General features: G+C 35.8%; 8 protein-coding genes and 1 non-coding gene across 13 annotated transcripts; 6 read left to right on the top strand and 3 right to left on the bottom strand.

Moving 5' to 3' along the window:
* Nucleotides 1–18964: 18964 nt before the first annotated feature.
* Nucleotides 18965–21248, top strand: LOC113775126 (thioredoxin-like 3-1, chloroplastic). The gene is made up of 5 exons (XM_027319875.1): nucleotides 18965–19344; nucleotides 19449–19523; nucleotides 20548–20614; nucleotides 20721–20738; nucleotides 20860–21248. Exons 1-5 carry the CDS (start codon nucleotides 19046–19048, stop codon nucleotides 20956–20958), a joined length of 558 nt encoding a protein of 185 aa, XP_027175676.1. The 5' UTR covers nucleotides 18965–19045; the 3' UTR covers nucleotides 20959–21248.
* Nucleotides 21249–21442: 194 nt separating this feature from the next.
* On the top strand, nucleotides 21443–21524 carry TRNAS-GCU. The gene has a single exon. It is a non-coding gene; the product is annotated as a tRNA-Ser (tRNA).
* A 432-nt stretch (nucleotides 21525–21956) lies between these two features.
* On the bottom strand, nucleotides 21957–25211 carry LOC113774757 (activator of 90 kDa heat shock protein ATPase homolog). The gene is made up of 3 exons (XM_027319373.1): nucleotides 24163–25211; nucleotides 23309–23388; nucleotides 21957–22300 (listed from the first exon to the last, which is right to left on the bottom strand). Exons 1-3 carry the CDS (start codon nucleotides 25045–25047, stop codon nucleotides 22207–22209), a joined length of 1059 nt encoding a protein of 352 aa, XP_027175174.1. The 5' UTR covers nucleotides 25048–25211; the 3' UTR covers nucleotides 21957–22206.
* An 868-nt stretch (nucleotides 25212–26079) lies between these two features.
* Nucleotides 26080–29937, top strand: LOC113774825 (DNA-3-methyladenine glycosylase). The gene is made up of 6 exons (XM_027319457.1): nucleotides 26080–26605; nucleotides 26689–26760; nucleotides 28137–28260; nucleotides 28798–28868; nucleotides 29319–29376; nucleotides 29529–29937. The coding sequence occupies exons 1-6, from the start codon at nucleotides 26180–26182 to the stop codon at nucleotides 29690–29692; spliced, it is 915 nt and encodes a 304-aa protein (XP_027175258.1). The 5' UTR covers nucleotides 26080–26179; the 3' UTR covers nucleotides 29693–29937.
* A 303-nt stretch (nucleotides 29938–30240) lies between these two features.
* LOC113773681 (ubiquitin fusion degradation protein 1 homolog) lies at nucleotides 30241–31311 on the top strand. Its single transcript, XM_027318305.1, has one exon. It carries the CDS (start codon nucleotides 30241–30243, stop codon nucleotides 31309–31311), a length of 1071 nt encoding a protein of 356 aa, XP_027174106.1.
* Nucleotides 31312–32332: 1021 nt separating this feature from the next.
* LOC113774823 (gamma-tubulin complex component 3) lies at nucleotides 32333–36696 on the bottom strand. Of its 4 annotated transcripts, none has more exons than XM_027319454.1 (4): nucleotides 34111–36696; nucleotides 33556–34012; nucleotides 33394–33456; nucleotides 32333–32349 (listed from the first exon to the last, which is right to left on the bottom strand). In XM_027319454.1, exons 1-2 carry the CDS (start codon nucleotides 36627–36629, stop codon nucleotides 33700–33702), a joined length of 2832 nt encoding a protein of 943 aa, XP_027175255.1. In that variant the 5' UTR covers nucleotides 36630–36696; the 3' UTR covers nucleotides 32333–32349; nucleotides 33394–33456; nucleotides 33556–33699. The 4 variants fall into 4 exon arrangements, with proteins under 4 accessions (XP_027175255.1, XP_027175257.1, XP_027175256.1 ...); XM_027319456.1 differs by lacking the exon at nucleotides 32333–32349 and adding an exon at nucleotides 32359–32406; XM_027319455.1 differs by lacking the exon at nucleotides 32333–32349 and adding an exon at nucleotides 32366–32440.
* A 10909-nt stretch (nucleotides 36697–47605) lies between these two features.
* Nucleotides 47606–52586, top strand: LOC113775312 (E3 ubiquitin-protein ligase SINAT2-like). Of its 2 annotated transcripts, none has more exons than XM_027320134.1 (4): nucleotides 47606–47708; nucleotides 49282–49508; nucleotides 50729–51115; nucleotides 51938–52586. In XM_027320134.1, exons 2-4 carry the CDS (start codon nucleotides 49293–49295, stop codon nucleotides 52256–52258), a joined length of 924 nt encoding a protein of 307 aa, XP_027175935.1. In that variant the 5' UTR covers nucleotides 47606–47708; nucleotides 49282–49292; the 3' UTR covers nucleotides 52259–52586. The 2 variants fall into 2 exon arrangements, with proteins under 2 accessions (XP_027175935.1, XP_027175934.1); XM_027320133.1 differs by lacking the exon at nucleotides 47606–47708 and adding an exon at nucleotides 47743–47901.
* A 5203-nt stretch (nucleotides 52587–57789) lies between these two features.
* Nucleotides 57790–60597, top strand: LOC113775920 (probable protein kinase At2g41970). Its single transcript, XM_027320973.1, has 7 exons — nucleotides 57790–57918; nucleotides 58563–58816; nucleotides 58909–59035; nucleotides 59110–59383; nucleotides 59768–59900; nucleotides 59993–60079; nucleotides 60182–60597. Exons 1-7 carry the CDS (start codon nucleotides 57810–57812, stop codon nucleotides 60305–60307), a joined length of 1110 nt encoding a protein of 369 aa, XP_027176774.1. The 5' UTR covers nucleotides 57790–57809; the 3' UTR covers nucleotides 60308–60597.
* Nucleotides 60598–61234: 637 nt separating this feature from the next.
* Nucleotides 61235–66180, bottom strand: LOC113775419 (ubiquinone biosynthesis protein COQ4 homolog, mitochondrial). Its single transcript, XM_027320287.1, has 2 exons — nucleotides 65676–66180; nucleotides 61235–62248 (listed from the first exon to the last, which is right to left on the bottom strand). Exon 2 carries the CDS (start codon nucleotides 62176–62178, stop codon nucleotides 61489–61491), a length of 690 nt encoding a protein of 229 aa, XP_027176088.1. The 5' UTR covers nucleotides 62179–62248; nucleotides 65676–66180; the 3' UTR covers nucleotides 61235–61488.
* Between the last annotated feature and the right edge of the window lie 4217 nt (nucleotides 66181–70397).

Consider the following 70397-nt stretch of genomic DNA (forward strand, 5'->3'; position numbering starts at 1 on the left):
AAGAGTTCTCTCGGATAAAGAAAGGAACAAGAAATTGTGTGATTGAAGCCGTTAAAGCTAGAGCATGAAATGCAGCTTGTGAATTCAATGACTAAGCATCCGCCTTCCATCTTTGTCAGTCTGTTTTTAGTTTCATTTACGTTGACAAATATATGATAACACTATGAAGAAGACTGTTTATCAAGTAAAGATGCTAAAAAAATATATATACTTTTATTTGATGAGATCTACACTAATAACAGAAAATATCGAATATGTTACAGCACAGATAAAATGAATCTCAAAATATATTAAATGTGTAACGTACTACTGTTTAAAAGCCAGTTTTCTTCTTAAAATCATTCATAATATCCAAATCCAAATCCATCTACGTGGTGATGCAATCAGAATACACATTCACATGCAAGAGGTGACAAGAGATCGCGTGACATCCAAGAATGTTTTTGTTGGACTCACTAGAGGCATTCATTTTTCTGTTTCAAAATTTTCAAGAAATATTAGCACCGACAGTCCATTTAATGGCCCCTTCTTTCTTTTTTATCGATTTTTAAAAGCCAAATTACTAATCCGCTGCACTACTCCCTCCTGTCTGCTCAAGAAAAACTATCCGATATGCATTCAAGAAATAGGCAAAATTATGAGTTTCTTCACTTTTTTAGAAATATTTTGTAACCAACTGCAAGATTGTGATCAGCAAGAAATATCCCAAATAATTAACCTCATGGGCCACGATAAATCTAAAGGATTCACTTTGTAGGTTAGATTGCCAAATTTTGCATATGAGGGATACAGTTGATTCACACATCTTTTCTTTTTTCTTTTTTTTTTTCTTTTTGAATTTTGAAAATTCTTGTAAGAACATAAAATTTGTCATAAGCTAGCAAGATTAGATCAGGAAATGAAGTTCGCCATAAGCTAGCAAAGTTTGCCATCAAGCTAGTTATCAATGATATAAAGTGGGAGTCTTGTTTCCTCAATGAATTTGCATAGAAGGATTTTATTTTTAGGGCAGTTGTCCTTTTTTATAATTGAAACTTGACTATCAAGTGTTGTGTAATTAACATTTTGCCATTTGATCGAAAAATAAAAAGTAACCTTTGGATTCTGTAAGGGCCAGATATACTTGTAATTCTATGGTACATGAGCTGCAAATTTGGACTCCGCGGGAAAAGTTGCTTCCTCTTGAAAAAACTGTGCAGTATATCTTCGTCAAACTGTAAAAATGGTGGTGTAAATTCCACAACATTCAGGAATGACTGTGCAACTAATTCTTTAAACACTCTAAACATTATGTGATGGTTTAAATTTCAAATTCGTGCCCAAAAAAATCCATTCTAAGTAGGATGGTCCATACCTACAGAGATGTTTCTATCAATTGCAATTATTTGATGGATCTGTAACAATTTAATATATTCTGGAACTCTATAACGGATACATTTTTTTCCTCACACAAAATTTCTTTATTTTTTTTTTATCAGCATATATGGTTATTTGATAAGGACAGGAAGCTAATTAAGTTCATGTCTAACATCAAGATTAAGCTATTTTTTGTATTTTTATCAAACAGCCATCCGTGTAATAAGACGAAACAATAATAGTTTGTAGATTCATAGGCAGAGTTGTTAGCCGTGTGTTTGTGTCCCGTTTCTCTCTGTTGAATGCTATCCTTTATTATTAGCGATGTATTCCTTGACTACACAGCTGAGTTAGACTGAAAATTGAAATATGTAAACTCGATCATGTGCTTCAAGCGCTCTATTTGATAATTTAATCCAACACTTAAATTTAATGAATTCAGATTTTAGCATGTTCAATGCATCTGATAATTAGAAATAGAATGTCTGAATTAATTAATTAAGTGACACGAAATTTTGTGGACAAAATTTGCTCCAAAAAATAAATGCCACACTATTTACTAATCACTTATTGTGATATACATACAAATATATAATATTTAGTACTTAATCATTTATTAATTTAATAAATTTAGACGTCAGATCTCAAATTTCAAGTTTATTAAACACATAGTTTTAGGTCAATTGAACCAATTTTCCCTTAGCACTCAATTTTTTTCAAGTCCATCAACATTTGTTAGTTTTCACCAAACTAATAGATTATATCAACCTTTGACGTTATATTATTTGTCAATTATTATTTAGCCCACATGGAGATTAGTATAATTACACAAAAAGAAAAAAAAAAAGCAAGTACTCATTGGTGGCCCGTTTAATTCCACTCGAGTTATTGGAAGAGTAATGAGATGATGAGAGAATGGTAGATTCGGCTTTTCTTGGGTGTTGCGGTGCAGTTGAAAGATGCCCTTCGGTTTTTATATTGTACTCACAGAGTCGGACGGCGTTAAGTTGCTCTGTTTTACATGTGAACCTACTCACTCAAGTGACAAGTCTCAGCCTGTCTACCTATTTCATCCGCTAGGATGGTCAACTTCAGGGTGGACCACTACTACAACGGTATTTCATGTAGGAAAATGGCCAATTTCATGTTTAAACTTATTCACTAGTGTTGATTTAGTCAATAACCTTTATTTCTAATCAATTTGATATGTGAACTTATTTTGCGATTCTAATTAAGAACTTTTGTGATGGCACTACCATCTAGAACTGATCTGACTCATTATTGACCAAGTAAATAGGAGTATTTTTAGAATGTCACTCACGAGACTGTAATAAATCAAATAAATTGTGTAAAAGTTATAAAATTAAAATTTTAAAAAAAGTTTTATCTGGTAATTTTTTACACGATTTACTTGATTTATTATAACCCCGTTAGTGATGCTACCAAAATACCTTTATTTAGTTGGCCAATTAGTTGCTAAATCGATTTTAGATAGTGATACCTTCATGGAGATCCTTAATTGGAATCACAAAAGAAGTGTGCGTATTAAATTGACTATAAATAAAAATTAGAGACTAAATCAGTACTAGTAAAAAAATTTAGATACAAAATTGGCCATTTTTGCTTTCATCTGCAATTACACTTTCTGTAAACAGTAGAAACTATGGTTTGTGATAGTTGAAGTTGTGTGCAACCGTGATAAAAGTACTCGAACGCTAGACCACAGGGAAACTCGAAGTACTTTTCAATATCAAATGGACAGATTCGACAGAAATGCTTTTCCGATTATGGGAGGAAAAGTATAATGGGAAAAGCATACTTCAGTCTAAAGATTAACGGTCATGACGTTTATTTGATGTTTGGACAACAATCGCATTCCAATCATTCAATTCATATTTCTAGGTAATTTGATTTAGCTTGACAATTTTACTAACGGTTCTTAATAATTACTTTGTTTAGTAGAATACAATCTACCCATGTGAAAGGAAAAATGTTATTTACACCCATTTTTTGTTAATTGCAATCCTATTATATATTATGTTATATAGTCTAATAAATGAAAATCATATGATAAAAATGATAGTGAAAATGTGACTGACAATAATATTTTGTTGCAGTTGCTTTTGAAATACTTTTCGGATTTAACTTCACTTTTCCAAAATACTTGCGATTGAAGTCCATCCTATAAGATAAAAACTATAATTTAAATTTGACTAATTTTGTTTATACACTGTCAGTGTGTATTTTTTTTATATTAGCAGATTTAGATCATGCTATATAACATTAATTTAAATTCAAAATTCAAATTATGTACATGTGACATATATTCGTAGTTATTAGTGCAAAACAATTATTATACTATGTCAGTGCATAAAAAGTTAATCATTTAAATTTTAGTATATATATAGAGAGTTAAATATTAGTACTCAAAAACAAAAGTATTAGATAGTGAGTAATTAAATAGTGCTCCGCTAATAGCATAACGCTCAAGTGGGGAGTCCGTTACTCAGATCATTCCGCGTGGACCCATTGACTCCTCCATTGGGCAAAATTTTCACAAACCGCACAACTTGATACATTTGTTTATATCCGTACATTAAATTCGCTGATTTTCGTACGTACTTGGATTGTAGCGTCAACAGCACTGGCGATTTCGCCGTCAACCTAATTTTCATTTTCTTTTTTCTTTAGTCTAATCTAAATTCTAAAGTCGTATAATACGGACTCCAAGAGTCAGAGAATCAAACATGTTTAGGTTTAATTAGTCCAAGTCTCTTGTTGAGTTTCAAGTCAAAACTACTAGTCTACCACTACTACGTTACACCGACGACGTGCTGCACTATATTAATACTATATATATATATATATATACACGAGAAATTCTATATTGAGTGATATAAGATTTAAGTAATAAAAAATAAATTAAAAATGATTCATCTTATTAATTTTAAAAATTTTTATATCTGTTTTTATTGCTTAAAAATATTATAATTTTTAATTACTTTTTTTATAGGTGGACTCATTAATATACTTGTCACGGTGTTTGCTATTCCACTAATTTAAATTTGATACTTCTAGGCACAAATAATTGTTGTAATTTCGAAACAACATTGAATTTTCATTGATGATCTATCTGTATGTGCAAAAGTAACAATAATAATAATATTACCATGTAACATGGGCACAATTTTCTAGTGTATAAATATGGAAGAATGTTTCAGCACTTTGTCTTCTTTCTTCCAGATATACCATTTATTTCGTTTCAGTATTTTCTTGGGAAGGGGAAATAACTAATGTGGTTCATGCAAGTAGGTAGACGGCTCTTTTGTGATACATTTCTGGCCAGCTGGCTGCATTATTTTTTGTTTTTGGGTGGATAAAAGCTGGCTTATTAAATGAACCACTTGAATTCGATTTCGCTATTTCATACTCGCTCCGTTCCATTGAAAGTATTATATTTTTTATTTTAAAAATAATTATTCCCTCCGTTTCATTTTGATAGTTCTGTTTTTTTTTCACACAGTTTAATAAAAAATAGTTAAGTTTGTTGGAACAATCAATTTAAGTAGATATTTTTCTAAAATACCTTCACATTAATTAGAGTACAACTTTATGGAAACTTGAATTGATGGTAAAAAAAGAATCAACTCTCATTAAATGGGTTAGGTTTATAGTAACAACAACTTACATTGAATAAGGGTATTTTAGGAAAATTAAAATACAACTACATTCTTCAATTGGAGAGTGAACTACAATTTGGGACAGACGAAAAAGAAAAACAGGACTATCAAAATAGGACGGAGGGAGTATCATGCTAAAAAAGTCAAAACATCTTTTAATCTCTCTTTTTAATATAGTAATTCTTTTTAATTATATGCATATTACCATTTAAATTTAAATTTTAAATTTGTGGAAGTAAAATTAAAAAGAGAAGCACAAACATGATAATCAAATTTCTATTCTTAAAAAGTTGAATGCCCCAAATATAATTAAATAAATGGAACGAACGAGTAGCTGACTGAATAAATTTTTTCCCCTATAGTTCCTTCCAAATTAGTAAAGTATTACCACCCCAAAAACGTTCTGGGGACGAAGTATTATCAACCCCAAAGTTTTCTTATAGTTCAATCTTCCATGTTTTCAGGGTTGAAGTTATGCAGTTGAAGAAATTCGGAAGCACAAATCCGGGTTTTTAGTGGACATTCTGATTAACAAGAAATGTTAGGGACATTTTTTTTTAAAAATTTTTGGTAGGAAAAGAAAGGGACAAAAAATATATATATATACACTATTGGAGTTGTCGGTCTTCTCTCAAAACAGTAATATATCTGTTGGAGTTGTTGTTTCTAGCAATCTAACTGGATAAGTTTCCTCATCCTGGAGTCTTGTCCTGATAATTAATTGATAAGCCAGAGCTTGGAATTATAGCTTTGAGGTGACAATTAACCAACTAATCAAGCCGGGGCTCAGAAGGACGATTGAGTAACAAAAGAAATTTTTTGTTTTGTTAAATATATGAGGATAAAGTTTATATACACTCATTGCCTATACACAATTATTGTCTGTACACAGACGGGATTAAATGTATGATAATTAATTATAATTTGAAATTGAATGTTATGTTTTGTATACGTAACATGTATCCAACTCCGCTTCTGTATACACAATCAATGGATACAAAATATACCCGATATATAATACTAGGCCCGTTTCTTAATCGGGAATTAAACAACTAATGATTGTAATTTTGAACTTAGTGAAAAGAAAAGGGAAAAAAAAGAAACTAATTGAGTTAGAAGAATAAATTTATCCTATAAAGGCAACAAATATCGACTAGTGAAGAATATATACAAGATTCTTTTTTTTTTCCTTCTAGTTTTCAAAGGTGAAGTCCCTTGAGTTAGTGTTTGTTGCTGATTTTGAACTAATCCAACAATTGAGAAGCAGACCAATGCTACTGTTGACAACATATAAGTCTTTTACAATAATTGCGCAAACCACAGCATAAATAGCCAAATCAAATCAAGGGACGTTGATTTGATTATTTGGTTGTACCAAACAAAAGAAAAAATAATTAAATTAGTTGAGTATTTATGATTGATGAGATGGCGATACCATAACTTAAGAATTATGTCCTCCCAATAAATCTCCACCACTTTTTTTTGGTTGTATTATCGCGAAGAAATATCTGAAATGTTGGCATAACATTCAAATCAAACCGAAAATTGCATTTTCATAAACTCAACATCTTCTTAAAAGAAACCCCACATCGTTGAAACGGGAAGAAGGAGCTGCATGAAAAAGAAAGAAAAAAGAGGAGGGTCCGAATTCATTAAAGTCTTCTTCACCTTGAATTTGCCAACCACTTTGTTCCATTCCACCGACTGTATGATACTTGCTCCAGTTGAAACTCAATCCCCCTAAGTTTTGGCTCAGCAAAAAGACAATGGAATATGGTTGAATATCGTCAATTTCACACTCATTTTGCTCTGTCACGCATTTCTTGGCAGCAATACGTGTCTCCTAATGCATCAAACCTTCATTCTATTCTAATAGTCGGCAGAATCAGCCATGTGAGCTTCTGTGCACCTTCCATTCATTAGTACTTTTTTGTTTTTTTTTTCAAACTTGGTACTTTCAGGTACTAGTACTGCAAAGATTACAAAATACTTATAAAAGATCTCCAGAAGAAACTGCCAATATGGAAAACAGCAAGAGGGTAAATCCCATAATGAGCTTACCAATTCCTTCTTTCTTCTGAAGTAGAATCAGCATGGCAGATCATGCCATATTGCTTTGCACGTAATCACTGTATAGGCTCTGCATATGAAGCATTTGACGGTTGAAGCTTTTGATGGTAATTAATTGGTCCAAATTTAGTTACTATATTCTTGCTTTGTAGTTGTTGTGGTTCATTTATTTACTCAGTTCACCCGAAGTTTGTGGATTCTTTAGTTGACTCGTGAGTAGCCATGAGCAGTAGATTTTGGCGTTTGATTGGGACAGTTATTCTTGATGCAGCTAGTTGGCAAGATCGTTTACTCTTGACAATTAAATGGATGGCCATTCCAGGGTGTGTAAGAAATCAAGAAAATTGTTGCGCAGAATCCATGCGTCGTTGTTCTCTGTTGATTTTTTGGAGAAAAGGAAGATAATCTTTGAGAAAGGCCTGCCCATAAAGTATCATCCAGTCCACTTTATTGAGCCTCAATCATTTTTTCATAATTTCAGCTGTTTTACTATGGCTCAGTTCAAAATTGGTAGCAATCAGGCTTATTTTCAACCAAACAAAAACTAAAGGGTGATTGTATATAGCTTATGCTAAATATTACTCTTTGTTTTCTTCCCCTTTTTGTTTTTGGGTTAGAGTAGGAGTGCTACCGGATCAAGCCGCTCTTGTCCAACACCCAGTAAATATTCAGTCAAAATAAGTTTGACTTTGAGCTCCGTCAAATTAAGCTGAGTTTGAACTCGAGTTCGAGTTCAATTTACTCGTGTCGAGTTTCAAGTTGAGTTCGAACTCCTTTATATGCTGCTATTCGAGTGCTTGAGGAGCCTAATCGAGTAGTTCTATTATTTATATAATATATTTATTTAAATTATGAAATAATCGTTATGGGTCTATATTCTACCAAAGTTCGAGTTTTTATTCAAATACTTGACCTCGATAAGGCTCAAGTTTTATTGAGTTGAGTTCGAGTTAATATATTATCCCTACGAGAGAAGTTAAGCTACAAGTTCTCTTGATCAATTAAGTCGAGTTTGAGTTCAAGTTCAAATTTGAGTAGCCTGATCGAATTCGAGCTCAAACACAGCGCTATTCAAACTTGACTTGATTCGACTCGCCAACCCACCTAAGTTGCAGCGTTATTCGCCAATGATACATAAATATAATGTCCAATTTTTTTTTTCACTATTTGGTAAATTTTAATTTCACGGCACCGACTCTAGTTACATGAGTCAAGATATGGTTTTCGAATCAGACAGATTTTTTACAGGGTAATTTACAAATTAATCATCATTAAAATTTTTACACCAGTAGTAGTAGGATTCGAATACACGGATCCGTCCAAACATGTGTTGGCGGATACATCATGGCTTACGAATGTACATAAACACTAATATGTGAAGCTCGTCTGGGGAAGATAGTCTTGCACGATTGAGTCATGAAAGGCAGGGCACACAAGAATAAATGATAAAGATGAAGGATAATGGTGGAAAGCATGAATATATATATTCGGTGGAGAAAGCTGCAGTGCAAGAGTAGCTTCAAGTGGTCATTCATTTCCATATCTGCATTGTATAATTGTGGCTCATGAATATGAAGACCCTTCTGGTCTAAGCAGCCTCCGAATTCCGTCACTACTCATTGCCCATTATCTCCTCCTCTTTTTTTTTTTTGGGTCTCTAAGAAAAACTCAAAAAAGAATTCCATTCAATACAAGACTTCCATGTGCTAGGAAGTGCAAGAAATGGATTTTAAAATGACCCATTTATCTCCAACAAATTAACCACTGCTTGTGTTATTATTATTGAATTAGAAGTGGTGTAATTGTGAAACAGTTTTTTTATTTTTTATTTTTTACCCATGATCCCTTTTCTGCTTTCCTACAATTTTTTCATGGAAATGATTTGTTGTTCGAATCGATATATGTAAAGCTGGAAATGAGAAAACCTCCAACTCCTTGAGATGAAAACTCCAAAAGGCAAGTTAGAAGACACGTTACATGATTTGTGAGCTATTGCGTGTACTCAATAGGTTTTTGTTTATAGTAAACTGTTGGATTGTGGCTAGGTGTTCCTACCCTCAAATGTTTTATTCCAAAAGGAACAAAAAAAGACATATATGAAATCAATTGCTTAACCAACTCCATCTAAAGGAATTGACCACCACATTAATTGTAGGATGAGAGGTCAAGAGTTCAAACCTTATCTTCCATCAATGTGCTTCTATATGAGAATTGTTCTAAATCCATACGGGTGCATGGTGCACCCCGTTTGATCTGATAGTGGTTCAGTTCCCATTAAGTTCTTTCGACTCAATTGGGCCACCCCTAGAGTAGGCTCCTCCCCGTGGAAGCAGGTTAGATTAGGTTAGACGTGCCATTACGTAAAAAAAAAATAAAAATCAATTGCTTTCTTTTTTCTTTTTTTGATAGAAATGTCAAAATTACGTTACTTTCCATTAAATCCATCACTAGAAATGGCACAACAAAATCTGGAGTATCTTTTCTCCAATAGGTATGATAACAGATGAATTTTGCAGTCTTAACTGAAACACGAGCAACTTTACTGTGACTCCTACTAAAACCATGAAATGTTAAATGCCTCTAATACGATGCAATTAACATAGATGGATGGAGTGTATTGAGGCCCAATCCAGGAATCTAGCAGGCGGACGAGAAAAAGTTAAGCCTTTCCTGCATTGATTTTGCAGCTGTTTGCCCATTGAAAATGAGATCTCTGTAGTCTGATCGTCATCAAGCTGGGTAATAGAATAACCACATTCACTTTTGTGTTTTCCCCATGGACTTCCTAACATGGGATCCATAAAAATTACAGGCCCTTAAGGAGATGGGCTGCTGACGCTTTTGGAAAGCCCAATCAGGCAGCCCTCATACAGATCCTACGTCCAGCCACAAAGGTTTTGTAAGGATGGGATTAAGGCTTCTTGTTGCATGAGTAATTCACCATCCATCCACTAAATCATGAGTCATGACTACAAACTGAGACAAGCATTTGGAACTCACATTTGTTGAGCATGCAAAAAAAAAAGAAAGTCTGTGATAAACTTCCTTAACAATCCCACAGATAATAAATCCAAAGAGAACTATGAAAGAAAGTGCGAGAATATATATGCTGCTACTTTTCTACAAAGTAACGTGAGAAGTTTCAATTTTGTGATCACTAAAATGTTTCAATCGTTCAAAGACAGTAGTATATATACTACAAATATTTATGTACAGAAAACGCATTGAGACCTGATGAATAGTAAGTAGCAAAGCCTTTTTTCCTCCAATTTTTTTTTTCAACACAGGGAGTAATGTATCGCAATTTTGCTGGACTGCGCCTGTGCATCCTGCCCCAAGAATATACAAGTGGAAATGATAATTCCCTAAGGTAATTCCTCCAAGTTAATTCTCTCAATAATGATATTGTTCTTGAGAGCTTCGTCCATATCAAATACTATGCAGCAGGGACGTTACTGTAAGTGGAAAAGAAACACGCAAACGGCATTGTCTGTCCCATTGCCCCAAACCTAAATTGGTCGCCACTCACCACTGCAGCTACTGCCACAAGGACAGGGCCAGCCACCACTTGCCACTCGCACGCAAATGGAAGTTGATCTGCTCCCTCTGAACTTTTGCCTCCATATATCGTACGAACTGACTTTTCAAGAATGTTGTCTAGTACAATGTATATATATATATTTATGAGCTCTCAATCTGTCCTTCCTGCTCTCACACACAAATTGATATTCCTTCTACTGTTCTGTTAACATGAGATGGGCTCCTCCTTATCCACCACCGCCACCACCAGTTGTTCAATCTTCAACTTCAGTTCTCTGGCCCTTGAAGCCCCTGCCTCACACCATTAATCATCCATCACAACTTCCATCAACCAAATCTTCCGTTTCTTTTCCACAGGTTCAAGTTTCTTAGTTTCTTGTTTTCTTCATGCGCATCATGACTTCTTTCTTTTACAGGAAAACATATATATATATATATAGTACTTGCAACAATTTTTTAGTAATATTTTTACATACGAGCATTAGAAATTCAAAGGTTATCGTGTACAGCAATTTGTTATGATTCTGGTGTATCAACGCAGGCTGATGATGATGATGAACAGCAACTAATGGTGACTGGAAGCATTAAAGAAAATAAGGCCGCAGGGGTGAAGAACAGTGCGGTTGTTGGTGCTGAGCAGAGGTTGGGTGATTTAATTAGTACTTTTCCATTTCTATTCGTTCATCCCATTTTAATGCTACAGAGGTACTATCATAATCTGGCTGTAAAAGAGTAGGACAAAGCGCCTGTCTAATATCTTTGTTTTCCTTTTTCTTTCAATTTAAAGAAGAAAGGAATCCATTATTTTAACCTATTATTCTGTGTTACATGTTACAGGAGTTATTTGAATCGCAGTGGAGAAGCAAATAATGGCTCTCTCCCTTCCTGTTTTTCACGTCAACAAGGTATTCTCGTTCATTTTTTTTTTGTATCACCCACTACAAGTTGTTAGGACCTGCTATAAATTAGTACACCCTTTTCATGGATTTACGAAGAAAACTTACATTTTTCTTTTTCTTGGTGGTAACTAAAAGAGACCAAATAAAGGGACACATTGTTTTGCTTTTGAGAACAAAGAGCATTTTTACCTGCCACGGCACAGTCAAGCAAAATATGCATAGAAGGGCTAAAGTACATATCATTAAGCAGGAAAATGTGTCTTGGAATCAAACTGATGTTTTGCTGTGTTTTCTTGATATCCTGTATATGGTAATAATGTTTAGTTTGACGCATGCATGGGTTTTAATATATAGTTATGCTTGTGAAGATTAATATTGGTCTTGTGCCACTGTAATTTGTTAGTTAGTATAGGAGGGCACTGGCTTGAAGAAGACAAGATTTTCCCCTTGAAGAAGAGAAGAATTCTGGATATAATGGACTATGTGCCAAGCAGCAGCACTGGTACAGCTTTCCAAAGAGAACTGAAGAATGGTGGGAATACAAGAGCAAGCAGAAAACGCACAGAAAAGAAATGGGCTGACCATGTTACGGATTATGAACATGGTGATGATCTTGAATGGATTGGAGGGGCAAACGGAACCAGAATATTGGCAGCTGAGAACATGAAGAGCAGTAGTACAAGAGGCAGCAGCCAGAGGTGTCGGCGCGAAAACGGGCACGGATGGAGGTGTCCTCAGCCAAGTCTTGCCGGTTATTATGTGTGCGAGCATCACTGGGAATTAAACAAGAGTAGGGAAACCAAGAAGAAGAAGAAGAAGGAGAAGATTATTGCACGTAAATTTGCTGATCATCATGATCAGCCCACATCTGCAAACAAATTCACTGTGTTGTTTAGGGGTACAAGATCTTGTTCTTCAGATACTGAAGACTCTGACGATGATCATGTTCTCCCAAAGAAGAGGATTGGAGTTGTCAAGGATCGATCAATCAGTAGTTTGCTTATAAGTAGTTGATGCGTGATTCTATCATAATTTTGCACATGGATTAGTTATGCAATGCCTAGTTGTATTTTGACTAGCTATTAGCAGTTCGTGAGAAAAGTGAGTACGATGTTACAACAAGCAATTGTTATAAACTTCTAGAAATGAATTTGTTGACGACAAACTCCATGATATAAAACAAGTCTGTGAAAACTGCAGCAGCCCTTCCAGGCTTCAAGAATTGATTGCTACTCGATTAAACTCAACTTCGATAGCCATTATTCAAAAGGTACGTAAATTTTAGCACAGGAAAACAGAAAGTGGACCAATTTAACTCAATTCCTGTCAAGATTTTTTTTTTCCCCCAAAACTTGCCGCTCTGATCTATTTTCTTGAGCATTTTTTATTTTTGGCCAGACTAGACTAGCACTAGACTCCATATCTTTTAGTAAGACTATATACAACCATATTGTATACATGAGCTGTATCACAAAATTGATCATGTTCTCTGATGCAAGTCTGCAGTGCAAAAATACGCGAATCAGCAATATATGTGCAACGGATCACCCCACTGCAGCAACACTAGTAGGCCATAAACCATAACTGTTCTGACTCTTCAGGTTTAGAAACCAAAATCCACAAAAAGCCAAGAATCAGCTATCACCTGCATATATTGTATCTCCATCTCCTCTCTCTCCTGTTCACGTCCCTTCTCTCACATGAATATTCCTCCTGTTGATCTGTTTTCTTGCTTGCTTCATCATCATTTGCGTGCCCAGCCCACATCATTTCTTGACCTACCTACACAGCCATCACTCACCCCATTATATCTAGTATTTTAGACTCCAAGACCTGAATCCAAAACTATCCCACAACAAGAAATTCTTCCATTTCCTTCCTTGATAGAAAGAGAAGTGTTGAAATCTAAGAAAAACAAAAGAATGGCCTCTTCTCCTCCACCACCACCAGCAGATCTTCCAGCTTCAGCGTCAACTCTCCACCCACTACTACAACAAAGACTTGAATCGCCTCCTACCCATCACCCATCACTTCTTCTATCAACCGAATCTTCCATTTCTTCTCAACAGGTTTCTAGTTAATTGTACTTACTTGGTAGTAATTTTCTTTTACAAAAATTTCTAGATATCATCACTGGGTTCATTAATCTTTTATAATATTACTACCTAACAGAGAAAAATTATATCGGAACATGTGCATGATTATGTTGTTAATTACTATCAATTGAATCTAGCCCACCAAATATAACTAGTACTCTATTACTACACGCTTCAATGCTTTATAGTTCTACCAGAATTTTCTTTTGTTACACGATCAGATAAGTTGAACCCAGAGGAAAATTTTCCATTTTATTAAGAAATTATGTGCAAAAAAGGGAAAAATCCACACAAAAAAGATGGTTCTCCCTTCAGTCATTGTTGTGCCGTGATAGTGTAGTACTGTTTATTTGTACTGCAGGGTGGCGGTGCTGCAGTAGATAAGCATGCAGTAATGGAGCATATCAGACAGATTCCTTCTACTAAATGGAGGTAAATAGGAAAGCAATGGACTAGTGACATTTTTATTCTGCTGATAATGTAGTAGTTGATACTGGGTGCAATTACAGACTAGTGAAAGAAAAAAAGCAAAATGTGCCCACAGATTTCTCTTTTTTTGCATGTTTTTTTGTGTGAAATGTGCAGGAATTATTGCAACCCCCGATCAGCTGATAGCTATATTTGCCAAGAAGGTAAACAACCTTTCTTCTTTAGAGCAACAAAATGATTTAAGCTTTTATGCTTTAACAAAATGTTTGTAATTTGCCTGAAAAAATGTTTGCAATTTACTGTTTAAGAGGGGCTCAGAGAAGAAATATCTTTCTTATGAGTTAAGAACGTACTTTGATAAACATAGTTTTCATTTTTACATGGTGAGGCTATTGTGAGCACAGGATACCTAAAGGGCATGAAAAGATGCCTTAACCATATTGATGTCAATTGTCGTCTTCTAATACAGTATTGTGCATGCATAATCTTAATTAATGTTCTATTATGCATGCATGAGATTAATTTCATTGTTCTACGTGGGAAGTTTTTTTTTTTTTTTTATTATGTTTCATGTTGGAAGATTCTTGAGATAATAGTACTAGTACCTATTGTTGATTAATTGCATGTGTATAATGTATATGTAGGAGGACATTGGCTGGAAGAAGATAAAATTTTCCCTTTTAAGAAGAGGAGAATACTGCTGAACTTAGATAGTGCACCAAGCAGTACCTCTCCAACAGTATCGCAAGGAGGACTGAAGTATATTGAGAATGCAAGAACAGGCAGAAAACGCAGAGTTACGTCGAGGGCTGACCATGTTCTCTGTCAAGATAATGATCTAAAGGGGTCTCCTGAGATGATCAATTATCCAACTGCAGAGGATAAGGATATGGCAGGGGAGGACAGCATGATTAATAACATTACCAGCACGAGATGCACTCGCACAAATGGGCAAGGATGGAGGTGCAAACAGCCGAGTTTGGCTGGTAATGCCTTCTGTGATCATCACTGGACTTCAACCAGGAATGGTAGGAGAAAGGAGAGGAAGAAGAAAAAGGACAGTAATCCACGTAAATTAGCTTCATCAAAGGTTAAAGTTGTACCAATCAGCAGCCGTTCAGAACTGATGCAAAGAGAACACACCAGTGCTGGCAGTGCAAGCAAAACAGGAATATGCATAAGCAATGTTGGCCATGTTTTTAACGAGACTGATGATTTTGAAGTAGCTTCAGATGTGATGGACAGAATCCCAGCTGCAAAAGAGATCAAAATGGAAGAGAAAAACATGGATAATATTGCTACCACAAGATGCACTCCGACAGATGGAAAAAGACGGAGGTGTTCCCAGCCAAGTTTTGGAGGTTGTTCACTTTGTAAGCTTCACTTGACCACTAAGAGAAAGGTGAACAAGAAGAAGAACTGCGCAAACAAAAAATGGGGTGACCATGTTCTCGACGAAGATAATTTTGAAGGGCTTGCAGGAAAGATCAAAATGGAGGAGGAAACAATTGATAATAGTACAAACACAAGATGCGCCCGAGCAAGTGGAAAAGGATGGAGGTGTTCTCAGCGGAGGTTTGCTGGTTCTTCACTGTGCGAGCATCATTGGACTGATATGAGAAATAGGAGGAAGGGCAGCAAGAAGATGAATACTATTCCACGTAAAGCGGCAGGATCAGAGGATAAGATTACACTCAACAGCCCAACAAAACTGTCGCAGAGGAAGACCATGAACATTGGGAGTGCAAGAAGAAGCAGAAAATACTCAAACGAAGTAAGAGGTGACCATGTTCTGTGCAAAGATGATACCGATTCTGAAGGGATTGCAGATTTGATAATGAACAGTACTCCAGCTGCAAAAGAGATCAAGACGGAAGAAAAAACAATGGATGACATTACTAATCCAAGATGCAGTCGCTCAAATGGAAAGGGATGGAGGTGTTCTCAACCATGTTCTACTGGTTATCCTTTGTGCGAACATCATTGGGCTGCTATAAAGAATAGTAGAGGGAGAAAATGAATAAGAGTTTCACAGGTAAAGCAGCTGAGCCGGCATTCACAACAGAATTCACTGCCTTGGCTACGGGGGATATTAAAGATTGAGATGTGGTTCCCAAGAGGAGAATTGCAGCTTTTAAGGCTCGATCACTAAGCAGTTTGCTTCGTTGATGTTCTATTACAGTCCCTAACAAACATAAATGCCTCAAGTATAGATTAAGTCTTTGACAGTTACCGTTAGCTTAGAATTTACTGCCTTTTCTTTTTGTTTCCTTTTATCGAGGAAAAGGTTAATTTTGGATTCAGGGAGATATTATTTGAGTACAAAGATTTACCATCTGAAAACTGAAAACTGAGCAGCTGGCGTTTCTCTTGAAATTTCTATTTTCCTCAGGCGTTAGTATGACTTCAATTAGTTACTAGTGAAGTCATGGACAAAATCCCACTAATCTAACTAATTGAAGATTCTGCATAACCTTTTGCTTCCTTAGTCATTAAGAAAACCCACAAAGAAAACCCCCTCAAAATGGAGATACGTAGTCAAATACAATATATTCTTTCTGTTCCATTGAAAGTGTCATACTTTCTATTCTTGGATGTCTCAAAACATTTGTTATGTTGGAAGAGTCAAAACACTTTTTAGTTTCTTTTTTCAATATAACCCTTCTTTCTAATCAAATGCATGTTACCATTCAAATTCAAATTTAAATTTTGAATTTGTGGAGGTAAAATTGAAAAGAAAAAGTACAAATATCACAATCAAACCATTATTTTTAAAAAGTTGTATTCCCCAAATATGACTAAATAATTGGGACAGAGAGTAATTCCTATTAATGTATCAGAAACAAGAGGAGAAATAAACAGATCTCCTCAAATGTGTCAAAATAGAGAGAGAGAGAGGGGGGAATTTTGGAACTGGTCAACCCAAGGGTTGGTCTAAAATTGATTCCTAAAATTGAGAAGGTTCTAATCAAGCCAATATATATATATATATATATATATATAGGGAAAAGAGTCCCAATGGCCCTCCAACTCTTTCCCAGATAAAGTTTTAGCCCTCCAAAAATTAACGATAAAATTTTGACCCTCGATCTAATAAAATAGCATATTTGTGATCCTTCTATCAAATCCAGCAGTTAAAATTAACGGAAAGCATCATCTCGTGAGATGCGCGATCAAATATCAAGGGCATTATAGTCTCTTTTCCAAGAGTAAAAGCTCTCTTTCACCACTGATTTTCGCTCCAACAATTTCCACTCCTTTTCGCTCCAACATTTTCCCCTCAAGTTCCATCTGATCAAAATCAAATTCTCAGACGGCTGCCAAATCCTTAGTACTGAAGTGAAATCTCCCTGAACAAAATTATGCCGTGGAACCCAGAATACCAAAATCAATTATGTGTAGTGTTGAGCCTTTCTCAGCAGCATGCCAAATCGTCTTATTGGAGAAGAAATTAGAGATCTGAGTGGATTAAGACAGGTTGTGAGAAATAAAACCTGAGTGGATGGTTCACAAGCAGTGGTGGTCCACATGTTCCTTGCCACGGTCCGATCATGCTGTATCATAAGCCAGGACATGAATGGAGCATTCTGTTGTTCTTGTTGCCGCTCCTGCTGCTGAGGCTGAAATTGCTAATTCATAATGCCCACAACCCCATCACCACCATTTCCCAATTCGTGGACCTCCTCGTTTCCCTGCCAAACCCCACAACAACCGCCACCACTGGCATTAGGCGTACTAGGTCCCAATTCCTCGCCGCCGCCGCCGTCCGCCATATCCCTCTCTAGCAACCCCATCGACTGCTTCATAATCACCAACCTCATCTTCCCTTAGAGTGCTGACGGCCAGACCCAGGTTCACAAAGAAATCATCCCTGTGGTCATGCTGCTTATTATTGTGAGGAGAAGCAAGAGCAACGGCAGCAGTGGCAGTGGCACAGGTGGTGGGGTGGTGGAGGAGTAGGTGGGGGCGGAGGTGCTGTTGCTGCCTGGTGGGAACAGAAAGAGAGGAGGCCTGCCTAGGAGGCGGTGGGGGCAAACGCAGATGAGAAGGAGGAGGAGGAGGAGGAGGAGGAGGAGGAGGAGGAGGGGTGGAGTGATTTTTCTTGGATTGGATGATTGTCGGGAAGAGGTTGGGCAAGATATATGCCATCCCAGGAGTTCCCGAGTAAGTGGCAATTTGGCAGAATTTGTGTTCTTCTTCTATTCAGCAGAATTTGTGTTCTTCTTTAGAGACTATAATATCCTTGATATTTGGTCGCGCATCTCACGAGATGATGTTTCCTGTCAATTTTAACTGCTGGATTTGACAGAAGGGCCACAAATATGCTATTTTATTAGATCGAGGGCCAAACCTTTACCGTTAATTGTTGGAGGGCTAAAACTTTACCTGGAAAAGAGTTAGATGGCCATTGGGACTCTTTTCCCTATATATATATATATATATATAGTTCTAATCTCGTTGAATTCTATCTCTTGAATTTTAAATAAAAATTACGTAGTTGAATGAGCATTTACCATTAGGAGAACTCAGTAGCAGCAAAATGGGAAAAAAAATTATATAGTTAGAATGAAAATTTACCATTATATAGCAAATACCATATTTCTGATCTGATGGCTGTATTTGAAAATGCGAAGATGGGCTAGGCCTCCTAGGGGAACTCAATATTGCCTGGCTTTAATTATGAACTGGCCCTGGCCCATATCCCAATGGGGCCCCAAAAGCTAACCTCCAACTTTCCAACTTAGCTTTTGGATAATCTTTCTAATTTGTCCTACAAACAAACAAAAATCAAATAAAAAAGCAATAACCAAAATTCAATCATCACACAGACCCCCCAACAAAATTTTTTTTTTTCAAAGATATTTATCCCTTTTGGCCCTTTTTTTTCAAAAAAAAAAAGAAAAAAGATTGGCCTAAATATCTTATCTTCGTTTCTTGGTAACTTCATTCTTGAAGGAAGATAATATTGAAAGAGATGTCCATCTTTGCACCAAATTCACACATCTTATGCAGGGAAATCCATAATCCTCATCAGCAGCACTGGTGGGGTGGCGGAAGCTGCTTCGTTCTAGTAAAATCATATGGGTTCAGCTTTGATCAAAGAAAAGATGAGTGGAAGAAAGTAGCAAAGAGAGACTCCAGGGTTGGTGCTGGGTTTTTGCCAGACTTGTCAAGGCCTGCAGCTATGGAAATGCAACCCATTGAAGATTGTGATCAGTTGGACAAGATTCTTGATGAAGCTAAACAACTCTCACAACCCATCATCATCGATTGGTCATCCCTCTCATCTTTTCCTCTGTTTTTCATTTTTCATGTTGTTTGCGATTGTATAATACATGTTAGTTTTTTGACTGGTTTTTGTTTGTTAATGGTGATAGGATGGCTTCTTGGTGCCGGAAATGCATCTATTTGGAGCCAAAACTAGAGAAATTAGCTGCTGAATATGATACCAAGTAAGTTTTGCTCAATTACTTGTATTTACTGCATTTGATGTATGGATTCATGATATGGATTCATGATGATGCTCTACTTCCAATAGCCTTGCCAATCACCAACTTAGAATAGAACTTAAAATTTTCTAATGTGTTTCTTCTGGGCTAATTGTTGATATATTTTTCATGGATTTGCATGATAAGCACTATTAATTTTCATCTAAACCACACATGTCCATGTGACCAACACAGCAAGGAATATTGGACGCTGGAGTCCTAATGGGGCTCAGGCACACCTAAATTGTGATAATTAGCCAGCAAAAGATTCCAATTGTGATAACAATGAAGAAATTAAACAAAGATGATTGAGGGTTGAAGACACTACCCAAAAAAACTACTATGATGGATGTGGATTTGATGGAAGAATTTGAAAGAACAATATATAGGAAGGGTTTGAATCCCACAAGTGATGAAGATATCTAATTCTGATTTCTCAACTTTCTGGAAGAGAGATCCGAACTCCAGATTTCTCTGCCTTTTGTTGGAAAATCGGAATAAAATATCATAGTAGTTAGAATTCAGGCAAATAGCAGCCCTTTTATGCCTTAAGATATTTAATGACAATAACCTTCACAGTTTGCATAATTCTGTAGTACCAGAAATCTAATTCTAAAGTACTTGGTTATGTTTCTATGACCATTATTAGGCCTTACAGTTTTGTTAGTGGGTACAAATATTTTGAATTGGGAAATTTACAAAGTTAAACTTCCTCTGTAAAGCTCAAATTCTCACACAGTAATGTTTGAACAGAATGTACTTTTCGAGACCTGCGTTCAAGAACAAGAGTCTGTAGGCGTTGTAAATTGTACTTTCTAAAGCCACTTCTTATAGCTATAGAGGATCCATGGAGCTAAAAGCAGAGAATAGTTCAAGTAATCGTATGGATCAATGGACCTTTAGCAAATGTGAATTTATGAGTAGCTGGATCACATACTTAGAAGCCCTTTAAGATGGTTTCAAATCTGACGCTTACTTCTCATGACAGGCTTAGGTTCTTCTGTGTCGATGTGAACAAAGTGCCCCAGGCCTTAGTAAAGCACGGAAACATAACAGTATGTTGAATTAATCTGATCATTTTTATTCTTGCATTAATTTTGTGGTTTTCATTCATCTGTTTAATTTATTTACTGATGTTTCCTGTGATGTCTTTTGTCTCAGAAAATGCCAACGATACAGGTGAGCTCGGTAGCCGTGATTCTCTTCTAAGCATGAATTTCTTTCTAACCAGATTGACCAATAACCAAATTAAAAACTTGATGTGATTTCACTTGATTTTGTGTCTTGTGTTTTCCTGCAGCTATGGAAAGATGGTGAGATGAAAGCACAAGTGATCGGAGGACACAAAGCTTGGCTTGTTATTGAAGAAGTGAGACAAATGATCCAGAACTTTGTGTAGAATTTTAAGCATGAGAATACATGTAGTTTCAAGCTCAACGTAGGATGTAGATCGCTTCCCTCCCACTTCTTCATTTTGTCAACAGATTTATCTTCTATAAACTTAGTTATGGTAAATTGCAACACCCCACCTTATTCTGTGATGTACAGTAAAAGTGTCTTCTTCTAAAAACGCGACAGGGGGGAAGATACTGAAGAAGAATTTCCTGCTTGAATTTTTCTCTCTTATGTAAAATCCCCTATATCTTATACCTTTTTCTTTCGAATCAAGTTCTCTCAAAAACATGTAAATTGAATATGTATTCATTATTGTCAAATAAGACATAAATACAAGCAAGAAATCCTGGGTTTCAGGTAAGAAACAAGAATGAACTTGTTATAATGAATTGTCAATGAGACATAAACACAGGCAGGAAGTCTTGGGATTCATGTTGCCTCCTCTGGCTGTATTATAAGCTTTCATATCAAGCCCTCATAACAAAATCGTCGCTTTGGCCGAGTGGTTAAGGCGTGTGCCTGCTAAGTACATGGGGTTTCCCCGCGAGAGTTCGAATCTCTCAGGCGACGAAAAAATTTTCCTTTCCTACATAAACTCGGGTCATTCTTTATTTCGGGCCTAGCAAAGTCCATGGGCTTTAAACCAAGTTCAAGAATGTCCAGGTTCCACCTTTTTCTTGTACAGAAATTGAACCCTTTTGAAAGCCATTTCAATGATTAATTTCATTTTTTCAGAGCATCCAGTCCATCGCCTATTTTTATTTTACGCTTTTTTTTCCCTTAACCATTTGATTGTGTTGCCATCGGCTTTCCTTGTGCAGCCTCAAAGAGATAATTCAGTTTAGTACAACTTGCGATATCGAAAATACACTGTAGAAATAAACTTCAATTTGGCATGCGATGACCCGATTTTAAGTTCTATCTCAGATTCTCGGACACCCACCAAGAGCCAAAAGAGCAGAAGAAAGACATGACTAGCAATTTCGATGCTGCGCCAATAGAGAAGAGAGAACAAAGAACATTATATCCTTCATTCCAATCAAGACACAGTTCACAATTAGTTACTTGGCAGCACAGGCTATTGGGTCTGGCACAGCCAGAGGTCACCGTAAATATGATGGTAGCTGCACCCATAAAATTGGGTACATTTTTACCATAATAGTCATATTCAATCCATATCTCAGTCTAATGGAACCCAAAATGACAAAATTCTACGCTTGGCCGGATTCATTAACTAACTCCAAGAAGAAAATCATATTCCAAAACCAAAAACTGCTCGTATTTTGTGGAAAATAAGATCCCTCCATCCCCTCTCCGTATTCTCCACCACAGTTGCGTTTCCATATCTGCAGAATCAAGTAGCTTCAATTAGAGAGGGGGGGGGGGGGGAGTGTACAAAAAATAAAATTCAGTAACTGTTTATCTGCAGTTGATTATTTGCACACCACTTGAGATGGCTAAACTACAATCAGTTATTTAAAGCTTTGAGAAAACCTCAAAACATATGAACCCTTATTGTGATATTTGCAGTTCCCAGAATGAGAAAACCAAAAAAAATAACAGAAAGTTCTGAAATTAACTTTATAACATATTTAAACAGTTAAAAATTGTAGATTTCAAGAGCAGGGAATTAACCAAAGACATGGAAAAGTTCAACCAATCAAAACCTTGCCTAATCCTGCTATCTCCGCAACAAACAGAAATGAGTCCACTTGAAAACTAAAAGCAAGGAGTTTGAGCTAAGGGGTAGGTTGGGAAAAGATGACAAGGGCCTTGGTGCAGGTTGTGAGGACACAAGGCAAGGGACACCAGGATTTATGCTTGGTGCTGGTTGCTGAGCACGACCTATGACACAAACAAGTGGGAGGGAAAAGGAAAGGTGGTGCTGGTTTAAAGGAAGGCGATAAGGTGAGTTGTAGGTAGGCGATTTGGAGAAACAGCCAACAGGGAATGTTATGCATAAGAGGGCAAAATAGTCACAGCGGGCATAAGTGGCTTTACGGAAACTCTGGAGAGGAAATAAGGGGTTGGATGACATGAAGATGGGTAGGGGAGAGACAGGATTCAAGCCATTTTCCAGTGGGAGTGTTTCCTTCTGTACAATCAATTTTCAACTAATGTAGTTATTTCAGACGTGATTTCAACATGTGGACATCTTTTCTGGACAAGACAATGATCATGGCTTTCCAGACCTTAGGGTAAGCTTGGCCAAATTGTGGAGGCGCAAATTAGAATTTAACCTTGTTCTTGCCAAGTCTTTTTCTTTCTAGGGGGATGGGGTGGTGCAGTGAGGAAATATACAGCTAGCTGAAGGTAAGGCAATATATTCTAAAGCAGTTAGAGATGGCACCAACCTGTCTTCCTCTGGAACATCACTATGTATGAGCTTGACAATTGTAATCCCAGGTTCAGGCTCATCAAAGGTTAGTCGCACCTGCAGCATATATTATTTTTAGCAGAACGTTTATAATCCAAAGGGGAGAAAATTCCATAACACATGTAACTTGAATTTGCCAACAAAGTCAAACACTGCATGCTGCTCAGCAGTGATGATATCAAATTATCAATCAAACATGCAAAAAATGACAAATAATATAAGTTCTTCAAGCTGTTAATAAGAACATCAATGTACATCTCCGTGGTGCATTAATTCTTAGAAAGCAGGCAGCATGTACAACGTTTATAATCCAAAGGCAGGAAAAACTACCGTAACACAGAAGTTGTATTACAAAGCTCCAAAGCACACAATAAAAATCTAATAATTAGCTGAAATGCTGCTCAAGAAATCAATCAAAATACACGAGTGGACTGTAGCTAATAAATTTAACTAGCAGCAATCATTGCCGAGATTTAGTTTATCCACAGCAACAAGTAAACAAGCATATTAATCCTCTGCAGCAGTCGAACAAGCACCAATCACAATGCGACAGACATTAATGTTAACATACATGCGGTTGACTCCACCTGAAGCACATTTTCAGTATTAAATTCATTACCAACAACGGTAAATTTCCCTTGGTGGAGAACTACCAAACAAATTCTGCTTGAACAAATTCTTCCACTAACCAGTTCTAGCATGCTACTTGCTAAATGGAATAAAACAAAAGATTAATCGAAAATAAGCTGCACAAAAGCATCCATGTATACACAAAGAATATAAAACAAGAACAAATTAAATCATCATACTGAGAAAAGTTAAAATCTTTACCATTGAGTGAATGCCATCAGGCCAGCTACCGAACCGCCACTTCTGCACAATTAGCTTGCCCTCTTGTAACTCCACATTAGTCCCAGTCACCGACCCATTAAATATGCTAAACTCCCCATTCACCTCCTTACTAATCCTAGCATTACTCTGCGTAAAACCCTTCCACCTATTCTCATCCATCAATATCTCAAACAAATACCTCGCCCCACAACTAAACTTCTCTGTCATTGTAATCGTCTTAAACCCTTCTTTCTTCTTCTCCTTCTTCACCACCTCCATCTTCTCCACCACCGGAGCAGCAGCCGCCACTGCCTTCTCATCACCACTACCAGCAGAAGCAGTCTTCTTTGCCACTTTCTTCACCTCCAGCTCCTCTTTCGCGGGCCCACCATTCGCCATTGCACTGACGTAAGCCCTAACTTGCTCCAGCACAAACGGTTTCCCTTTAGCTAAGAAGGCCTCCTTTAATCTTTTGCAGATTGGCCCATCGTCCTTCACCGTAACTCTAAGCTCCGGATCTTCGTCGGCGTTCTCATCGGAAATATAAGGTATCTCTACGGTCCCCTCGGATTTAAGCACTGAATTACCATCGGAATCTTTGGCTTCACCTTCCCATGAAACTACGAGGCTCAATTCGTACCCAGGGATGATTTTCCCCTTACGGATATTGACGTAGGCTTCGCCGTCGAGTTTATCGACCTTGTTTATCTTAATGAAGAGATTGCCTTCGCCATTTAATAGGGATTGATCGGAGAGGGTTTTCTTGAAGAAATTGCGGGACCATTCAAGACAATCTGTCTCGGCCCAATGCCAATTGTGGACGTTAGTGCCGTCGGGGCGGTCTTCGACGATCCATCTCTTGTCTCCTTCGCCCATTCTCGCCATTGTTTCAGGTGGAAATTTAGGAGTTTATATTTTTCGTGTTCTTCGTTCTTCAGTGTTTCTGGTGCGTGTTTGTAGGTGAAAATCTGTGCAAAAGGGAGATTTAAAAAAAGAAGTGAGAGTCCGGAGGGTTCCGGAGGTGGAAGGAGCAAGAAGAAGGGTCTAGAATAGAAAAATGGAAACCCTAATTTGGGTTGCAAAAATTATTCAGAAATAGAAGGGTCTAGAAGAAATAGGCCACCGCGGTAACTTACACTACTTTTCACTCCTTTTCCCTTAATTTTTCCTTTATTTGAACTTTAGCCCAAACAAGTTTTCAATTTTGTTCCACAACTACCAAATGAATTACAAGAAGATAATAAATAAAAAAAATAGTTGAATTCAATTGGTAAATATAGTTTATTATAGAACTTCCATAGATAAAGATTAAATAAAATTTTAAACTCATTAAAAAAAATAATATCAAATTTAAGTAGATTACTATTCAGTTCAAGCAAAATGATCTGCACTCGATGAATTATAATAGTCTGAAAATAAGTTAATTTTGTTAGTCAATATTTATATTGATTTTACTTTACTAAATATAAGGTAGGATGAGAGTAGATGAATTTATCAAACAAACAAAAAGAAAATAAAGATTTTCAATTATAGTGTACAATTGATAATATGTGGACCAAAATTATTCGATTAAAAGATTATTCAAAGAAGGATTTAGAGTAATTATTATATTAGTATTTTCTGATATCATATATATGAAATAAAAAAGAATCAGAAAGATAAAAAAAAATTAAAAATATATTTGTGATCCAAGTAATTATTTTTGACAAATAGTAGCCATTCCATACATATACTCACTTGAGAAAAATCTATTGCTATTTGGAATAATTGCATTTGTAGTTAATGAGGTAGTATAAGAATAGTCAGATTTAAATTAAAAAACTGAAACAATAAAAGGTGCTGTTCTAAGTAAATCCTTTTGGAAGAACCCAAAAAAAAAAATTTTTTTATTGAACTCCAAGCAGCAGTCTGATTCCTTTCCTACTGCATTGACAGCAACCACATCAAGTCGTCAACAAACACCCGCCAAATTAGCCAAAACGCTGCAGGGTCAAACTATCAAAGTCCACTATTTTCTATGTTATTCTTGCAATCAAAAGTCTTCTCTCGTTGTCTGATACGTCCCACAAGTTCTCTCCAGTCCAAATTTCCATTTTCTTCATCGATCAATTCGATGAAGGATACTCTAATTCCCAAAAAACTCACTAAACCCATCAAGAAAAGCACCCAGAAAACCACCACCGCCACCAGTATCATAAAAAGAAAATTTAAGACGATAGCAAAAGTCAATCCCAGGGCTAACCCCAGTTCAACAATCCCAGAATCTGACTTTCGAGATGATGATGATGATAATGATTTAAATCCCAGTTCTTCGTTGTCTACATTCTTTGAGAAATGGCCAATCTTGTCCCCTGATTTCTACCAAATTGATGCCCTTGATCTTGCCCCACTTTTGCTTGGAAAGTACCTCAGAAGAGACGATGTTGTTCTTCAGATAACTGAGGTGAATTACTATATCTATTTTTGTATTCCTGCAATCTTAGAACGGGATGCCTTAACACTTTTTTTTTTGGACTTGATTTATAGGTGGAAGCTTATAGGCCAAATGATTCAGCTTGCCACGGTCGATTTGGCATGACAGCAAGAACAGCACCAGTTGTAAGTTTATTGTTATAGCCATTTAAGTGCTATCTGCTTTACCTGTTACTTGTGCAAATGAATGGAGCATGTTAATCGTGCCTGATTTTAGATAACTTTTATAGGATGAAACGACTATCTGCAGTCTTACTAATACATTTGGCCTTCGCTCCCCATCATTAAAATAAAGAATCTGTAATAATGAATCATTAACAGTCATAATTTTCTGCTTCTTTGATTGCTCCATGTGGTAATTGTAAAATGGTCTGTGTTTACTTATAGTACTACAGAAGCATAATTGGATAGCCGGTTATTTACTTTGTAAAATGACACGATAGTGAGCAGTTAGTTTTAGGCTGAACTAAGCTTGTTCCCTGAAAAAGCAGCCTTGAAGTAAAACTGAGATAACTAAGATGTAAGCAATTACATAAGAATGAACGATTTCCAACCCCTAATACAAGGTGGATGCAAAACTTTATACCACTGTACTTTCCAAATGCCTAGATTGTGATCAGTTGCAAATTACGAAAATATGTTAATTATGAGTACCATGTGACCGTTGCTTCATGTTTTCAGATGCTGAATCAGTTGGGGGAATAATGAACACAAAATTCCTGACCTAATATCATGTCATCATCTTTTCTTTTTGAGGTTTCAGATCTCATTCCTTATAAGGATTGTGCAATTACAATAATACCAGGAAGGGTATGTTTCCAACTGTCCATTTCCCCTTTAATGTAACTGCCTAAGGATTAAGCCATCCTTGCCTGCTAGTATCCTCTCGGCATTTAAGTGCAATGAAAGAGAACAAAAAAGATGGATGCATGTGGATGGAGGTCCAGAAGGGTGATAATCATAATTTATTAAGTAGACCTGCATACCAGAAGAGCAGAGCTTCTGATTTTGGACCATATAAAATGTCTTTGTGTGTAGGTGTTTGTGTTGGCTAAAGATTCAATTTCTGGTTCTTGGTTATCTTGTATTGTCTTAACAAATAATGCCATGACAAGGTAATAAGACTTGTTTTGTGTACTTAATAGTTTGCATTGGCTTGTGGATCAGATGCAATCATGAAAACTTATCCAATTTTAAGCTACTTTTGAGACTATAATTTTAAGTCTAGCAGATGTATTAGCAGTTTTCAGATGACCTATTCTTCCAATTAAATTAGGGACCTTGCAAGATAGGCCTTATTCTTTCTCAGTTCCTAGCCAACTTGATCTCTTTAACTTCAGAAATACAATAAATTGAAGATATTACTAGGGAAAATGCCTAACTCTAAGGTTTATTCCTTGTTCGTTTAGTGCTAACATATCCTGAAATATAAGATTGAATCCATTATCATATTTTACTGTGGCTTCTTTGCTGTAAATATCTTCTCTTTGTGGTTAATATAGTTTGGACCTGGTGGACATGCATATGTTTACCTTTGCTATGGTCTCCACACCATGCTCAATATTGTCGCGGACAGAGAAGGAGCAGGAGCAGCTGTGCTAATTCGTTCTTGTGCCCCAATCAGTGGTAATACCATTTTGGAATTCTGAAGTTGAATTGGCATTTTCTTTTGTCGATTCTTGCTATAGTTTCTTTGTTTTGTATTTTGCATTTAATTTATAATGGTAGTGTAGCAAGTTTTCTTGGAATACCATGTGACAGCTATAACCTCAAGCAGTCATTAGTAGAACATATTGGATTATGCTGAAGCAAAATGCCAACTCCAAGGCACTTCTGTTGCATTTGGATGAGATAAATGTGAAATAAATATTGAAAGCTCCAAATGTGAACTAGGCAGAAGACTTTTGATGAAGAATTCATTCAGATTTTGTCTTAGGGAAATGCTTTTTGGTAACCAAAAAAGTAGTGATTCACATGTTATCCAAATAACGTGGAGAAAAGAAATAAAAATTTTGATGTTTGCTGCTTTATCATGATACTAACGAGGAACTTTTCTGGTGAAAATTTATTGTCTACCACTTTTTTCCTGGATGAATATCCTTAACATCATAAAAGCTATCATGGCTGAGATCTTATGCCAAAATTCTTTTAATTATAACTCAGGGCTGAAAACCATTCAACAACGTCGAGGTATAGTCACTGAGAAGCCTGTTCTTCTTACAGGGCCAGGAAAGGTGATCTATAACTTCTTCTTCCTCCTCTTGTATGAACATTCTAGCATCTATCCTCTGCTTGGAACTTTTAACATTATTATTGTGCGGCAATATAGTTTAGCGACTTTTACTGGAAGAGGTGTGGATTAAACTACTATATTGTTCTACAAGTCTATTAGCAGAAAAATCTAGACTGAATTTTTTTATGTATCATTATTTAGTGCTAATCTAGAATTGAAAAACAAGATGTTTAAAGAATCCCCAAGGAAAAAAAAAACAACGGAAACGACAATCATATTGGGGTATTAAGCAACAGGACATTAAAAGAAATGTGTTGCAGCTGTTAGCTGTAGAAACATCTGAGGTTGCATTCAGCAAGCTGATTCTCATTAAGACAATATATGTCTTCCGCTAAACTATGCCAACTTCAACAACCTTATTCCGATTGACACTTCTCATTTGTTTCTCAAGGTTGGTCAAGCATTAGGAATTTCAACAGATTGGTCTAACCATTCCCTATATACTCCTGGTAAGCTTCCAAGTTTTCTTTCTTTCTTCCTATTTTTCATCACTGATAAAGCTCAAATCTGGTGAAACTTTTATGGGGAGTATTATACATTTATACTTCCTAGACTAGGATGTTCTTAAACAGATTCTAACATAGACTAGGATGTAACTCAGGTGGTTTAGAGCTCCTAGATGGACCACGGCCAGAGCATGTACTTGTTGGTCCAAGAGTTGGAATAGATTATGCTTTGCCAGAACATGTCAACGCATTGTGGAGGTTTGCAATTGCTGGTACCCCTTGGATAAGCGCTCCCAAAATCACGCTGAGACCTCGCTAGCTACTCCGGACGCCATCTGTGACACTGGTGGGTTAAAATCTCTGCTCAATACGGTGTTTTGAAGTCTCCTTTACGGAAAACTATTTCCAAATTCGGAAGGGAAAATCTTGAAAAACTATGATTAAACGATTAAAGGGTTTTTTTTTTTTTTTTTTGTTTAACGAGTATCTAAATTGCATGTAATTTACCATGAGACAGTATGCATTCACAAATGTGCTATATATTAGTCAAACCTTTCATAAAAAATGGGCAAAAATTTATAAAAATACAACTGTTCTGATGTTTGGACAAATTTAATATAACTAGTTGGGAGACTGGAGAATTTAGATGAATGAGCTAAGTTCCACCTATTTAAGATCAGAAAAAATCGTCAAACTAAAACCGAAGTGAAAAAGGAAACAAAGGATTCTAACAAAAGTTGGAAAAGGGACCTTATCAGTCGAGACGCACTGACATGTACAATTGCAAGTCTCCCTGACCCTGTAAAAGAGATTCGTTCAAGTCCAACAACCTCATTAATTCACTTCAGCTTTAATCTTCTATCTAACATGGAACCAGCCATGGAAGATTTTCAGGATCAAGATTATGAATACTTTGAACAATCTTATAATTGTTTTCCGGTTTCTCATATCAAGGATAGGGAATATCTCGAAGATGGAAACAGGATCGTAATGCCTCCCTCAGCACTTGAACGCTTAGTCTATATGGACAACATCGAATACCCCATGGTGTTTGAGATTAAAAAACCAACTACCACTGCTGCCGCCGCGGCCAGCACCAACACCACCACCAGGGGCGGGCGGGACGATAACGAGGGTGGCTCTCAACAAGTTTCTCATTGTGGGGTTCTGGAGTTCAGTGCGGATGAGGGTTTTGTTTACGTGCCAGAATGGATGATGAAATACTGGCAAATTCATCCGGGTTCAATCGTGGTGTTGAAGTATGTAACTCTTCCCAGAGGAAGTTTTATGAAGATTCAACCACATAGGATGAACTTTATCAAACTACCTGATCCTAAAGAAATCCTTGAAACAGCACTGAAAGATTTTGCATGTGTGACTGCTGGAGATACCATCATGATCACTCATCAGTATAACCGGTATTACATTGACATATTGGAAACAAACCCTTCGAATGCTATTTCGCTTTTTGAGACAGATTGTGAGGTTGATTTTGCACCTTCTTTAGACTACAAAGAGCCAGAAAAGCAACCTCCATCATCAGTTGTGCGTGCTGCCATGGACGCTGATCCCCGAAAGGTTCAAGAAAAACAAACATCAGCTCAAGATGATGATCAACAGCCTAAGTTCAAGCCGTTTGTGGGTGCTGCCAGAAGATTAGATGAGCAACCTGCAAGTATTGTGCCTCGTGCAGCTTCTTCTACTCCTCCCTCTTCCCAACTGCCAGTTAAAGAATCTAGCAATAGAATGGCATCTGAAGCACAACCCTTATCCAGAAAGCGTGCTGGAAAGCTAGTGTTTGGTCCTGAAGAAGTCGGTAATCAGCCAAGTAAATCAAGGAGGATCTCTGAAGAACTAGATAACAAAAAGAATGCAACTAGTGCTGAAGAAAATAAGTTCATACCATTCACAGGAAAGAAGTATACGTTGGGCGAGTAACAAACTCAATTCTGTGGGAGAGATCGCACGCTTGCTGCAAATTCTGCTTAGCCATGCGGGAAATCTGTTTCCTCAATGACTTGTAGATGCACAGGTATTATTTGTATATTTGCTTCCTTTGTTTTGATAGGAATTATACATGAATTTCGTAGAGATCAAGAAAACAAAGTATTTAAATTCTGTGCTTAAGAGTTTATGAAATTGTTGATAACTTGGTAACAAACTTTCACTAGTTTTTTGTCTAGTTCTTAACACAAGCCCTGCTTAAATTTTCTTTCCAATTGCTCATGTTTTGGTATAGACCTCTTTTTTTTTGGTATAACTGGAATTGCATCTGGTTTGTTTTCCATGCAGGCTTGAAGGGGCTGCGTGTTAAGCAGTAGCATTGGCAAAAAGTAAATCGAGTAGCAGAACAGTTGCTGATACAGAAGTCATTGGGCAGCCCTTTGATGGGGGATTAACTTGACGCCCTAGAACAACTCAAATTTCAATTTCAAACAACACAACAGATTTCCCCATAACAAGTTTGATACATTATCGAAAAGGAAGATTTAGTTCCTTGCTAATGCTTACCACTTGCGAGCACCAATTTAGACAATCTTTGACATGATTAAAATATTTCAACACAAATTAAGATATTCCGTAAGTAAATAATCCAGCACCTGAAACTAAAAGCTCACACACACACATAATTCATCCTCAACTGCAATTTCCTTTCTATGGAACTTCGATACATTGAATAGGCAATTGTTAGTTCCGTTGATATTCCATCAGAAGCTACTCTGAACCCAACGCTTTTTAATCTCATTCATCACTACAACATAACTAGAAAGCCCCTCATAAGGAACCATTAAACACTTCGATATTAACAAATTCCAAAAATCTAACAATGCAAAGTACAAATCCTAACATTTTGGAACTCCACAATGCTGCCGAGTCAGACAAAGGTATGTACAGACTTGCACGTTAAAAGGGTGCAAAACTCTGCTGTTCTCCATTAATCAGACTCAAACTCCCAAACAATACATGGAAAAAGAACTGTCAACAACAGCAATAAAAGAGGCTAAGATATGGTGCAACACACTGTTCCTAACCCTGACAACCAAAAAGAGAAATGATCTTCCAGAACCTTGAGATCAAAAAAGAAGAGAATTAGAATAAAAGGTTCAAAAACCTACATCCAACTGTAGCCACAAGCATTGATTTTTTTTGTCATATAATAATACATTAAGACATACACTGGCATATTATTCAGATTCACTCATTTATCAACCGATACATAAAAAGTAGCCAAAATTTGTCAAAAGCTTCAAACTGTCCGAAGGTAATACATATTTCAATGGACCAACCATAGGTGGTTGAAATCTGAGATGAACCCAACCAAACAAAAAAAAAAACACCAAAGCGATCTACATAGAAGATGTTTTAAATCTAAGGACGTCTAGAATGGGAGTATAGACCCATTAATTCTGATTCAGTTGAATGTCAGCTTGCAACAGGGGAATGTCAACTAGAAATAGGTAATAAAAGTAATAGAAGCAAAGGAAGAAAGACCAAGTTCTCACAAGTCACAACAAACCAATCTCCTCAATGCACAATATATCTATTTAGTTATGATGCACATTGCGTGCAAATTTGCATTAAAACAGCAAAAGAAATAAATGGTCCACTAATCAACATATAGCAGAATTCATTATAAAGCATGGTTTAGCATTCCCTATTGGAAAGCACAATCCATGCCGGGTACTTTATACAAGACAACAAGATTTTAAAGGGCCACAAGAAATTCTCTGTTGACAACATCAGAAAAAAACAAAGATATAATCAAATACAGTTCCACACACTGCTACCAATAAATTCATTAAGCGATACAGGAACCATTATATCACCAACAAGTCATGGAAACATGAAGGCAATAAACCTACCAGCGCCTTTACTAATTACCATACCAAACGAAAACTATGTTACAGAGACTTACAAGCTCAAAAATTGACCGTATGAAAAGAAGAAAAACTAAAATGAAACATAACAATCAAACGTGGAACACTATGTTCTACATTGGTGACAGTCAGAGCAGAATACCTTCAGCTCAAGTACAACAGCCAAGAGCAGCTACACACCTGCTCAAGAACTTAAGAATGCCTTCTGAAAGAAAGAAAACCACGAACAAGCAACAGAGTAAGCAAACGAGAAAGAGAGAGAGAGAGAGAGAGAGAGAGAGAAAGAGAGAGAGTAAACTATTACCTGAAAGCAAATAATTATGTACAGAATGTAGGGCCTGTTCTACAACAGCCAAGAGACTATCTACAAGCACACATGATGTGCAACTACTAAAGAAAGCATACATCTTACACACTTTAGAAAGTAAAATGTTGTTTAACAGGGGTGCTAAGGTAGTAGCTTTGCGCCAGTTTTGGACTGCAGATGACTATAAAATTCAGTGAAATCCAGTCGGAACATGAGGAACTTCAAGTCTATGTGTTGCTGCACCGGCAATTGAGAAATGAACCCGTCAAACACAGAGGTATATTCGTTTGCAATTGCATCTAAATCCTTCCCAATATTTCGAAGGAACTCTCCAGCACGCTGTGTTAGAGCCTTCCTGCCTTCACCAAGCCACAACCCAGGTTCAGATAATTTGTCATTTTTGTTGGCCCGAGATTTTGTTTTATCACGTGAAGACAGGGAAGTTTCTGTGCTTCTGAAAAATGTAACAAACATGTTAAATGAGCCAAAGAAAAAGAACCAATAATTTAACTTCAGAAAAATTCACTATAAATGGAAAGATAAGGACAGTACCTCGATTGCAACTCATGAATACCTTCATATAATCGATCTGCATGACTGCGGAACCGCAATATTAGATCAAACAAAACAAAAAGAGTTGTATTCAGAGTTTGTGACCTCTCTCCAAGGAGAGACTTCTCCACAATTGAACAAAGATACTTCTCATGTGCCAGAAGTAGATCATCAAGATCTTTCGCTATCTCCATCTCTTTCAAGAAATTGGACCATGAAATTTCCAAGACCTCAAACATGATGTAATATTGCAAATTTGCGACAAAATGATTCATCTCATCCCAAAGAACTTGGCATCTCCTTGATGTCAGAACCAACTGCAACTTAACAGCATTTGGGAGCTTATCAAGGAAACGAGAAGTAACACAGTTTGGTTTCATGGTTTTCCAAGCACCAATAAGAGCATGCTCTACTCTCCTCAGCTTCCATAAAAAGTTGAATATCCTCAGATATCTAGCCATAACGGATTCAGTAAAAACTGTATTTAGTGGAACTCCGGCATCATATTCCAGTGAAAATACATCCCAGCCTCTGTCCCCAGTGTTATGTGGCATCATCTTAACCCTCAACCTGTCCAGTACATCAGGATCATCATACTGTGCATTAGATGACCTGATTGCACTTTCCAGTAGTCCTGCAAGCTTGAATGAACTGATTGTATTAGCAGGTTCAGACAGTTCCGGACCGACAATATCCATAAGATACTGTACAAAATCACCCTGCCCAAGGAGCAAATAGCGTTTAATTGCGAGGCAATGTTCCTTGAATTTGTATCTATTGTACATAACATCCAACAAATGCTTATCAATCCTCTTGGCAGCTTCCGCAACTAGAGATTCAAGTGCATCAGTTTCACCATAACCAAGATTACCTCTCCCTGTGGTAGTCCCAGCAGCATTAGCAGCTTCTGCTGCTGCATCAGCCCAACCACGATCCTCACAACAAACTCTAAGGAAATTAATTGACTTCCCCGTCCTTAAAATCCGCTGAGCCAGAGAAGATGAAATAAAAGAAGGAAGCATTGCAGAATGCAGACTGTAACCTTCCCTCCAGAGCGACTCGGCTTTAACTGGTTGACTTAAAACAAAGAATTCAGCAAAAATATCTTCAAGCTCTCCTTCTAGAACCCAACTCCTAACCATTTCAAAAAGAGGGGAACACACCCGTCGGAGTAATCTTTTCATGAACTGTTTCACAAGTGGATCACCATGTTGGGCTTGCATGTGAATTGCCCCCGCCATAGCCCCACCTTTCAAAGTCTTACAACTATCAACCAAAACTGCCATTAATCTCATCTTTACCATTGGCTCAGCAAACCAAACTGACAATCTCCTTAATGAAAGATAATTCCCCGAAGTTGCACTCTCCGAAACCAGTGGAATCGGGTTCATTGCCTGACCTTCAAGAACTGCAAGCAACTTATAGTATTCTGACAGCTCATCCTGCAAGGCGGCACAAAATGCTTGCCCAACAGTCCCTACATCCTCAGCTGGAAACCTCTCCATACTTTCTGAAATATAACCCTTCACTTTCCTAAACAACCATCCAAGCTCACAAAGCTTCCGAACCATAACATGAATTGCTCTTGAGACCTTCACTAACTCGGGCAACATATAACCATCAGCTTTCTTATCAAACTTCACATAGTTCCCATCAATCCCTTGGCAAGCATACAACACATCCCTCACCAAGGCCTCCTCTGAAACCTCATTCTCTTCCCTTAACAATGCTGCAAACTCCTTATACGCCAAATGACGAATATTTTCCGGGTCCTTTGAAACCATTAAAACCCCTCCACTCCAACCCTTGCCCACATTCTCCCTACCCTTGAAACCCCTCGAACCCTCCCCTGAAACCCTCAATTTCTCAAAATTCTCATTGAAACCACTATCACCCCATTTCTTCTCCACCTTCCCAAAACTATTCAAACCCCTCAATTTTTTCAAATTATCACTAGAACCCCCCAAATTATGCGAAAAATGCTTGTCATCCAAATCACTCAAATTCTTGTAATGTTCATTAACAACAATAACTCTGTCGCTCAACTCACTATCAAACAATGCCGGCAATCCGCCGACCGAGGCGGGGTCGAAGAATCCATTAGAAACCCTAGAAATGGACTGATTTTTCAGCAATTTCCGATCATCAGAGATAGTTTTCAGCAAATAAAGCACACCCCATTTATTTTTCACGCTTCCGGGGCCCGTTTTGGATGAAAACTTGGAGTAAAGATCCGTAAAAGTAAGGGCTTCGGAGGATTTACCTTGGGTGGCGAGGCGGCGTTTAATGGACTCGGCCATTGCGGCATCGTCGGGGGCAATTGATGGGGTCATCCGACTCGAGAGAATGCGAAGGGCATACCGGAGAGCTTGCTGATATTGATGGGTAGTGGGGGAGGAGGAGGAGGAATTAGGGTTTGAGGAGGCGGACGGGGAGGGGATTGGGTGCTGGGAGGTGTAGAGTAAGCGGTGGACCAGTTCTTTGATTAGATCTAGGACCTTCTGATCGTCGTCTTCCATGGCTGAACAGACGAGAGCGGAGGGCAGTGAGAAGTGGAAGTGTGGAAGGGTTTGTGGGAATTTTGATTTTTGATTTAATATGATGGATGGCGGGGAAAGTTTTTGGTGCAAAGAAGTTTATAGTATAGGGGGCCATATTTTAACATTTTCAAAAAACCTCTTTTTATATCCCAATAAAACCTCTTTTGTGAATAAAATAGAAACCTTGTGAATAAACAATTAGTAGGACGATAAAACTTGTGAATAAACTAGTAGTAGGACGAAAAAAATAAAATGAATGAAGGATTTGCACTTTTGTAGACATTTGCTTTATTTTTGTGACCTTAATTTACTTCGATTCATATATCACAAATCATTTCTTGACCCTTAAAGATTTTTATATTTCTCATTTCCAAGTTATAGCATTATGACAACAAAGTACAGATATGCATTGGCTGCTTTTTTTGTCAAGTTTGTCTGCTATAAGTTTTTTAAAAACTTTAGTTACAGTAACCTTAAAAAAATTTTCAAAGTTTTTAAATTATAAAGTTCAAAATATTAAAAAAAAAACATACTTCAAAAATATTTTTAAAAATTTCTACAGTAAGTTACAGTAAAGTTTTAGACAAACACCCAAAAAACTCACCTTCCAAACGGGGCCATAGTTTGATTGATAAAACACTGAGTGTGTTTGGATTGTAAGTTATTTGCCCTGTAACTGTAATTAATAAATTGAGGACTCGAGTCATCGTAAAAAAAAGTTAAAACACTATGGAAAGTACCAAAACCTTTTGAAATTTCTAGAAACAAATTATAGTCATTTGATACCTCCAATAAATTAGATTGGCCTATTTGTTTTGACTAATATGTCTTGATTATGATTATTCTCATAATTACAATGAGTGATTAAGTAACCAAAATAAATAAAAAATCGTTTGGCTGACTCATTTGCAGATAAATTTTAGCTTTACAATATGAAAAATAATCAATAAAAATTGAGCCTCTTTTTCTACCAAATCCAGAAAATAACATGGGTCCATTTCTCGCTGACAAATATTCGGATTTTGAGTCTTCTCCCAATTCCAAAGGCGGATGATGACATTCCACGCCTTCAAGAGGAATACATCAAACCGTGAAGAAAACATTTTAACCTCATGACTCCACTTTAATCCTCTTTTTTTTGGGGGGGCCTCTAATCTTTCTTTGGACGCTTTCTTGTAAATTTATTGCTGGTTCATTATCATAAAATCATTTTGGAGGACAGTGCATTGCTTCATTTCAAGTTTATCAACTGGGTCAGAAATAGTTAGGTTGGACGGTAAAATAAGAAAAATTGGAAATTGGAAATTTTGAATTCAAAACCTTCTATTTATAAAATAAAAAAAAAAAAAAACTAGCCGAATTCTTTGAGCAATAGTAAGTAACTCCTAGTATTTTGCTTTTGTGCTTAAAAGGAGACGAACATTGATGATAATTTCAGCCCTATATCTATGAATAGGATAAAAGCCAATTTCAGCTAAGACTCGTGCTTGACCAAGCCAAGGTATTCAGGTTCAGTTGATATAGGCACGAGATTGAGAAAGATATAATGCGCCAATTAGTTTCATATGGGAACTATGGGGGAAAAAACAGAAGGGGAAAGAGTAACTTTTGCCGAAGCCAAGATTGTAAAGGGACTAGACGAATGAAGTATCAACCATCAAGTCCGTGGGATATTTTTTGTTTTCTCTCTTCTTTTCTTTCCGTTTCCTTTCTGTCTCAATCATCCTACCAGGCTACCACCTCCAAAGATGCAAGAACTTGATCTTGAGGTTCCAACTTGCTCCTCTTTTTCTTTTGAGTTGGGTCCAAACTTGAGAATCATCTGTTCTGGTTGCCAGAACAACAAATTATGAAAACCTCCTTTTTTTTCCCAATAAAAATTAGGAAAGTTGTATAGTCCAATTTCTATCCCTCAGCGATAATAGAGTGTTTTAAAATTTAAATGATTAAAGTCAATACAATTTAAAGCTTCAAAAACACTTGTTTCATTATTCAGTGATAATTTTAACTTGAAGATATGATATTCAAGAGGAATGATAAAAATCTCTACTAATAGAATCAAAAAAAATAAAATAATGAAAATTTTCTTCTTTCCTAGATACATTTTCTTTTGAATATCACCTTCAAATGTTTTTCTTTTAGACCGTCAACTACAGTCATACCCCTTTTGGTACCTAAAATAAATATATTTTTGTGAATTGTAAAATTGCAATTCACAAAACCATTTCTTTTGTTTTTGTGAGCTCAATCTACTTTTATCCATGTCACACAAAATTATTGTTTCAACCTTAAACATTTCTGTATTTCTAGTTTCAACAAAGTTACAACACTGTGAAAGTGCCAAAACTTTTTGAAATTTCCAAATTCATACTATATAGTTTCTTCTGTCTCGTCTTATTTGTCATCCAATTATTTTGGTGCCTGAAGGAGATGTGCCTATTTGTTTTTACTTATGCCCATGATTATTTTCATATTAAAATGATGAAATAATCACTTAAAAGATACGTAATTAACCTATTTTTGTGAAAAAAATTGTAAAAAAATAACAAAGGCAATTAACTGATTATAATATAAAGAAATAATAATAATGTTGGCCTTGGCGCAATCGTTTATAAATAAATTTTAGCGTATTGGGTCTCTTTTCCGGCCATACCATATCCAGAAAATGATGTGGGCCAATTTCTTATTTGTTTATAAACAAGTTTAACAAGTTTTACCGTATTGGCTAACAAATATTTGGGCTCTGAGCTAAAGCCCAACTTGCAGACCTTCACGCGTGAAAGGCGAATTATTTCAAATTTGTATTTCACTTTGTAATTTTTTGTGCAAGTGATTTCTTATTTAATAAGTCTTAGTAAGTTATAAATATGGCATTAGTTGAGAGACTTTCTTGAAAGAGTCCAAGAGACTCTAAAAGAGTCTATCAAGTATTATTATGGTGTGGTTTTGTTTCATGTTTGAGATTTCAATAATAACGTGAATTATTTATTTTCTTCTTTCTCACAAATGAGTGATCATTTTATCTCTTCAATTCTGTAATCTTGCATGCATTAATTATTATTAGAACCTAAATTTGAATTCTATATATTTTGTACAGGCTTAAGTTCTGATAAGTTCATTGTTTTCTCTGACTATCTTTGAGTATTGTATAGATTAGTGCTTGTTTTACGTAGGCAGGGATATACCGTCTTTGACTGTCATTAGTAAAAAGTTCTCTATCGTTCCCAAAAAAAAAAAACTCCTCCTATATTTGCTTTTGTGCTTGTAAAAGTAGGTTTGAGTTAAAGAAGACGATAAAAGAAACCAATTTCTGCTTGATCAAGCCCACACTTGCTAGCTTCAAATAGCCACGCCAAACTATATTGGTTCAGTTGACAACAACGAATCGCTTTCTTATCAGATCTTATTAACGTGAGAACTGCACTATTAAGTAGTTTTTAAAAACTCACATAAGAGACGTATGATTTCAAGAACGTTATCATACATCGTGTGGATGATGAGAGCCAAAATCACAAACTTTTAGTGACCAAAAAAATGAGTTAAAACTTAAATAGCCATGCGAATCTAACAGATGTGTTCCAATCAGTTTCACAAGGAAACTAGGGACCAAAAAGGCTGAAGCCTAGATTGCAAGAGACTACCCGACGGAGCTTCTTTAATTTTCTCATCGAGTATGCAAGGACCACAAGAAGTCCCAAGGCTGTGGGATTTTTGTTTTTTGTTTTCATTTTTTGTTTCTTTTTTGTCTCAACCATCCTATCACTTCCAAAGATGCAAGAAATTGATCTTGACATTCCAACGTACTCCTCTTTTTCTTTTGAATTTGGTCCATGGTTGAGAATCATCTCTTTTCGTTACCAGACTAACTAATTATCAAAAATCTTATCGGTATATTTGTTGTTGGAATGGCCAGATGTGTTCCAAAGTTGAAGTTTGGTGAGAGAATATATACAATTGCACATAAGGATTTATTAATAATAAAGATGCATCAAACAAACACTACAAAGAAGATAATGTAAAATACTAATCAAACACTAAGAAGAGAAGAGATAAAATTTACTCTAACACAACTTCATTAGCTAATGAAAAATATCTCCTTCTTTCTCTTTTTTCTTGATCAAGAGGAGGATTAGACGCCCATTACAAACTAACCACTCTGTTATAAGAAGCCCCCAATAAATTTGCTGCCAAGAACTCCTTCATAGTAGATGGTGGATCTAGAAGAAGTGCGAGACTAGCAATTTTAACCTAATCTTGACCAAGATACCTGCACAATTATTCCTCTCATGCAAAACATGATCTAGAGCACACTCCTCGTTACGACTTAGGTCCCATTTGAAATTACAGTGCGCTTACGTTTAAAGTATTTAGTAACTAATTTTCGTAACTTAAATTGCCCATCTTTTGATAACCTAAAACTATTTAGCACTTGTGTCAAAAGCGTTTTTTTACGAGTCACCGCAACCCCAAACGGAGCTATACAAGAGGTTTGAACGAAAATGACAATCGAATCAAAATGGGATTATGCTTCTCTTGTAAGGCTAAGCTAATGATTTACAAGAAGAGATGAGCCTGGCATGGTTGGAGAATATGCTCGAAGGAATCAGTAACGTTAGATGGTCCCATGAGAAAAAAAAATTCAATCAGTAAAGGACCGTCCAGATTCTGGACACTTCAAAAAGTAAAAAGAGGCCCGCTTTCCTACCATGATGCTGCCCGTCGCTTTATGTCGACTTCCTTATTAGGGTCTGATCAGCAAAACAGCGACAGAGACCATAAATTTCTTACCGGCTGTGGCTATTATCGTTAATGGTAAAAAGCATCCTAGTTTTTCTGATTTTGGAGCAGTAATATTTCAGCATTCACTTTATTCAAGATGAAGGATTTTTGGGGTTAAGCTGGTGGACAAAACGATAGCCAGAAAACATCAAAACAGTGAAGTCCTAAAGCTAGAAAGTTTTTTGGTATCCTTCCCTTTGTGTTGGAGACTAGAAAAAATTAAAATACCAATGTAGTTTGGGTCAGCTTATACTAGTATATTTTAAAAGGTTTATTAATAGCAACTCGGTAAATTTGTAGTTTTATGGTACTGGGGGAATTTTTTTTGGGGTTAAGAAACTAGTTAATGATGAATCTAGTAAGTTATTCCACCAGAAAAATTAAATAAAGGCAAAATGGTTTATTATTTGTGACCCTTAGATGATCTCTAGCGATGGTAGCATATGATTCAAGAATTAAAATCACTTAACTGAATATAAAACCAAAAAAAAAAAAGATCAAAACTGTAAAAGTAGCTCTAAAACATGGCGTTTTGAACATAGAAATTAATAAAGTAATGATGAAGGAAAAGAACCCCTACTATCTATTTTTTTGTCTCTCTCTCTCCCTCTTTTTTTTTTTTTTTTTTTATAATGAAGCTAATGAATAAATAACAGATACTACCTATTTATTGGCTTCAACAGTTTACTTTTGGTAAATTAAAATAAGTTTCTTTGAAAGTTTACCCTAGAGCATTGGGAATCCAAACCTGCTGTGCTTGTCTTAAATTATTTTTTTTTAAATTTGAAAATAATAAATTGTTCAATTGTTATAGTTCCTCTGACTTTCAACATTTTCGCAACTCAATAACGTCAGTATCTTTAGAAATATAGAAACTTTTGTTTCTTTCTTTTCTTTTCTTTCCGTAACAATAATCTTGACTCAACTATTAATGTGATTGCCCATTCTTACGTCATGTTTGAAGTACATGCTATATTCTAACTTTAAGCTAATGAAATTAAAATCAATCTTATATACTCTTGGATGGTCAATTCTAATCTAAATTTCTTTTTTTTTTTTTACATGTGATATACATCTAAAGTGCTAATATCTATGCACCAACATTATGTATCAGATTAATTAATTAATTAATTAATGCATGACATATTCCAACAATTTTATATTGATAAGGGGTAACTATTAAGCATGTCTTGCAGGTGGACACATAAAGGTCCCATGTGATTTAATTTAACATGCTAAGTGAACACGCACGCGCGTTAACATGTGAATTAGCAAATGAGATCTTTATACTCAACATGGAGATTTTATACTACTTATACACTAATTACTAAGCATGTCTACTAGGTCTTTGGGATCAACATATAATTCTCCGCCATATTAGGATGTCATGTGAATGATTTGATTTAGATGTTCCCAATGCAACGACGAATTGCTTGACGCCATAGGAATATTATATTGTACACGCCCCGTTTGGCGCTCGATTTCTGACCAGCGACAACCTACATGAGGGGAGGCGGCGCAGGAACGGTCAATAACAATCTCCGAACAGTGAAACATTTTTTAAACGTTTTATAATTTTATATAAATTTTTTATATATTTTTATAACAAGAATATAATATTTTGTTATTGTTCATAGGGTTTCATATGTAATAATTGTGTCTTTATTATTAAATTTTACAAGTAGTTCACTTATAATTATATCTTATTCAAAAAATATTACATCATTCAAAATGATTGTCATTGGTACCCTTAGTCTAGCCTACAAGAGAGGCTTCAATAAAAATTCCTTGAAGGATATCTGCATCAATAATATAATCATATGGGTAAAAAAACTACTATTTGTCTACATCTAAGAATGTTTAATTGTATTTTTTTCTCTTTACTTTAATCACTAACAAAATCATTAATTTTGTGTTAAACTGAGAAAGTCCGTTAAGTACGGCTAACTATACGTGTGCACTGTAGATAGAAAGTACTATTTGTTTTTATTGTGAAGTTTAAAACGATGAGAAATACTAAATTTCCACTCTTCTATTCTAAATTCACACCTCGTGCGGTTGTGTAAGTTTTAATAATATAACTAGTGCAAGTAAATAAATGTATTAAATAATCTGTAAATTTAGACTGGACAACTACAAATAGTCTCTCTCAAAACGTATAAGCCTACAAACGCATACTTTTTTCTCGGCAATAATTTCAAAGTGCTTCTATTTTCCATCCTTTGAACTCATTGGTGACATCCCTATCCTAATCAAATGTCGCAACGTGGTTTGATTAGCTTTTTCTACCTCTACCATCGAGCCATGCTGATTTAGTCAAGTACGGCTTTCTACTCTCGGAAAACATCGATAGGTTGGTCGGCTTGATCCACCGAGTTGGCAATCAAAGGCTCGTTAATAATAATAATGTCAGAGAATAACCTAGTCCTAGCCAGCATACTGTAACTAAGAACTCAACATCTGATGCTGTGTCGTAGTCCAGCAATGCACCCTTTTTGTCGGTGATTTAGAGCTTTACTCAGATTCATGATTTGCTGATTATTAACAAGGGATAATTTCAGGATCCTCCCTTGAGGATTCGACAATTTCGCCTAGTACTCTTAACATATTAATATTTTCTATGCAATTAAATAATCCGTGCCTAATCTTGTTCATATGATTAATGCATCACACAATTGGATATTTAATGGAAATGAAAATAAAATTCACTCGTGGAATGACCAATTATATCCTAAATACAATTTTAACATATTACAAATTAATTTTAGCTTTGCTTGTAGGATCTGGAGATGAATAGAAGAGGATGTAAGTTGATGGTTTAAAAAAAATAGGGCTGATTTTGGTACTCCAATATTTGAGGGATAAAATGTTATATTAATGTAGTTATTAAATTTTTTTGAGTTCAACAATGCTGATTTTTTAAAAAAAAAATTTGATTGAGATTTTGAAATTTAGGAACTGATAGTGATAGTGGTCATGGTGATAATGGTACTAATTTGAAATGTGGTAATATCAAAGGTTTAAAATAGCAGAACATAAGGGTTGAAAGTAGGTTTGAGATTTTGTGCGTGTTCCATATTTTTTAAATGATTTTATAAGAAGGTAAAACGAACTTCACAATTTCATGAGGGCATTTTGGGTTATTCATTCAAAATTTTGACAATTAAATAGGTGTTGTTACCAACACGAAAAATTTAGGAGAGGTATGTGTAATTTTTCAAACGTCAAAGAAATTACGCGAAATCATTAAAAACCCCAAGTAAGGTTTCTGAAATTATCCCTATTATCAATCCAAGTAATATAAATTTATTCTTTCTTTCTCTCTGTTTAGTAGTAGTAATACATTTTGCTGATTATTAACCTAAGCCAATATAGACTTTCGTTAGGATGTCAAACTGATCAATTTTCTTGTTCTTATATTGCTATAGTGGGGCTTAAACGGAGCTTATGTTCATTGTAGCCAACACTACTTTAAAAAATACTTCGAGATACACAATGGGTTGTTCTTACTTGATTTTTTGGACTTGTTTTTAATTTCTGATATTAGAAAATCTGTTATGTGATGTTTTCAATTGCTTTTCCTTTTAGCTTTAGCATTTTCAAACTTCAAAAAAAAAAAGAAGACCAAACTCGAACTTTAAATTACGTGCTTTTTGAATTCTAGTCTTTTCAAAAATCATATTGAGCTTTTTTTATGTAACATATTGAGTTGAGAACAAACCCAATAACTTTTGTCCTAACTATAATTAAAAAAAGAAAATGTAATGATGAATAACATCAATGAGAATTTTTAAAAAATGCCTAGATAAAGTGAACACATAAGTCAATCGTTCATTTAATTCTCACCAATTTCTTCTAACCCAAAAAAAAAAAAAAAAACAAGAAATTTTTTGACCATTTTATAATCAGTTTGGCACTCATTGAGAATGGTCATAGATATTATTTTTTTTCAAAATAGTGTAGTTAAATTAGAAAAGTGTCTAAATATTGGGCATTTAAATGTATTAACTAGACATATGTTAGAAAAATAAATAATTTTAGAAACCTCCCCTAAAATTTCTCCTAACATTACTTAACACCCTTGAAATTTTCAAAATCTCATATACCTCCCTTAAATTGATATTTTGTGTAACATTCTAATCCCTTTAGGCAAAAGCATCATTAAGCAATCCATATTATAAGAGAGAATATCTTTCTTCCACTACTATCCTTGTCCTATCTATAAAGCTTACATTAACAATAAAAAGCAAAACAAAGCTAAAAAGGAAAGATACAAATATTAAGGAGTATAAGCATAATAAATACCAAAGTTGTAACAACATGTTAGCTATTACCCTAGCATGGCAGATGCTGTTTTGACCCCAAAAATAAAAAAAAAACATGGGCAGGTTCTAGATTTTTTTTTCATGAGATCATTTTTAGATTAATCTTTTTATGATAAGAGTGTCTAGATACATCAACTATAATTCTTATAATATGAGAAGCGCCATCCTAGATTTAGATGATAGGATTTTTTCTGAGCAAAGAGAATTAGGTGTCAGATTTGAAAATCCAAAATCTGCTTAACCAATATTTTACTAGTTTTCTCATCTCCTAATCTAACAAAAATGGTTTTAATAAGCCCTTAATCACATTTTAATGCAAAAAAGTACTAGTTTTACTACTTAAGAAAATTCAACTAATGTCCAAATCTAAGGAGGAAAAGAAACACGGGTTTGTTTAGCATTCTTGAATCCGTCTTGTAAACAATTCTAGACTGTTGATTACTCACCAAAACTCCTCAAATTGTTAAACATTGTCTAAACTATGAAATAAAAGATTGATTAAATTCAACTCGACCGTTCTTTTGATAACCTACTACCACCAGATTATGAAAAAAATATGAACCAATGTGGAATGGCAATTTAATTAGTTGTTGACTAGATTTGTTGGTTAAAAAAAACTAAATCCTTTTAGTTAAGAAGTTATTAGGCTGGTAGGTGATATTACGACAAACTTTAAGAGAGGTTTTCGAAATTATTCCTTAGAAAAATCCCATTACAATACTACCAGATTTTAAAAATTAAACCCCCAAACCTAGACAAAGTAAAAAAAAAAAAAAAACCAACTTTTAATGTGAAAGTGAACACGCTTATTATCCTAATCTTGGACCAAAAAACATGTGGAATGACGTACTACTAGTAATAGCTTTCCCTGGAAAGTAAACGCCAAAGCGGTACACAAAACAAAGAAAGACTCCTCCAACAGCAATGCAGAGTTGCAGTGGCAATTGCTGCAACAGAACTGAGAACGAAGGATTCAAGGAAGATCCATCTGCGATATGACGCTGCAAATTTTTTGGACTTTCAACTTTTTAACTTTTAAACGTTGCGTGTGGGCAACGGCATTTCTGCCGCGTTTCCTATTTTAACTTAACCTTGTAACCCAAAAAAACAATTAGGGTTTCCAAAGTCTAAAACAAAAAATAAAAAAATGATTAATTTTGTATACACTAATTATGTACATATAATCTGTTTTAAATGAATAATAACTATACAAATTTGAATTCTAACATTTATACATCCAACAGTAATATGTGATATGTGTATATACTATGAGTATATATATTTTAAAAAAAATTAATATCCAAATTCTAAAATAAAAATAAAAAAATGATTAATTTTTTATACATTAATTGTGCATACACAATCAGTTTTGGACGAAATTTTGAATTGAATTCTAATATTTACACATCCAACGAAGAGTTTTACTCTAAAAACTCTCTGTTTGGATCCATCAGATTTCAAAAATTAGTTTTTTAAATACTATAACAATTTTTAAAAAGTATTCTAATTTTTTTTAATATTTAAAAAATATTCCAAAAATATATTCTAAAAACTCTATTACTCTTAAATATTCCAAAATATATTATAAAAATATCCCAAAATATACTCTAAAAACTTTGTTACAGTAAAATTTTTCAAAAACATCCCAAAAAATAGCTTATTCAAATGGAGCTATTAATACAAAATCTAATGATAATCAATTTTGAATTAATATCAATTATATAAAATTTGAATTGAATTCTAGTAATATTTATACATCCAACGGTGACATGACATATACAAATATTAATGTCAGTGTAATTTCTAACACAAAATCTTATGATAGGGAAAAAAAAAGAAAATGAAATAACCGAACGGGGAGATTGAGACAAAGGTCATTGCATGGTCCTTTGACTCATCTCTAATACAGACAAGCACCGAGAAACTTTCCTCCAGCTTTTTTTAATCAGCCCAGGTATGATTTATGGTCAAAACACATTTGTTTTCAGCTTTTAGTACTGCTACTCTAACAAGTCGTCTTCTTCTTCTTACTCTTGTTTTTTCGTTTTTTATTCTCGTTTCTTTTGTTTTCGATTTTGGAGAATCTATAACTATAAAGTTTCGATTTTTGTTGCTGGCGAAAAGAAATCGATTCCAATTTCGAGTAGGTATGTATAATCTCGTTGTGTGATTTTGCCTCAGTCTATTATTAGCTGTTTTATTCAGTCTTTTAAGTAAAAGTTTTCTTTTTTATCTTTTTTAATTTTTTCAAAATGTGGTGTAAATTTTCAATTTGGCATCTTCATTTCTGGGCTAGTTCTTCTTTTATGATTTGATGGCTTTTTTTTGGGGGATATGGGAAGCCACGCTTGTGAAAAAAATTCCCTTTTTTGAAAAAATTTAATCTTGTTCTTGGAAATATTGGAGGGATTAAATCCCTTTTTTAGCTTTTTATTTTCTGATGCCAGGAATGAGTTTTGATTAGTTCTGTGACTGAATAAACATGGAAGAGGTTTTTTTTTTCCTTATGAAATTCGAATCTTCGTAAACCAGTTATATGAGTGGAAACATGATAGGTTTTTTTTTTTTTTTTAATAAAACTCACCTTTTTATTCTGGGAAAATCTGCAGATATTTTCCCCCTCAAATTTATCCTGTTGTGCACCAAAAATTTTGGTTTTGAATGATATTACAAGATATTCAAAGTTCTTTTCTTTTTAATTGTTGGAAAGATGTTAATTTATCCATTTTGGTGAAATATTTTAAAATAGAGAATATTAGGTTGTAGGTGCAGGGAGTAGGCAAAGGTATCTCTTGTTGGTGAGCTATCACTTTGCCAGTAATAGAATGCTATTTTTTGGCGGATGATTTATGAATCTTTATCCGTTTAGTATTGAGAATTGTTGACATGCCATTCTTCTTTTCTAATTATAAGAGCACTGGCTTGAGGCTTCTATTTTTGTCTTTAAATGAGAATTTGAAAATGCAATCTGTTAGCCTTTTAAGTTTGTGCAAACATGACATGATTGTCAGATTGAATTAGCAATGGCTCGCTGGTAAAAGGGTAAGTTTGCAACTTATTCTATTGATCTTGGAAAGTGCTAAATGAACCTATATACTTGGTTGGTTGTCATATGATACGAGAGCAAGTAACTGTTGTTATGGTAGATAACAGAAAGCCTATCAGTGGTTGTTTTGCATGTATGGTAGGTAAAGAGAATCTGTTTAGATATATGTTAGTTTAGAAATCTACCTAACTTCTTAACTAAAGGGTGGGAAAACAAAAAGTGGAAGTATGGAAAATTCTTGGGTTCAGTCAATGCGCTAATAGTTGATCTAATAGCATGACTAGGACCCAGCTGAATTAGTTTACCTGGCTTAGATTTCCAATTTTTTGTATTTTCCAATGAATCTTAAGTCAAAATTGACCATCTAGAATGTGTACACTTTGAACAACATCTACTACTAATGGTACTTAAATTGTTGTCTGAAGTAAGTCTCAGTTTTGCTGGTGCATCCAGATACTTAGCAGTATTTTTGTTATTTTAGGTTTAAAGAAAATGGCTCCTGGAGGTGGCGCTTTCAGAGAAGATGTTGACTCAATCCCAAAGGCCACAAATTATGACATTGCAATAGTCAAGGCAGAGAAAAGTAGCAGTTCAGTTAAACCTAAGATTGGCCTTAGTGAAAAGCATGGAATATCTTCAATGAATGGTGTGCATGAACTTCTTCAGTGTCCTGTTTGCGGAAGTTCGATGTACCCCCCAATTCATCAGGTTTGATTTAATGCTGTGAACTAAAGTTGGATCTCTTCATTGATGATTGGATTTATCTTTGGATGATGTCCAATTTATTTGGGGTAGTTCTACATGCATGGATTTATTGATCTTAGATTCTGTCAGTTGAGTGATGGATTTTTGATGTTATGTGTACATTTTGGCTGTTCCTCCAAGCGGAGATCATTTATGGGTTACTTGTCTTTCACAGCTTATAATGTAGTCATCTATCTAGTGGTGTTCTTATACGATACATGTTTCATTCATAATCTCTTAAGTTTACTTTCTATTCTTTTTTGTAATATTGTTTTTTTCTTCATTCATCGTTTACTAACACTTCAATATCGTGGGAATTATTACTCATGCTTTTGTTAATTTGTCCATATCTACTAGTTTCAAGCTGGATTATCCATCAAAAGTTTCTGGTGTGTGCCTGTTGTGCGAGGCAAGCAGCCTCTTGTAGAAGTTGATTTTCGTTTCAATCTACCCCTAAAAGTTGTTCTATAGAAGATCAAATTTTTCCTAGGTCTTCTTTGTGAAATATCCCCATCCCTCTCTACTTTATTTACTCACAGGACTAAGAAAAAAGTTTTACATGGTCGTAAAAGTCTGTCTAGAGAAGCATGATATGTCATGGACAAATCACCTTTAAACCAGCTAAATTTAAACTGAAAAGGTGCAGTAAATCTTGTACTGCTCAGCCCATGACTCTGTTAACTGATCAATGAATTTGAAATCCTATCTCATGGATATTGAAATTCAAGGCTAGGATACAATCTCGGATGATTATCGGACTGGGTGAGAAGATATATGTTGGTATGCCTTCGAAATTTGGTGATTCTGGTTTTTAGTGCGTGGTAGATTGCGTCATAAATAGTTTAATTAAGAAAGTTTTGTTATTTTGACAACAAATGAGGGTCATTGTGCAGTGATTGTCAATTTCAGCTTCAGTGTCTGGGATGATTAATATAGTAGATAGATTGTTTGTTCATTATGATACTAGATCCTCTCGATTCCATGCATGGTTCAGAATTACATCTTTAGTAATCATTATCTTTACTAGTTTTGTTTTGCATACAAATGCTGCATGCTATTCTTTCCTTGAGTACTTGTTTGTCGTGAAGTATTTAAATTATAGCCTTGTGCAAGCTTTTATGATTTTTCTAATGTCCCAACTGCTATTAAATTCTTTACCTTATTTTTTTATTCTCTTTATGTAGTGCCCCAATGGACACACACTTTGTGCAAACTGCAAAGTTAGGGTCCATAACTCTTGCCCAACTTGCCGATTTGATCTTGGAGACATAAGATGTTTGGCCTTGGAAAGAGTGGCTGAATCATTAGAACTTCCTTGTCAGTACCAGGGTCTTGGCTGTCATGATATATTTCCATACTATAGTAAGCTCAAACATGAGCAGAATTGTCGATTCCGTCCATACAGTTGCCCTTATGCTGGGTCTGAGTGCTCCATAACTGGTGATATTCCAACACTGGAAGCACATCTTAAGGATGAGCACAAGGTTGACATGCATGATGGTTGTACATTCAACCATCGATATGTCAAATCCAATCCACATGAAGTTGAGAATGCAACATGGATGCTTACAGTAAGTTAATTATTGCAACACAAATGTGAAGCATTTTTCTTACGCATTATAGAATTTACATGGTAATTATAATGTCCACTGCAATCTCTGAATTACATTGTTTTTTACGGCATAGTAATTGACCTGATCCTTAACTTATAATGAAAGTTAATATGCTTCCTGATTCTTGTAATGTATGATCAGTAGTTGGTGATGGACTGATGGCATGAAGAGAAGTTCTATGCCGTGTTGGACGTTTACATGGTAAAGCATGTTAAAGAAGATCATCGGATCCATGTAATTCTGCAAAAGTAGTTCCATTTTGCAGAACAATAACATTATGGACTTTTAATATTTCACATGGAAAAAAGGCAAAGATAGAGTGTCTGGTCTGACAATGGCTATGAGAGTTATTTGCTGAACTGCACCAATTAGTACTGATTTTCTGACTTCAGAGTTTAGATTTGTTTACCCTGCATCAAATTGATGTCTACGTAGGGAAGTTATGTAGCCTTCTATGCTTGTGTAGAAGAGTTCTTCTCTAAAATTTTCATATAATATCTACTAATACATGATATGTTTAAACTTTGAAGATTTCTTGCAGAGTTTAACTGATATTTTTGGTCCATCCATATCCTGAATTCTCTTCAAATGTCATGGAGATGAAGGATTAGATGCACTGAATCTTTATTTTGTTACTCTTTATTGCATGCTTAAAGTTCACGGCATATCATCATGTTCTGGCTTTAGATGAGCGAACTATTATGTAACTTGGGGCATCAACATAACATTTTGAGGCTGAATGTAAATCCTGATGTCCTGCACTCCTTTTTCTGCATACAGGTCTTCAACTGTTATGGGAAGCAATTTTGCTTGCACTTTGAGGCTTTCCAGATTGGTATGGCGCCAGTCTACATGGCCTTCCTCCGATTCATGGGCGAGGATAGTGAGGCCAGAAAGTACAGCTACGCGTTGGAAGTTGGTGCTTATGGCCGTAAATTAACATGGCAAGGAGTTCCAAGGAGCATCCGCGACAGCCACAAGAAAGTTCGCGACAGTCAAGACGGACTAATCATTCCAAGGGCCTTGGCGCTCTTCTTCTCCGGTGGAGATGGGCAAGAGCTTAAGTTGAGGGTGACAGGGCGCATTTGGAAAGAACTCTGAGCCTATAGGTGGCCCGATTGTACAGCTTCTTGAGACAGTGAATATTCTGTATCTCGTGTGGCCAGCGCAGGAATTATGAATATCTGGTTATTATTTTTTGTGCACTGGCCATTTTGTTATTAACCTTGAGGATCAGTGGTAAGGTCATAGCTGAAAAGGTGCTTGAGTAAACTGAAAACTCAAGTTCTAGTGGTAAAAGATGCAACGTTTACAAGTATATTCTCTATGCATCAATACTCATTCCTACTCTTCCCTATTCTTCTCGAAAAGCCCTTTAGCTAGGTAGGAATGTTCAACAGAATAATTTATTGACTTAAATTGAAACTAAGCGTGGTGCTCTTGACAGTTTCTTGATCTTTCTTCATCAGCCAATGCTTGTTAGATTGTTTTAGCGGCACTCTATTCGGTTTGCAGTCACGGGGAAAAAAAATGTGGAGGAGAAAGTCGATTAAATCATGGTTCAGTCGAACGGGGTAAGCCATGCACTGATATTGGCAGACTTGTAACGCAATGTTTGGATGGCTGTGAGTATTTTCACCTTGAACAATACTTTAAAGGATTGGGAATCATTTTTTATTCCATATCCATGGGTCTGTAGATGGAGATTGGGTGTCAAAAAAAAATTTTTTTTTTGGAAGGAGTTTTTGCTAACAGGCGTCTAATAAATACCTGCCAAGACATCTAATCACAATTAACCTACTTTTAAATGCAAATATTAATAATTGTTATTCTACCTTACATTTATAAGCTTTCCCTATTTTCTTGTCGAGACATCTAATCACATTTAGCCTACTTATGAATACAGATATTAATAATTATTATTCTACCTCATATTTATAAGCTTTTTCTATTTTACTTTAGATTCTAAAATATTAATGGCTGAACTACATCTTGTTGAGAACTCATTAAGACGATCCCTTTTTGAAAAAATAAAGTTAAATCGAGAAAGTCTACAAATGCAAAAAGGGGTAACAATTATATGTGTGTATCCACGCACTAGGTTAGATATGATTTAAATGTATTACCAATTTTGTTCCTGAACTTTTAAATGTATTCATACTATTTTCATACGAATTTAGATGCATAATTTTCTGTAATTTATACTTTTTACGTTGAACTTTTAATAATAATTTTCAAAAAAACACTAATATAATATGCATATGTTTTACATGCATTCTGTATTTTTACCAATTATGGTGTCCAAGACATATGTTCCACGGGAACGCGTTTACAATTACAAAAGTAAGTACAAGTGAGGTTGATGGATGAGATTATCCTGTTTGAATTTTGATTCATTGAGATTAATTTAGGGATTACATTTAAAAATTTTGGTGCAACTTGAGGAAATAATAATTACATGTATGTATATATATATATATTTATATATATATAATTTGTTTACAATTACCAAAAGTAAGTACAAGTGAGGTTGATGGATGAGATTATCCTGTTTGAATTTTGATTCATTGAGATTAATTTTGGGATTACATTCAAAAAATGCGGTGCAACTCGAGGAAATAATAATTATATATATATATACACACACACACATATTCAGTATTAGCCATATATGAAAATATGACGCAAATAAAAGGGAATGCAAGTAAGTGAAAACTATTCAAATTTTAGGAATTTGAAATGAAGCGAAATGCATATGGCAGGATTGACAATATCTTTAGCTTTTAGGAATTCGATTTACATGCAAGTTTATTAGTATTATTAGCAGTAGTAGCAGTGGTGGTTAGTGGAAGAGATTTGCGTGATTCCTAGCTAATGCTTTTGAGCCCATAATTTGTATTTTTTTTAGAGTTTCGTACAAGCCGTCAATGTACAGTGAGTTGGGTTTTTGACTAATGTGAAACAAACCAATTGATTGGAAAATTAATTGTTGAGGCTCTTATCTCACATGCACAAAATTTTCCCTTTTTTTATGTGTGACATATTATTTGATTTCCTATGATTTTGATATATATTGCAGAGGGGCAGCCATGAGCATAATTTCCCTAAATGAAAATCAGCAACTTTCTTTGACCATTTGGCAAGATGGGAGCAGAATAGAATATAACTACATTCGCAGTACATTTGATGAAGAAAACTAAATCATTTTTTATGTAGACGAATAGAAGAAAATGATTTTTATTGAAAATTTATTCCTTTCCAGCATCAGGTCGAAAAGATTCAATCAGGGCTATAGGCTCCTGGATGTCACTCAAGCTCGTGGTTCAAAGTCGCGGTCGCGGTCGCGGTCGTGGTCACGGCCCGGAACGTTCCACTTTTTGTGATGTGATGTATGTGAGATAAAAAGTAGTTGGGAATATAAAAAGGTGAATTGGGAAATGTGTTTATGATGCAAGCGATTAATATTTGAGATAAATTTGCAATCCAAACAGATTGACCACAATGATTTCAATATTGACCTCTCCTTCTCGTGTGTTGGGATCTGGCTGTAGTTGTTACTCTAATAGCTCCGGGTTTCTCTTTTTTAATCCTTTTTTTCTAAAGGTTTTTTGTTGAATTCAAGTTGACTCGGGATAACTCGGAATGACTCGATGTGACTCGACCGTTTCAACCCGTCACAGTGACGTCTCGGCGAGTCAAGTATCTTGGTATCGTTTCGTCACGGTATCGTATCGGGAGAGTCCGAAACGGTGACGACTCGGCCGAGTCTTTGAACCATGCTCAAGCTACAGATTACACTCATGATTCAGTCATTTAGTAAGATTACATAGAAATTTATTTTGGCGGGCAATTGTAGAAACATGAGCAAACAAATTTGCCAGGTTCTCCTCCTGAGGTGAAAACTCCATTTCCGTTGTGAGTTTGGAGGCATTATTGTTGTTTGCAAGTTGGTAGGTCACAATCATTAGGGTTCAGAATTACCCTGCATCTATTTTGACCCCATGCTTGAGGAACTGTCGAGGCAACTGCAAGAAAGATATTTTGAAGTTAGTAAAATGAAAAGAGAGAAACAAATCAATGGCACAACTCGTATAAAAGAACATGCATGTACTAGATAAATATGTAGGTTTGTGGCAGTGTTTAATACAATAAAAGTTGTAGTTGGTTTAGAAATGATTTTCACAATTGCATGATATATACAAAAAGCACCATAGTTATTAGGAAATAAATGACAGACCTAGGAGAACAAAGAGTGATGAGCCACAAAGATGAGAAGGAAAACTTTGCCATATCTAGTCTTTGGTGAAGAAAAGAGAATGTGGAGGGTAGCCTTGCAATATGCCTAAGGAGAAAGATGAAGAAGGATATTGGAGGATCGATGAAGAAGCTAGAGACCAGTTGGTGGTATTTATACTAGTGTACATGAACATGTAGAAGGAAAAAAAATCTTTAAAACAACAAAAAGGGAAGAAAATCTGTTGACGAGAGAGGAAGAGATTTAGTTTCCTAACTTTGGATAGAGAAATTCATGTTACAACCCAAACTTAGATGTCTATTACTTATAATCCAAATATAGTAGTGTTATTTGGCAAGATGCATGGATGGAGAAGAGGAAAATTAATGGTTAGGACACCAAGAAACGGACAAAAAAAGAGATAAGATTGATATTGCAAAATACGCATTTCTGTACCTACTTATCTTATGATCATTTTGTCATACTATTTTTTTTCAGTGCTTTCAAAAATTGGACGATACAGGAAGAGGGTATGCAAGTGAGAGACCTCGTGTTTTAGACCTTCCACTTACACTAAAAAAAAAAAAATTTGGCACGTAGTTTTTTGATATAAGGTTAACCAATTATTTGAATTATCTCAAGTTTAAAGCATTTATCAAGCAGTAGAAATTAGGAAACGGAAATATTCCTACTTAAGGGAGCATTTTTAAGATTGGTTAAAAAAATTACATGTAATTTGCAATGATGACATCAAATCCTAAGATATCATAAAATTAATAAGATTATAACTAACTTCGTATATGATACACAGACAAAAAATACTCACAATTTATGAAATTTCACCTTAAAATCTCTAACTTCAGTCATATTATTAGACCAAGACCTCCGTAGGGAACCATTAAATTGCACATAATCTAGAGATCTACAAAACTAGCAACTTAGGGAAAAATTGGCGTAGACCAAATATTTTGGGACCAAATTGGGAACCAATTTTTTTCATTCCGCCAATGGCATCCAAGTTCAGCTCCTGAACTTTGGATGTTAGATGTACTACAATCAACTATCAGATCACTGCAATGTTTGCAAGAGGCTCTATTAAACTTATCAAAGAGTGCTGCAAAATTTTCCAAAAACAAAAGATCTTGGATTCAGTCTCTGGAAACAAAAATTTGCGTTCGAATCACACAATTGCTTCATCGGTTGTACTATTGTGGTTCCTACATAACTACAAAGTAACAAAAAGAATTAGCAATTCTAATCTTTAACTAGGCTAGACAGGGGGAAAATACAAAAGTTGACCCCAATAACAACATATATAGGCCGGTTTTATCGTGCAAATTATGATGGTAGACCATCACCTTGAAGCTCAAAAATCAAAAGGGTCCTGATTTTGACTAGAATACACAACGTAGGAGTGATCAAATTAGTACAATATAATCCTAGGACGTGCAAGATCAAGGCTCGCACGTAGTTGGTAGGTACCATTACCAAGTCGTAGTAGTCTGTCTATATTCATATGTTAGTTTTTTTGCGGTTAAGAAGAACCCCAAATGCGGCTTTCCCGCGAAAGCAGAATGGTCTTTGCCTTTGCTACCCCAAAAACCAAGAAAGACTTCCGAGAAAGAAAGAGAGAAAGAAAAAAAAAAAGTTATGGATTTTCTCCCTTCTTTTTCTTCCTCCTTTTCATTCATCTTTTTCCCTTGATCCTTCCCTACATTTCTCTATAGGTTCACATTTTCTTTGCTTTTCTTTTCTTTTCTTTTTTTTTTCATCCATCTTGGGTTCAAGGGATTTTCGGTAATAAACAGTATGTTTCATGCGTCCCTTCAAGCATCATTGATTTATTTCTCAGATTCTTGGGGTGGTATTGATGTTGGTTTTAGATGTTAACTATTGGGGTTTGAAGATAATAAAAATTGCTTTAGAAATTTGATCTCATTCTTTCTATTTTTTTGTTTTTACCTTATTTTTTGTTCTCAAGTGATTCTGAAACTCGTGATCTTGCTTTCCATGTCTCAAATTGCAATGCATTGTTGAATTAGGAATGCTGCCTGGTTCAAGAGCGGATTGGTGATTTCTAAAGATTATCATGTATTCTTTTGATGATTAGGATGAGATTTATTGACAATTGTTTCCTGATAATAATTTGATGTCACATTTTCTATAACATTTTCCCATTCCTTGTAGACAAATTTGTACGGTTCCACCATTCATTTTGCCGTCCCTAAGCAAGAAACTTGTTCTACAGCTGTTAGCTTATCCAATTTTTGGTGATGACTCATTTGATTTTATCCTCATTCTGCTCATCTGATTCTGTATTGCAGGAATTAGTTTGGTAAAGTTGATTCCTTGCAATTATTAGCTGCATGCAGTCAACTCGAGGCCTTCTTTAAATTGTTCTGCCCTCAAAACTAGACAATGCTGTGTTGTGGAGGTGCAGAAGAGGAAAATGTCAGCGGGCCTCCTGCAAATCAATATACTGCTCCTCCCAGAGCTGGTAATCCTTACGGTGGCGGTGCAGGCGGAGGTAATTTCTTCTCTACTCATTCATGATCAGACGTAGTGACGTTAAAAAATAACTCTGGCCCTGTTTTCAAGTTCTTCTTTCCTATACAGACAATAGAAAGTTGTTCTAAAGATTAAGCTTAATCTAACATCTTCAAAAGTTCAGGATTTCAGGTTTAGGCTTGTGGTATCAGAATGTCAAGTGCAATATTCGGGGGCTTAAGAAGAGAAGGGAGAGTGGCAACTAAATATCATTTGTATGCAGAATTGGGTGCCCTTTTTCTTTTTTAAGCTGCTGGTCATCTTACCTATCACAGCTTTAATCTAATCTAGATGATCAATTATGACATTTGGCTCCTCTCAGCATCACCATTCTTCTCAAAGATTGGTTCTCATTAAATTTTCACTGTAACAATGTTAGGTTAGGCAAGTTTCCTAGTCTAGGATGCTCTAGAGGCTAAAGCTAAATGGTTACCATGAAGTGGGAATGGAATAACAAAAGGAATGGTCTTACAACCTCACAAAAATCATATATGAGTCTTACACAAGTGTATCCCTTTGGTGTTTTCCTGTTTTGTGTATTTATTTATTTGGGTCTACTTTACTTGTAATGCGAGAGAGGAGTGGCATGTCCTCATTTCTTTTTGCTTTTGATTAATATTGTAGGCAGTGAAAGAGGGGAGCCAAAGACTGGTGCAGTAAGAAGTGGAGCTCCTCAGAAAGCTTTACCTATTGAGACACCAGTTTTGTCTTTGAGTGTGCTGAACAGGCTGACCGACAATTTTGGAACGAAAGCTCTAATTGGAGAAGGTTCTTATGGCCGGGTTTTCTGTGCAAAACTGAATAATGGACAGCCAGCAGCAATTAAAAAGCTGGATACCAGCTCTTCACCAGAGCCAGACTCTGATTTTGCAGCCCAGGTGAGTATCTGCCAAAGAAACTTACTTCCATAAAAGAACAAGTCAAAGGTGATATGATTAACTCAAATAGGTGTTCCTTCCTTCTTATGCAGTTATCAACAGTTTCAAGACTTAAAAATGAGCACTTTGTTGGCTTAATTGGTTATTGCCTCGAAGGAAATAACCGAATCTTGGCATACGAGTACGCAACAATGGGTTCATTACATGACGTATTACATGGTAGGTAGTTGTGATGATATCAAACTTCCAAAACTCTTTGGTGCGCAAATTATGATTGTTGGCCATCTTTATAGGTAGGAAAGGTGTACAGGGGGCTGAACCCGGTCCAGTTCTTAACTGGAATCAGAGAGTTAAGATTGCCTATGGGGCAGCCAAGGGCCTTGAATATCTACATGAAAAGGTTCAACCATCTATTGTTCATCGTGATGTCAGATCCAGCAATGTGCTACTGTTTGATGATTTTATGGCCAAAATTGCTGATTTCAACTTGGGAAATCAGTCTTCTGATACAGCAGCTCGGCTGCACTCAACAAGAGTCTTGGGTACATTTGGCTACCATGCTCCAGAGTAAGCCAGTTTTCTTCCCATTTCCCAAAAAAACAATTATGAAACAATCCCCTATCAGATAAAATTTTGCTTAGAATCTACAAAATCAGAGTTCACCCAGATCTTTCAGGAAAAGCAAACTTCTTTCTGAATGCGCAAGCTATATGCAAAAAGATGACACACCCGAAGATCCATATTAGATAAACTGTGTCAAGTGTCAACTTCGGACTATGCTATCTTTAACAGACACAGACAGGTCTACCAGGGAAAGAAAGATGATGATCGTCATGTTGCCTGATGATCTTAGACCTTTAGTTTTTTTTTTCCTTCTGATTTGACCTTGTATCATTTTCAGTTCAGAAAGGCTTGTTATTTGTCACTTATGTGTTTGCCACCCCTATTCAGATATGCCATGACAGGGCAGATCACTCAAAAAAGTGATGTTTACAGTTTCGGAGTTGTTCTTCTAGAGCTTTTAACAGGAAGGAAGCCAGTAGACCACACTATGCCGAAAGGACAGCAGAGTTTGGTTACATGGGTATGATCATTGCACGATTCAATGTCTAAAGTTTCCATTCAGTATCTCATTCATCTCCCTAAGTATGACAACCGATAGCCATTTTCGTGCAGGCAACTCCAAGATTGAGTGAAGACAAGGTGAAGCAGTGTGTGGATCCCAAGCTAAATAATGACTACCCGCCAAAGGCAATTGCTAAGGTCCTTTCCATCTCTCCTGTTTCAAATTTTCATCATTCAAGGTAGAGGAGTCAAATGAAGCTCCTGTGTCGAATGTTTTTATATCCTTCTTCATTTTGACAGATGGCAGCTGTTGCGGCTCTCTGTGTTCAGTACGAGGCCGATTTTAGGCCAAATATGACAATTGTTGTCAAGGCATTGCAGCCACTTCTCAACTCAAAACCAGCAGCTCCAGAGTCTCAAGCATAAAAGTTGCAACATGAGATTGACGCAATCTTGCAATTCTCTATCTTCCCCTTTCTTTTTTATGAATGCCTATGGCTACAATGCTAGAGAGGCGGTCTTGCAGTCAGTAGTACTATGATCCGCTCAATGCTATCTTAAACGAACCTGTTGCTACAATTTGATGAAGATGAGCAATTGTAATTTTTCTTGAAGCAACAGAGACTTTTAGAACTTAGTTGCTATTTATAGTACCTTATTATTGATTATACTAGATTTGTCATTGGAATTTAAGGATCAAACAGTCAATTTCTGACAGGGCAATCAAAGCTCAATTTCTGACAGGGCAATCAAAGCTTGTTCAAAGATGATTATTAGTATTTTCAATGATCAGTTATGATACCATTATTTAGCAACCCATAACTAGCCTATCATTTCAAAAACAGTTCTTGTGGAACATATGGTATTATCGAATGCATTAGGAACAGTAAGTACATTTGTAAATGCTTTCAAGTATCGGCCAATCAAACATATTGCTCTGGAGGTGGGTTTTAGTATGACTCTATGTTAGTTCATGGACAGCAGTAGCTGGATTCCTCAACAATGTTGAAAAAATAGGAGTAATTACAAACCACATTTCCTTCAGAGAAATGTCATCCTATTCCCGCATGGACACACACATTAGCCTGAAGAAACATGCTACTAAAAAAAGAGCAGCATGTTGAGAGAATAAAGGCATCATGTTACTGAAGTTGGTCGGGATTAAAGCCTTCAAACTAAGATGATACGCATCAGATATGGAGTCTATGGATTTACGTGATGATGTTGTGCGCATTGGAACAACTTCTGCAGAGCCTGTACACTAATTCACTTAATAAGAATACTAAATTGACTATAGTGTCACAGGAGTCAATGCCCTTAATGTATATGTTCTTCGTTGTTGGGAATATAAAGGAACTCAAAAACAGGTATCCAAGAGCTCTATTCAAATCATACTCTTTCCGCAATCCTTGCAAATAGATACATCTTTACACAGAATTGTGTATATTGCAGGAAAATATCATTCCTCCAGGCTCTGTAACTATGCTGATTTGTTTGAAATTGGTTAAATACAGATGAAAGAAAAAGCAGCAGATAGACAACTAAATGTCACCAGTAAGACGACATGATTCTTCTTATTGGTTTAAAAGTTGTAATATCTTCACCTTTTAGACCCCATCCGATCTAGGCGGCAAAGGTGCAGGAATTATTCCCCACTTTCGTCGAACATCCTCCAAATCTTCATGAAAGTGCCTTTCGTAATAGACACACATTAGATCTGTGCACTGCAAACCAGCCTTTAGGGCCCAAGGAAAGTAATGTTGGTAGAACAACCTTCTCTGCTTCTCGCTGAATCTAGCGGTACCTCCCACAACAGACATCATACACATGGGAAGTAGCATTTGTTCAAACTCTATCACCTTAAGAGCTGATTCACCAATTAAATTGGTAGGGAGGCCAAATAGAGTGTGCCAGAAGTCGTGAACCTCGCGAGCACGCATTGCCACATAAGCCAGCTCTTCGGTCTCCATGAATCGCACAGGTGGCCGATCATCAGGAGAGAAATTTCTAGATCCCATGAATCTTGCATATGCAGCACCAAATGTGTTAGATGGTAGGTCCCATGCATGACCGACTTCTGTAGAAAGGACACGTGGACGCTCCTTCAATACAGCTCTGCCTTCGGGACTCCTCTCCATCCTTTCAAGCACCTTTGCAAAAGCAGGTCGTCCTGTTGTTTCCCCCAAAGCAGCAATGAGATCTGCTCTTCGTGGGTCCAGTAATGCCCCTGCTGCTGAACCAAGTGCTACAGCAACCCTCTGCCACCCATTGAGCCGGATTCGTGCAGCTTCTATCATTGCAAATTTGACTGGTGATCTATGTGTTTAAAGGCTTTCATGGGCTGTCAACCAGCATTCTAAACTGGAGCTGCAATGAAAGGAATTGGGGAGAGAGTTTGAAGGTCATCTTAGCAACAAGTGATGGAAAGAAGACCGCCCCTTCGGAATTTAGTAGAAACCAATGACCAACTCCAAAAATGGCAGGCAAGATGACCAAAAAGAAAGAGAGTATTACAAACAACTAAGAGATTACATGCACCACCAACCAAAAAAAGAAAGCTCAGAATTGCTACTCCATCCAGTTATAGAGATTTCTTTCACTTTTTCATCATCCCCCGAGAATCACCTTTACAATCTTCAAAACGCTACTCCAAAAATCACATTAACAATCTTCAAAATGCTACAATGTACAAACTCAACTGAGAACACAACAAATAATTCATCTCATCTTGATACATAAATTATTACTGTATGCCAGTATTTCATACACTTGTACAAAAGGCAGCAAAGGCTCCAGAAATGTTACTACCACCACATATGTACCTAGAACACTCACTGGAAAATTCAACTTGTAGGACTACAACATTATTCCTGTCTTACTCATGCATAAGGGTGAATTTGTATAACCTATTCAGTTACCTGTTTCATGCCAGCACCAAGTTATTTTTTGTGTACATCATACTGGTCATTCCTGAGATTTCTTATAGTTACAGTCAATCCCTTCTCTAATTTCTAAATTGCATTAACATCCCCTGTTGTATGTTTACATCATGTTTATTAGCTTTAATCTTCTAATTGGATGAATAATCTTACATATTATAATCTACAAATAACCGATTCTCTGTGTATTTAACACTACATATGACATGTCAGATTATCAACATGTATAAGCTAGTCACTAAATCCTACTCCCCTCTCCACTTAAATCCAATTAAAAAAATGATTATAAATGTGGACAGAAATGGAGTTAGAATACAAAATCCTGGTTGAACTATTTCAAAAGTGAACAAGGATGTGGTAAGCCTATGAACTTTTCTTTGATTCAGTCCGGCTAATGGATGAATGTCTCTACATGAGCCCAAGAGAGCTGAAAGTCATAAAATGAAGAAAAACTACAAAAAGGTGCAAAACGAATACTTATACAACTACTACTCCGCATCTCTCTGGACCTGCATGATATGCTTTAGTAGATAAGTCAGTATAAACCTTTAACATCCTATGCTTGGTGAATGCATACGACATGACATTCCTATACGCGGAAGATTGTCACAGCATCAAGAACTTTAACTCAAATTCATATAAATCCCTCTGTTACACTTTACATCCCCAAAAGTAAGCACATAAAGAAGATTATTATGTCAAGTCACTTCAGATAAACTAAATACAAAGCAATTCACATCATCAGGATTCAAAAAATTTGCAGCAATCATGGATCCTCAAGCCTCCCCATAGATCCGACACTGCAACAAACACAATTGCAGTGGCGGAGCTAGAGGGGGGCTCCAGGAGGCAATCGTGCTCAAATTTGATAGTCACCAATAAGCTTCTGAGTTGAGGTTCTAACAAACAATTATCTCAAAAAGCTTTTAATATAAAACAAACATTTATCTCAAAGCTTTTGGGACAAATTAGGTAAACCTAGAGGACACTAAAAATAGTAAAGGATAGACGTTCACACTCGTTCCCTACACTTAATAGTACCTGTGATCCCTAAAGCAAAAAATATATATAGAGGAATATTGTTATCTTACCGAGGACATCCAATCCACCTAAAAAGCACATTACATCAAGTTACATCAAGAAACTCATTGCTACTTATGCTAGTATCATTGGAAATAGGAAGACCTCAGTGTGCTTTGAAAGATAAATTCAAAACCTTATTAGCATGTGTGTGAAGAAAGGATCCAGATTTCATTTCATGCCTAGATTGCTCCTATATTCATGCTCAAAATAGACTTTGCACCTCTCTTCTTAGTAGGTGTAACTTTCTTAGCTTAAGATGCCCTTAAGATTAAATATGTCCAGGCGCAATAAACTTCCAACCATTCAATTTTTTTTCCCAAAAATACTTGAAAGCTCAATATAACTGAAACATTTATTTGTTCAAATCATATAATGAGGAAAACTGCTACAACACAGATTGAATGCTTATAGGGCTAGAAAGCAATATTGTTGATTCAGAGCTGCAGAAGGCTAAATGACCCCCATGAAGAACATACTGTGCACTTCTACATAACTATCAAAGCATGTGAGCATCTCAAATCTTATTTTTGTGCATTGATTAGATAACCAAGCACCTGTGCTTCACTAAGGGCATTAGGTCTATTGTCAATTTGGGGAAACAATATTCTTTCATGTCCCTATACAAAAATACTTGCATCATTATTGCAAGAATAGCGATTCTCTGTCAATAAATTTATCAATTAAAGTCAGCTATCTTGGGCTTTCCTAACCCAGTAATCATGCAGACACTGATTATATTATTGTGATTGCATTTCAGCAAACACCTGTCTATTTCTGTTTTGTGAAACTTCCAAAACTTTCTGCATACAGTACAACATAGTTTTCTCGTTTTATGTGGCAAATCCAAGTTAATTTAACTTTTAATATGCCTAACTAATAATAATGTTCTTACTCAGAAGCATGAGTAAAAGCTTTAACCAAACCAAAATGATAATATTCTCACTTCCTGTATTCTGAAAGGTATGACAATTAAAAGGAAAACTCAAGTCTTAAGCAACTTGACATAACCTAAACATAAGACAACGCAAATGCTTAAAGTTCAGAAATTTGCAGCAATCATGGATCCTCAAGCCTCCCCTTAGATCCGACTGTAAGTTAAATTTAACTACATAGACGGACCCAAGGGGGGGCTTCAAGAGGCAATCCTGCTCAAATCTTTTGAACAAGCGATATGCATTTGTTTAAAACCTCTAGACATAAAAGAGGCAAAGCACATAAATCTCCTGCAGGATGACCTTCAGTCAGAGCAATGACTATTGCCACTTTCCCGTCCGCACTCGTACCAGGACCCAGTACCTCTAACCCACTAAAACTTTGATTTCTCTATTCATATCTCACATCTCTTTTACGCCTAAATGGCTTCTGTTTTTTAATAGCAAACAATGGACTTTTGCATCCTTGCAAATCCAACTAAAAATGTGGTGGTGTGCCAAAAGACAATGCATGCGGAAAAAAAAAGTCAGACAAAAGGAGAAAATCAAAAGAAAATAAAATTAATAGCTCCATGAAAATAAAAGATCCCATCTTTCAGTTGTTTTGCAGAAAAAATTGCACGAACATATTTCGTGAATCCCGAATCGTTGAAAAGGCAAACATCTCTACAACTTGTCGACTAGGTTAATATATTAGAATCATGTCAACCGCAAAAAAAAAAAACTTTAAAATAAAGTGAAGATAGGGGTAAAAATCACAACTAGGGCACGAAAGCAAAAGAAAATATGTGACAAATATTTAACAAGAAAGAGAAGAACAGAGAGAGAGAGAGTCTTTACCTGAGACCACTCTGGTGGTTTAGAATTTAGGATTTCGATCCTAAAATTGACTTATAAAAAGATGAGAACCTCAATGATTTCGCCTAACAGTTTCACATTCACTTTTCTTTTGAGATGTTTTGAGTCTTTTGAGGCGTTGGGAGATGGTGAAATAGTGCATAATCAGATTGTGAAGTTAGGATTTGAATCAAGTGTGTTTGTTATGAATACGCTTATGGATTTTTATGGCAACTGTTGTGGGGATTTGGGTTTGGCTCGAAAGGTGTTTGACTATATGCCTAAAAGAGATGTTGTCTCGTGGAATACGTTGATTGGACGGTGTATGAGCCGTGGAGAGATAGAATCTGCAATTGGGCTGTTTGAGTCCATGCCAGAAAGGAGTATTGTGACATGGAATTCGGTTATCAGTGGGCTTTTGAGAGCTCGAAAATTGGAGTTAGCTCATTCTGTATTTCAACGTATGCCAGAAAGAAACGATGATGTTTCTTGGAATACAATAATGTTGTCTGGTTATGTAAAGGTTGGTGATATGGAAACTGCACAGGCGATCTTTAATAAGATGCCGGAAAGAAGTGTAGTCTCTTGGACAGCAATGGTTTCAGCCTTTCAAGGTAAGCAACGGTTGGTGACCTTCCATCAACAAGGAAGATTTTTAAGTCAGTAGGTCTGGTGTCCGCGAGAAGCAATGTTTTCAAACCCGGACCGGACCGGCCGGTCCGACCGGTTCGACCGCGACCCGGCCATGTGTCCGGTCCGGTTCATTACTTGTGTTGACTTGGTTCAAGAACCGGTCAAACCCGTAAAAAACCGTTCAAACCGTTAAATCTGAATCGAACCGTGAACCGCGGTTTTTTAATTTTGGGCAAAATTGATTGAATTTTGACCGAAATTATCTAAACCTATTCTTTAGTTCACTTTTCAATCTTCATTCGGTCTTCTACTCTTCGTCCTTTGCTTCGCCGCCGCTTCGCCCTTTTGTTTTTCAGCCAACAATCTTCCTCCATAGCCTGCCCCTGCTTCACCTTCACGGCTTCACCACCACCTTCAGTTGCTGATCAGAAGCAAGATGATGGTTTTGATGAGTTTGATCCTCGTAGCTCATTTTCAGGTAAGATCTGGTTTCACCTTCACGGCTTCACCACCACCCTCTTATTTAGTTTGATTTCACAAAAGATCTGGTTTGTCCTCAAATTAGAAAAGGTATTTTTTTTGGTTTGTCCTCAAATTAGATAAGCTGATCAGTTTGTCCTGCAATTTTTTTTTTACTCGTTAATTGGCTTTGTTGTCTGGCTTGAAGATTGTAGCAAAGGTGAATCAGTGGGTTAATCTATTATCTTATTGTGGAGACTGAATCAGTGGGTTTTTTTTTTATCTTATTGCTGGCTTGAAGGCTCGTTAGTTGGCTTTGTTGCACGTTGCAGTGATGAGCTCGTTGGCTGTTGCAGTGTTTCTCTCTTTGTTGTCTAAAAATTGGTAGTAGCATTTTCGTTCTTTTGGTCCATTAGGAGATTGCAGAGGGATTCAATTGAATGAGGCAGTAAAAGAATTTGGAATAAGAAAGAACAGAACTAAGAGCTGCCAATCTCATATGATTGATTCTTTAACTGAAACTATGAAAGGCACTCTTCAAGAAAGAACCAAGCAGATGCTAGTTGGCTATGTTTGACCTTTCGCAATCATTTGTTTCATTAAGAATATTTCCACTTGGATGCAAAAGCAGAATGATGCAATAGCATAATCCTCCACATGCCACCGCATCTCACCTAGTTTTAACATGCATGGACAGAGAAATATCTGACTTACCTATGATTGAGCAATTTACATAATTCTTAATTAGCCATTAGGCCTCCATGTACTAAGCTGCTGTCTACCTGGCTGTTTGTTTTTGTTCTTGTTTCTTTGGGTATTAACTCTACCTTGAATTTTGCTAATAGTTCTTGGTATTTACCTGTAATTTACTTATGATTCAACATGAAGGGAATTTCTGGTCTTGGATTTTAGGTAGAAGTTTGAGAAGAAAGAAAATGTTAACCATTATTAACACTAGGTGTATATTTTAGTTTTGGCAATTATTACAAGACTAGGATTATTTTCTGTGCATAGGTATATGTGTGTATATATATATAATTTATTTATTTATTTATTTATTGAACCGGGGTTGAACCGGTCCGACCGGTTGAACCTCGACCCTTTTACTTCACCGGTTCATTTAACGGTCCGAGTTTTAAAACATTGGCGAGAAGGGAGCAAAATTATAACTGGGGCCCTTTTCACCTTTCTTGAACGCAAGAGGAGAGTGCTCCGGTTCAGGTTTGAACCGGAATCGGACCGAAACAGGTCTAGTGGTCTGCTGATTCAAAATCGAAAGTGAATTTTCGAAACAAAAATCGGAACTATAATCGTGACTAAAGATTCAGATTCACTTTCAAGTTCATAAAAGTTTTGATTTGAAATTGGAACTGATAGTTTAAGATCCGTTCAAATTGTCTAAAAAAATATTTACTGTCGAAACATATTTAGTCAATTTAAAATTCAATATCAATAGTCAACAACTAATAACCAATAATTTCAATTCCTACCTAACAACTCATTGTTCCATTATATTAGTAAGTCTATACCCCATAACTGATTTAAGCCTAAAAACAATCTAAACTAATTAATAATAAGATATTTTTTTCATAAACTTTTCATCAATTCTTCTTTTTCCTTACACATGATAACATAATAAAGTTTTTTTTTTTAACATTCATTGTCATATTTTCTTATAATCAATTTTTTAACAACAATCAAAACCGAAACTGCAAGTTTATAAATCAGAATCAGAAGTTCAAATTGTAACCGTCCCTATATGAGTCAGTTCAGGTTTCACCTTTCAAAAAGAATCGGAATCACAAATCGAAACCAACAGTTCTGGAACTGTAACCATGTCTAGTAACAATTACAATAACTTTTCTCTTTTCTATTCTCTTTCTTCTCTTTTTTTCTCTCAATATATGGCTAGTTTGGCACCTCAATTTTTTGAGAAATTTGTCTTCAACAAGTTTTAAAATAATTTTAACTATAGGAACCTCTAAAAGCATCCCAAAATTTTTAAAATATACACTTAAAATATTTCAAAACACACAAAAATTATTTTTTTTCCTACCTTCCTTTTTTCTTCTTTCTCCCTCACCTCAGCCCACCACAGCACGGCCACCTCATTCCGCCACTGACAGCCTGCCTTATTTTTTGTTTTCCTTTTCTCCGTCTTTCCTCTCTCCTTCCCTCCCTCTCTGTTCCCCCTTCCTCTACCTACCTCTCTCCCTCCCCCCTCTCACTCGTTGCCAACTTCCCTCTCCAGGGCGATCTCTAATTGAGATTTGGTCGATTGCATGCCAACTATCAAACCGTTAACAATATACCATTTTATGTCACAGTAATAGAAAGTTTTTATAATAACTAAACTGGTGAATAGTATAATTATAAACTAGTGATAAATGCACGCTCAATGCGTGTGCAAAGAATTGCATAATATTTTATGGTGAATGAATTTTGTATAGTTCTTTTTATGATTAATGCAAACTCTAATATTTTAAATTGTTTTTGACAAAATGATTGTTGTGTTAGCAATTACTTCTTAAGGATAGTTATATTGAAAAATATGTTTAAATAGTAAATTAAAAAATGCTTATAGGTAGTTATGTTGACAACATGTATTTGGGTAGTTAATGGAATTCAAAATAGTTTGTTTGAGGGTAAATATGGAAGCACATAAAATGACAACAAAATGTTTAGGCCAAACCCTATCCTTTCTCTTTATATACTAATGTAAAATGCACACACCAATGTGTGTGCAACTAATAAGAAAATATTATTAAAAATTTGAGTAAATATGTATCATTTTCAGAAGAATTGGTTTTACATTTTTGATAGTAGATATTAAAAAATTCACCAAAATAAATTGCATAAATAGATAACTATTTAGAAATAATTCATAACTCTAATTGGTAGTTGATTATATTAGGTAGTTAGTAAGGGCAGTTTAGGAAAAATATAAAGTGATACAAATTTATTTAACAGTGATAGTGTATACACTACCTGTGGATATAAAATTTACCCTTTTATATATGGATTAATCTTGTATATACTTGTTTCAAAAAAAAAATTTGTATACACTTTGAGTGTACACTATCACCATTAGGTATATAACACATGTGTAAAATTTGATTTTGAAATCCAAAATTTATTCATATATTATCTATCCAATCATGATAATGTATATGTAGACAATGGAATTTTAATTAAATTCTAAAAATTACCATTGGTCTATTAAATGTTTTCGTCCAATCGAATATTGCCATATGGCACGTACACTTGGAAAAATTGGTTATTAAATGACCAATTATATTTTGCCACGTGTCAAGGCGAGGTGTTCCAAATCAATTCAAATTGCAGGGATATCTCCACCAACCAGATCATGTCATGTCACATGTCCATTGGATAAATATCTAAATATTTATTTCGTATTAAAGGGATAATATTTAGAGTTATTTAGTCCAAGTATATCTCTTATATACTGCAATAGCTTGGCCAGTCAAACGGCGCCATGTCACGTGTCCCTCCCCGAGTTTGGCCAATCGATAAATTTCTTATCTCTTTATTAATAAATATAAAATGAGGAGATAATATTTGACTGGTACAGTCCTAATATGACTGCACGTCTTGCAAGACAAGTAAAGTGGT

Source organism: Coffea eugenioides, chromosome 6 (assembly GCF_003713205.1).
Source record: "Coffea eugenioides isolate CCC68of chromosome 6, Ceug_1.0, whole genome shotgun sequence".
NCBI classification, from domain to species: Eukaryota; Viridiplantae; Streptophyta; class Magnoliopsida; order Gentianales; family Rubiaceae; genus Coffea; species Coffea eugenioides.

Coding starts and splice junctions, on each gene's coding strand:
- LOC113775312 (XM_027320134.1), top strand. CDS start 49,293: ATGGCTCCTGGAGGTGGCGCTTTCAGAGAAGATGTTGACTCAATCCCA. Junction 49,509..50,728: donor TGTACCCCCCAATTCATCAG/GTTTGATTTAAT, acceptor CTCTTTATGTAG/TGCCCCAATGGACACACACT. Junction 51,116..51,937: donor ATGCAACATGGATGCTTACA/GTAAGTTAATTA, acceptor TTCTGCATACAG/GTCTTCAACTGTTATGGGAA.
- LOC113775920 (XM_027320973.1), top strand. CDS start 57,810: ATGCTGTGTTGTGGAGGTGCAGAAGAGGAAAATGTCAGCGGGCCTCCT. Junction 57,919..58,562: donor CGGTGGCGGTGCAGGCGGAG/GTAATTTCTTCT, acceptor TTAATATTGTAG/GCAGTGAAAGAGGGGAGCCA. Junction 60,080..60,181: donor CGCCAAAGGCAATTGCTAAG/GTCCTTTCCATC, acceptor TCATTTTGACAG/ATGGCAGCTGTTGCGGCTCT.
- LOC113775419 (XM_027320287.1), bottom strand. CDS start 62,178: ATGATAGAAGCTGCACGAATCCGGCTCAATGGGTGGCAGAGGGTTGCT.
- LOC113774757 (XM_027319373.1), bottom strand. CDS start 25,047: ATGGCGAGAATGGGCGAAGGAGACAAGAGATGGATCGTCGAAGACCGC. Junction 23,389..24,162: donor CTGATGGCATTCACTCAATG/GTAAAGATTTTA, acceptor TATATGCTGCAG/GTGCGACTAACCTTTGATGA. Junction 22,301..23,308: donor GATGTTCCAGAGGAAGACAG/GTTGGTGCCATC, acceptor TTGATTCTGCAG/ATATGGAAACGCAACTGTGG.
- LOC113773681 (XM_027318305.1), top strand. CDS start 30,241: ATGGAACCAGCCATGGAAGATTTTCAGGATCAAGATTATGAATACTTT.
- LOC113774825 (XM_027319457.1), top strand. CDS start 26,180: ATGTTATTCTTGCAATCAAAAGTCTTCTCTCGTTGTCTGATACGTCCC. Junction 26,606..26,688: donor TTGTTCTTCAGATAACTGAG/GTGAATTACTAT, acceptor CTTGATTTATAG/GTGGAAGCTTATAGGCCAAA. Junction 28,261..28,797: donor TTCTTGTGCCCCAATCAGTG/GTAATACCATTT, acceptor ATTATAACTCAG/GGCTGAAAACCATTCAACAA.
- LOC113775126 (XM_027319875.1), top strand. CDS start 19,046: ATGTCCATCTTTGCACCAAATTCACACATCTTATGCAGGGAAATCCAT. Junction 19,345..19,448: donor CAACCCATCATCATCGATTG/GTCATCCCTCTC, acceptor TAATGGTGATAG/GATGGCTTCTTGGTGCCGGA. Junction 19,524..20,547: donor GCTGCTGAATATGATACCAA/GTAAGTTTTGCT, acceptor TTCTCATGACAG/GCTTAGGTTCTTCTGTGTCG.
- LOC113774823 (XM_027319454.1), bottom strand. CDS start 36,629: ATGGAAGACGACGATCAGAAGGTCCTAGATCTAATCAAAGAACTGGTC. Junction 34,013..34,110: donor ATTCATGAGTTGCAATCGAG/GTACTGTCCTTA, acceptor TACATTTTTCAG/AAGCACAGAAACTTCCCTGT.